The sequence below is a fragment of the Neophocaena asiaeorientalis genome, unplaced genomic scaffold (assembly GCF_003031525.2).
Source record: "Neophocaena asiaeorientalis asiaeorientalis breed wild unplaced genomic scaffold, Neophocaena_asiaeorientalis_V1.1 scaffold723, whole genome shotgun sequence".
Classification (NCBI taxonomy): Eukaryota; Metazoa; Chordata; class Mammalia; order Artiodactyla; family Phocoenidae; genus Neophocaena; species Neophocaena asiaeorientalis.
In genome coordinates this window covers 438,695-510,783 of record NW_020171826.1, presented here as the reverse complement: position 1 = coordinate 510,783, position 72,089 = coordinate 438,695, and the positions used below count along the sequence as shown (strand labels likewise).

The 72,089-nt window shown below is 36.0% G+C and overlaps 1 pseudogene; it reads left to right on the top strand.

Annotated features, from left to right (window-relative positions):
• Window positions 1-22,906: 22,906 nt before the first annotated feature.
• Window positions 22,907-71,586, top strand: LOC112396464 (probable E3 ubiquitin-protein ligase HECTD2; annotated as a pseudogene).
• Window positions 71,587-72,089: the final 503 nt, after the last annotated feature.

Below are 72,089 nucleotides of genomic sequence, written 5' to 3'. Positions count from 1 at the left end.
ACTTCAGTTGATGATAAGACCCACCATGTTGTACGTCTTTCCCATTTTTCTTTATTCCACCCTTCAGTAAGTCATCTGTACAATCAACGCCTGAGAGCATGAGTATTCTATTTGGAATTCTTTGTGACTAAGACATGTCTTTTGTTTTGTTGCTGTTTGGTTTTTGCTTTATTTTGGTGATGTGGACAAATGATCTATTTATAAAGTTTTGCTACCACCCAGTTTTCTTTATAATCCGTGAAGGGGAATCAAATATATTAATTATTTTCATGACTTGGGAAGAAATAGAACACATTCTATTTTCTAAAAACAAAAACCAAAACAAAAAAGTGCCTTTTACATTCTAATATCTGTTCCCCTGTATGGTGAAATTAATCTCTTTTTAATTACAAATATAAGAATTAGAATTGACTGTGCTTTAATAGTAGGAATCAAGAAAGCAACATAAATATTTTGAAAGTCTAAATGATCAAGTTGTAAAACAAAATTGATTAGTCAACAAATTATTTTGCATTTTTTATGTGCTTCATCATGTGTTAGGTACTATGAGGAAGCACCCAGGCTTAGCACATTTGGTACATACAACAAAGCCACATAAAATGTAATAGCTATTAAGTGAAACTTGGTCTCAGCCCAGTTTAAAGAAATTACAACACATTTGTGGTAAATGATAACTAGCTCTGGCTTATGCGGGAGAAAATGACCACTTGTTCTTACAATCATATCTATAGGCATTTGATATTCACTGGAATTATGTATAGAAACTTATTTTACTGATGTTTGAAAAATTAGAAATTTCTCTCACCTGAGTATATGTTCTAACTTTATGGTTTTACCATGCCCATTCAGTAAACCAGAGTTAATATTTTACTAATATAAAGTGAGAAATAAAAATTAAATAGCACTTTTGTGATTGCAACGAATATTTTTATATTGTGCATAACATTTTCGAATAATGGATTTTCTTCTCCTAGGTTTTAACCATAATCTTTTGATGTGCACCTCTTTTGTATGTTATATGTGGCCAGACTAATATTTTCAGCATTTAGGGTTCAATGGTTCTTTCCTTTATCCAGGATACATTAATGAGGCTTTCAGATGTTAACTGGCCTAAAAGGTCAAGTGCTTTGTGTGTACAGCATTCTCTTACCTAACCTCCCATAAAAATTAGAATCCAGTATCAGTTTTAAAATTTGATCACATTTCCAATGTCCTCTAATCATCTGAAAATAGATCATACTTGTATCTCACTATCTGGAAAATAAGGGCAATTGGAAAACCTTACTTATGCAGGTGACATTTAATGAATGGGATCGTTTAACACTGCAGTGATGCTAAACTATAATTTTGAAAATTTTGAAGAAAAGAAGCTATGTGAATCAATGAAAAGAATTACTGTTTGATCTATTTCAAGAAAACAGAAACATTTTTTTAAAGTGTGACAAATCAACAACTGACCTACTAAGTATAGAGTTAATACACCTATGATAATTTTTTGATAAATTTACGTCTTGCCTGTAAAGTCAAGATATGCAATTTACATTTGTTTCAGTTTACCAAAAGATTCACATAAGGTCAATATTAAATGTACCATTTTAAAAATTTTTAATAAATCAAAATAATAAAAAATTAAATTTTTAATAATTTTATTTGGTTTACAAGCTACAAATATATGGTATATTTCTTAACATATTTGTCACATTTTTAGCTACATTTTTTGTTACATGAACATAACCAGACATCCAGTTATGATTCTTAACATTGGATACTCTATAAATGTAAGATATAACTTAACACTTAATATTTTAAATGATTTTCATTTGTTTATGATTTAAAATATTTCTAATTATATGTAAAAGTCAATTTTGTAATGAATTTATATCTAATGAATAAATAAATGACAAAAAATTTAATCCTAATTTTTTGGCCTTATTTTAGAAAATATTTCAGTGAATGAACAACAGATCAAAACAAGTTTTTGATATTTATTTCTGCCATAAATTTTGTCATAGAAAAATATATGTATTTTTTTGGCTTCCCTGGTGGCGCAGTGGTTGAGATTCCGCCTGCCGATGCAGGGGACATGAGTTCATGCCCTGGTCCAGGAAGATCCCACATGCCGCGGTAAAAAAAAAAAAAAAAAAAAAAATGTATTTTAATTTCCAAATAGTGGTATGATTAATAACTGAGGCACTCATTCAACAGATATAGTCTGCGCCAGGCTCTGTAGAAGATATAAAGGTGAAATACAGGCTCAAACTAACATAGCTATAAATGAGAGAAAATAACTTAAACATGCTTAATCAAAGCAAGGGAATAATTAGCGTTCATAATTAAAAAGTTCGTGCTTCAGATATGGCTGGATCTAGGTGCTCAAGCAGTACTGTCAGGAAGCTGGTTTGGGATCTCAAGGAAAACTGATGATTAGGAATGAATTCTGGAATGCTGTTAAGATAGTCTCACCACACAAAAGTATGGCAGAAACCAGGATGAGATAAGCAATGTGAGCCTAAAGAGCAGCAAGCTATATCCCATAAGATATTGTCTAGTTTTGTAACATTCTCCTTATCTTTCACATTGTAACCCCCTCCCCCCTGAAATGAATAAAGTCTCAGTTAAATGTTCCAGATTGGTCTCAGTCATACCATGGTAGATTATGAAAATATTTGGGTGTCTGTACATACAAATCGTGAGCAGATTTTCCCTGAGGTCACTATAGAAGCCATATATCTATCCCTAAGGGGGAGATTAATATCAAGAAAAGTAATTTGAGACTTGCGTATCAGGCCAATAACCCACTGTTACACAGGTTACCAGTAATGGATAATCCGGATTTTACTTGGTTTCCTTACAGGGATTTTTTTTTCTTGGAGACAACTACCTCTGAACCTCACTCACTCTAAATAACCCTTGAAAATGCATGTCATAAGTACAGGTTATTAGAAACATCTTGATTCCCATTTTACAGGTGAGAAATTTGGCTTTAGTGTTTTATAGATCACGTTGTAACAAGTAGCTGAGGCCCAAAGTAAACCCTGGCACTGACTATAGACCCAATTCTTTTTCTTCTATATTACACAATGATGATGTTTGGGACCAGTAAATATATTTACAGTCTGCAGTCTGTTACAGATAATTATAAGCCTCAGAGCTAGAAGCCTGGGAGTATGGGAGTTGTCTTAGATCTTTACTTACATTCATCAGAAGGCTATTTGGGGGTCCAAGCTTTCTTAATCCCATCATTGCTAAAAGGGATTATTCACAAAAGACCTAATTCATCCTCCACCATTTCAAGAAAAGGGAAGTGTATAAATTGAAAACTATTGTAGAAATTTGGGATAAAGAGAGTGGGATGGAAAAGGTAGACTACGCACAGTGAAAAATATTTATATGCTTCTTAAATGAAAGGAAGATAAATTGAAAGGGAAATAAATCCCTCTTCTAATCTTGCTACTGCCGCTAAAAAGCCTAAAGCCTAAAGTAGCAGTTTATAAGCAATGCTCATGAAGTCTCTTTCTTCTTCCCTTCATACAGGAAATAGATTTTATGCCTGTTGAAGTAATAGCATTATTCCCTCTCCTGTCAATCCTTTTAAGTATAACTCTAGGGACAGTAAAACAGTTGAGGAAGCATATTTACAATGTTGAGCCCACTTCTTCTAACTTACAGAGAGCATTCTATTCTCTCCCTTTGGAAATCAGGGGTTAAATGATACCTTTTCAGGGGCACAGCTGATGTCTTTCTTTCATCTCTTTTCCAGGTTTATAATCTGAAATAATAAGGCATTGAAAGGGTGTTTCAAGGTAATTTCTCATTTCAAAAGGGTCCCTAATACTCAATGGATGGTCCCTCTGGGATGAGGCCTAAGATCTCAGATCTGTAATCAGGAGCGTTCCAAAGGTACTGTTCCCTCAGGGTCCTCTGTTTGCTCTGAAGCTGAGAGCACGAGAAGCCCTTTTTCTTTTTTTGCGGTGTGCGGGCCTCTCACTGTTGTGGCCTCTCCCGTTGCGGAGCACAGGCTCCAGACGCGCAGAATCAGCGGCCATGGCTCACGGGCCCAGCCGCCCCCCCCCACCCCCGGGCATGTGGGATCTTCCCTGACAGGGGCACGAACCCGCGTCCCCTACATCGGCAGGCGGACTCTTAACCACTGCGCCACCAGGGAAGCCCGAGAAGCCCTTTAATGAGTGTGGAGTGAGAAGTCAGGACCCCTAGTTATAATCAGGCAAAAGGCCGAATCACACCCTCCTTTCATTTTAGTCTCCTGAGATTTGCCACCTTCCATTCTTCTTCCATCCGTAACCGCAGGGGAGTCAAAATGGATGGAACCTGAAAGTGGCATCTGCACAGTGCACCCCCTGCCCCATCCACTGGGAGAGCTGTGTACCCCAGGAATCCCAGCCTCCTTTGGGAGCAGAGCACCATATTGCTATAGACTTAGCCTTTCCTTCTTTTGATTTTAAGGATCATAAGTAATCCACCTAGTCCATCCTATTGTCCTCACTCCAAATTTCTACAATAGTTTTAATTAATATGCTTTCTTTTGAAACGATAAAGGTTGGATTAGGTTTCTTGTGAGCTGTTCTGTTAGCAACAAAGGAAGAAAAAGGGCTGAACGTCCAGAATAGCCCTCTGATAATTGTAAATGTCTTCCTTCCAACGGCCTTGGAATGGGCTTAAGGAAGATTGTTTAATATCTATGCTAATTATTAGCATTTATTTGTGTCAGTAGGTCAGAATACTGACAAAAGATTCACATTCCCCTTCCCTACATTTGAGTGATATTATGGAAAAAGAAAGGACTGTAGTCAAAAAATTGAGCTTCTTCCCTCACAGCTGTAACACCCCAGGAATTAATTTAGCATTCCTCAGCCTTCGTGTATTCACCTATAAAATGGAGATAATGTTTGTCCTATCTATCTCATAAATTTCTGAGATAATCTTTTAATTTTTAAGAACCATGTGTAAGCTAAGATTCTGTTATTTTTCACAATCTTCACACAGAGTAAATGTACATTCAATTTAATTCTTGAGTAGAAAACGTCATACTTCATAAAATGCCATGTCTTAAAACCACTTATACATATTTCTATTGATTCAAATCAGTAAATTCTCTCTGTTTTTCTCTTATGTTCAAAGTGCAATTTTATGTTCCAGGGACTATGGCCCATGTCTTAAAAGAGTTTACAGGTTAGTGAGTGGAGAGGAACTAAGAAAGGAGTCATTGAAAGCATGTTGAGACATTCATTGGATATTAATTAGAATTGCATCAGTAGAGATAGATGCAGGAGGAAAATAAAGAGAAGAGAAGCTCAACAGGGTAAACATGAGGCCTATGAAAGGAATAATCACTAGCCCAGGTGGCTTCAGGGTAGATTGTTTATAAAATAAAATATATATTCTTGGAATCCAGAAGAAATTTCTGTACAGTGAGACCTGCTGCTGACTCTACAAATGTGTTATTAATAATAGAAGGGAGGCACCACCTATAGCACCCAAAAGAGTAAAGGCAATAACTTGGATATGCTATTTGCATCCTTAAAATAAAACAATTCATTTATGATTTTCATGACTATTTACATTGGTATTGATACAGTAACTCATAAGGAAGTCCAACTTTTATGATTTCTTTTAAAATACTCTTAACTTCTCAAGACAGATTCAGGAAGACTCTTCAAAGACAAAGGTAAGGAGATACAGGTAGTGGAAATTACCAGTTGTTCTTGATTCATATCCAGGAATGGGCAGTGATTTTAAGTGTGTTAAAATTTACTTTATATATGTGAACATTTTAGTGTTTCCCTTTGTGTTTTCTCTATTTGCTTAAAATATGAGAAAGTGATAGCCCATCTAGAAATTTGAAGCAATATCAATTGGTTTTTTCTACAATTACTTGCAAACTGTTTTTTTAGTTTGATGAAACAGTGTCCAAAAATTGCTTCTATGCAAAATACTGATCAATATTTTTTCTGGTACTGTTAATTAATCATCTTCAAATTACAGCTTTGTGAAAGTTTTCTTGAAAATATGTTGCATTTTTATATATGAATATGCATTTATGAACTTCACATTTAATTTTTGTATACAAAAGAAATGAATTATGAAATACATATTAAATAATAAAAATGACAAAAGCAAAAACATAATTATAACTTCATTACATGAAACAACAAAAATGTATACGTGAACAAGAAGCAGAGGTGAGATAAACAATACAAATTTTTTTGGGTGGGGACAGTGGAGGAATGGAAAACTTTGTGTTTTTATAAATATTTATTTATTTGGTTGCACCAGGTCTTAGTTGCAGATCCAGGGCTCCTTAGTTGTGGCTCCAGGGCTCCTTAGTTGTGGCTCGCTGGCTTCTTAGTTGCGGCACGTGGGCTCCTTAGTTGTGGCATGTGAACTCTTAGTTGCGTCATGTGTGTGGGATCTAGCTCTCTGACCAAGGATCAAACCCAGGCCCCCTGCATTGGGAGCACAGGGTCTTATCCATGGCACCACAACAGAAGTCTTAGGAATGGAAAATTTTGGATGATATTTTTCTTCTCATTTATGTTTCTGTTAATATCCAAACTGAAACAATTTGCAGAAAATCTACAGAGAGATACCCACAGAAGATAATAAATGGAGATCATGGTGCTGGACATGTGATAGATTTCCATTCTCCCAAAGCAATGAATTGTCAAGTATGTGCAATTAAAAATGAAAAGTTATATGACTGAATTAGACATTTAGGCGACAAATACTTGAGTTATTTTCTTCTCAGACAAGGTGATTTTTAAACCATGGGAAGTAAGTGTTCCAGATCCTTAGTTAATTAGGTCATTCTATTAGCCATCAAATTATGCATTTCTAATTCTTCATCATTTTTGAATAAAATAATGCCACTATTAAAATTAATATCAACTTTTTATTACATTTTAAATACTACTTATATTAATTGATTAAAGCAGTCAATGTCTATAATATACAGTGATCAAAAATCCATGTGTGCATGTGTGTGTAGATAAATAAAATGTTGTAGGATGCACAACTTTTTCAAGGGAAAGAGTCAAGTTTACTTTGCTGTGTGGGACGGAGCCTGGAATTCAATTTCTTTCTGGAATCTCAAAGAAAAAGCAGCTCAGAAACCTTTGGTATTTATGTCATTGTCATTCATCTTACTCCCTTAACATGCTTCTACTCTCTAAGTTGTAACAAATATCTGATCACCTGCTTTCCCTCTACTTTCCCCCTTCTCCTTTCTGTTCCAGCTTGCCAATGATCAATCCTACAACCATGCCTAGGAAGTAATTTTCTCTCCCTGTCAATCTCATTATCTTTCTGTGATATTATTTTCAACGTCAAACATGAATTTTAACAACTTTTTCCTTTGTATCAAGACTATGACAATTCTAACCCCCTTCCAAGCCAGAGACAGATGGTGTAAAATAAGCAAGAAAAAGCATATTACTCTCTATAAATAATATTAATCATATAGAATACGAAAGAACTAAGAAAGTGCTCCTTTCTCACTTCCAATCCCATTGATTTTACAATCTGTTCAATAGATTTTGGAGTCTACTACAAACAACACTGAGGAATATTGAAATATTGGATGATTGTTTTTAACACTGAGTCTCCAATTCTAGAAAAGTCAGGTAAAGCAAGCTTCACATGTGTCTAGATTCATTTAGAACTTAAGAATAACAATTAAGTACAAAAAAAGGCTATTTTTTAACAATTTAGAATGGATTATCATTTTCCACTTAACAGTAGTATGGCTTTAGGCAGATTACTTAAACTTTTTTGGATTTTGCCTCCTTTGTGATGTTGGCAAAATAATAGTGCCTAACTCAAGTTTTGAGGCAGAGACTGAATAAGTTATATTCAAATATTTAGAATAGTTTCTGACACATAGTAAGTACACAGAAATGTTAATTATATTATTACATTTATCACCATCATGATCATCATAAAGAAAAGCATCAACATAAAATATGAAAGCTTGAAAGTACAATTTATTATGAGAACTAGGAGAGATTTCCCAAACCATCTAGAACAACTGTATATAGCTCACGTAACATGTACAAACAGAAAGTAGATAGTTTAGAAAGGGAAAAAGAATCTGTGAGTGGGAAGAATGGTCAATCAAATTTGGGTCTCCCTCACAGTATCTTAATGCTCTCAGGTTGGTCTTTTTACCTATATTATCACCCCTGCCATCAATATATATTGGACCCATAAGGTATGTTATATGTAATATTTAAATCTATGACCTCTGCTAAGGCTCTTGCTTCACCTTAGCATTGTGAGGACAAACTAATGATGTGTTTTTACAAATTGTTTGTATCTTTTTCTAAATCATACATGCTTATGAGAGAAACATTAGAAAACAAAGTTAACCAAAAAGAACAATCATAACTCTGAAACTACTACGCATGTGTCTGTATACATACTTCTTGTCTTTTCTTCTACACACAAATGTGTATTTTTTACAAAAAAATTAAACTAATGCATTTCTTTTATTTTTATTATGTAAATTTTTATTCTTAAATAATAACAAGTAGAAGTCTTTGTCCATATATAAAGGGAGTTAGGAATTTTGGGTGAAATGATCTATATGTGTTCTTGAGGGCAATATGATTGATTTTTTAAAAGGATGTTTATTAAGGTAAAGCTTTTTGAAGACTTTAATGGGTACGTACAGAACGATTATAGTTGGCTACTACATCATTTTGCCAATCACTTTTGAATATATATTCATTGGCATAGAGAAACAATGATTGCCCTGTTGTATCCGAGGTATGCAAATGTATAAAAATGTTCTTAATCTCATTGCTCTGACCAAGGGTCTGAAATCAGCCCCTGAAACTGCATCCCAACTATCAAGAAGGATAGGAAACTGGTTATTATTTTTCATTATATTTCTAATCACATCCAAATGAACTACATGGCAAGGTATGAAACAATTCTTAATATCATCCCCCCACCACAAATGACATCAGGCTACTGTAACCAAAGTTATAGTTGAAGATTAAGATTAAAGCCATGATATATCTCATTTAAAAATATTGAATAACTGGAAAACAAGCAAACTTATATGACGCATTTAAGAGACTGTAACACAAACACACACCACAGAAATTACAGATAGATATTTTCAGGATATATGTTAGAATTATGCTAATCTTAATGTCATTATTAAATAAGACAGTGAATTTATGAAAATATGTTATGCTGTAAATTCTTCCTTTTATCATTGAATTTAGATATGAAATTTTGGCAGAAGGGAGGAATCCACTTCTGTGCCATCGTCTCTCCTCTCCTTGGAATTTCCTTTCTTTTTTTTTTTTTTTTTAGCGTGTATATTTCTTTTTTTTTAATTTAATTTAATTTATTTTTTATACAACCTGCTGTATAAAATATCCATTTTACAGATATTAGTGTATATATGTCAGTCCCAATCTCCCTATTCATCACACCCCCCCACCCACCACCACCACCACTTCCCCTGCTTGGTGTCCATATGTTTGTTTGGTACATCTGTCTCAATTTCTGCCCTGCAGACCGGTTCATCTGTACCATTTTGCAGAGCACAGGTTCCAGAGGCGCAGGCTCAGCAGCCACGGCTCATGGGCCTAACCGCTCCGCGGCATGTGGGATCCTCCCGGACCGGGGCACGAACCCGTGTCCCCTGCATCGGCAGGTGGACTCTCAACCAGCGCCACCAGGGAAGCCCATGTACCATTTTTCTAGGTTCCACATATATGCGTTAATATACGATATATGTTTTTTTCTTTCTGACTTACTTCACTCTGTATGACAGTCTCTAGATCCAACCACGTCTCTACAAATGACCCAAGTTTGTTCTTTTTTATGGCTGAATAATATTCCATTGTATACATATACTACATCTTCTTTATCCATTCGTCTGTCAATGGACATTTAGGTTGCTTCCATGACCTGGCTATTGTAAATAGCGCTGCAATGAACATTGGGGTGCATGTGTCTTTTTGAATTATGGTTTTCTCTGGGTATATGCCCACTAGTGGGATTGTTGGATCATATGGTAAGTCCATCTATATGCCTTCTTTGGAGAAATGTCTATTTAGGTCTTCTGCCGATTTTTGGACAGGGTTGTTTGTTTTTTTAATATTGAGCTGCATAAGCTGTTTAAATATTTTGGAGATTAATCCTTTGTCCATTGATTCATTTGCAAATATTTTTTTCCCATTCTGAGGTTGTCTTTTCATCTTGTTTATGGTTTATTTTGTTGTACAAAAGCTTTGAAGTTTCATTAGATCCCATTTGTTTATTTTTGTTTTTATTTCCATTACTCTAGGAGGTGGATCAAAATAGATCTTGCTGTGATTTATGTCAGAGTGTTCTTCCTATGTCTTCTTCTAAGAGTTTTATAGTGTCTGGTCTTTCTTACTCTATGTTTCTGTTTTTGTGCCAGTACCATATTGTCTTTATTATTGTAGCTTTGTAGTATAGTCTGAAGTCAGGGAGTCTGATTCCTCCATCTCCGTTTTTTTTCCTTCAAGACTGCTTTGGTTATTCATGGTCTTCTTTGTCTCCACACAAATTTTAAGATTTTTTGTACTAGTTCCATAAAATGTGCCATTGGAAATTTGATAAGGATTGCATTGAATCTGTAGATTGCTTTGGGTAGTATAGTCATTTTCACAATATTGATTCTTCCAATCCAAGAACATGGTATATCTCTCCATCTGTTGGTATCATCTTTAATTTCTTTTATCAGTGTCTTATAGTTTTCTGCATAGAGGTCTTTTGTCTCCCTAGGTAGGGTTATTCCTAGGTATTTTATTATTTTTGTTGCAATGGTAAATGGGAGTGTTTCCTTAATTTTCCTTTCAGATTTTTCATCATTAGTGTATAGGAATGCAAGAGATTTCTGTGCATTAATTTTGTATCCTGCAACTTTACCAAATTCATTGATGAGCTGTAATAGTTTTCTGGTGGCATCTTTAGGATTCTCTATGTATAGTGTCATGTCATCTGCAGGCAGTGACAGTTTTACTTCTTCTTTTCCAATTTGTATTCCTTTTATTTCTTTTTCTTCTCTGATTGCCATGGCTAGGACTTCCAAAACTGTGTTGAATAATAGTGGTGAGAGTGGACATCCTTGTTTTCTTCCTGATCTTAGAGGAAATGCTTTCAGTTTTTCACCATTCACAATGATGTTTGCTGTGGTTTTGTCATATATTGCCTTTATTATGTTGAGGTAGGTTCCCTCTATGCCCACTTTGTGGAGTGCTTTTATCATAAATGGGTGTTGAATTTTGTCAAAAGTTTTCCCCCCATATATTGAGATGATCATATGGTTTTTATTCTTCAATTTGTTAATATGGTATATCACATTGATTGACTTGAAGAATCCTTGCATCCCTGGGATAAATCCCACTTGATCATGGTGTATGATCCTTTTAATGTGCTGTTGGCTTCTGTTTGCTAGTATTTTGTTGAGGATTTTTGCATCTATATTCATCAGTGATATTGGTTTGTAATTTTCTTTTTTTGTAGTATCTTTGTCTGGTTTTGGTATCAGGGTGATGGTGGCCTCATAAAATGAGTTTGGAAGTGTTCCTTCCTCTGCAATTTTTGGAAGAGTTTGAGAAGGATGGGTGTTAACTCATCCCTAAATGTTTGATAGAATTCTCCTGTGAAGTCATCTGGTCGTGGACTTTTGTTTGTTGGAAGATTTTTTTTTTTTTTTTCGGTACACAGGCCTCTCACTGTTGTGGCCTCTCCCTTTGCAGAGCACAGGCTCTGGACGTGCAGGCTCAGTGGCCATGGCTCACGGGCCCAACTGCTTTGCGGCATGTAGGACCTTCCTGGACCGGGGAATGAACCCATGTTCCCTGCATCAGCAGGTGGACTCCCAACCACTGGGCCACCAGGGAAGCCCTGTTGGAAGATTTTTAATCACAGTTTCAATTTCATTACTTGTGATTGGTCTGTTCATATTTTGTATTTCTTCCTGGTTCAGTCTTGGAAGGTTATGCTTTTCTAAGAATTTGTCCATTTCTTTCAGGTTGTACATTTTATTGGCATAGAGTTGATTGTAGTAGTCTCAGGATATGTTGTATTTCTGCAGTGTCAGTTGTAACTTCTCCTTTTTCATTTCTAATTTTATTGATTTGAGTCCTCTCCCTCTGTTTCTTGATGAGTCTGCCTAATGCTTTATCAATTATTTTTATCTTCTCAAAGAACCAGCTTTTAGTTTTATTGATCTTTGCTATTGTTTTCTTTGTTTCTATTTCATTTATTTCTGCTCTGATTTTAAGATTTATTTCCTTCTGCTAACTTTGGGTTTTGTTTGTTCTTCTTTCTCTAGTCCCTTTAGGTGTAAAGTTACATTATTTATTTGACATATTTCTTGTTTCTTCAGTTAGGCTTGTATAGCTATAAACTTCCCTCTTAGAACTGCTTTTGCTGCATCCCATAGGTTTTGGATCATCGTGTTTTCATTGTCATTTGTCTCTAGGTATTTTTTGTTTTCCTCTTTGATTTCTTCAGTGATCTCTTGGTTATTTAGTAACGCATTGTTTAGCCTCCGTGTGTTTGTGCTTTTTACGTTTTTTTCCCTGTATTCATTTCTAATCTCATAGCTTTGTTGTCAGAAAAGATGCTTGATATGATCTCAATTTTCTTAAAATTACTGTGGCTTGATTTGTTACCCAAGGTGTGACCTCTTCTGGAGAATGTCGCATGCACACTTGAGAAGAAAGTGTAATCTGCTGTTTTTGGATGGAATGTCCTATAAATATCAATTAAATCTATTTAGTCTATTGTGTCATTTAAAGCTTCTGTTCCCTCATTTACTTTCATTTTGGATGGTCTATCCGTTGGTGTAAGTGAGGTGTTAAAATCCCACTATTATTGTGTTACTGTCAATTGCCTCTTTTATAGCTGTTAGCATTTGCCTTATGCATTTAAGTGCTCCTATGTTGGGTGCATATATATTTATAATTGTTATATCTTCTTATTGGATTGATCCCTTGATCACTATGCAGTGTCCTTCCTTGTCTCTTGTAACATTCCTTATTTTTAAGTCTATTTTATCTGATATGAGTATTGCTAGTACACCTTTCTTTTGATTTCCATTTGCATGGAATATCTTATCCACCCCCTCACTTTCAGTCTGTATGTGTCCCTAGGTCTGAAGTGGGTCTCTTGTAGACATCATATATATGTGTCTTGCTTTTGTATCCATTCAGCAAGACTGTGTCTTTTGGTTGAAGCATTTAATCCATTCACGTTTAAGGTAATTATCAATAGGTATGTTAGTATGACCATTTTCTTAATTGTTTTGGGTTTGTTTCTGTACGTCCTTTTCTTCTCTTGTATTTCCCTCTGAGAGAAGGTCCTTTAGCATTTGTTGTAGAGATGGTTTGGTGGTGCTGAATTCTCTTAGCTTTTGCTTGTCTGTAAAGCTTTTGATTTCTCCATCATATCTAAATGATATCCTTGCTGGGTAGAGTAATCTTGGTTGTATTTTCTTCCATTTCATCACTTTAAGTATATCATGTCACTCCCTCTGGCTTGCAAAATTTCTTTTGAGAAATCAGGTGTTAACCTTATGGGAGTTCCCTTGTATGTTGTCGTTTTTCCCTTGCTGTTTTCAATAATTTTTCTTTGTCTTTAATTTTTGCCATTTTGATTACTATGTGTCTCGGCGTATTTCTTTTTGGGTTTATCCTGTATGGGACTCTCTGTGCTTCCTGGACTTGGGTGGAAATTTCCTTTCCCATGTTAGGAAATTTTTTGACTACGTTGTCCCAGAGGTCTCTTAGGCTTTCTTCATTTCTTTTCATTCTTTTTTCTTTATTCTGTTGCACAGCAGTGAATTCCACCATTCTGTCTTCTAGGTTACTTATCTGTTCTTCTGCCTCAGTTATTCTGCTATTGATTCCTTCTAATGTTGTTTCATTTCAGTTATTGTATTGTTCATCTCTGTTTGTTTGTTCTTTAATTCTTTTAGGTCTTTGTTAAACATTTCTTGCACTTTCTCGATCTTTGCCTCCATTCTTTTTCCATGCTCCTGGATCACCTTCACTATCATTATCCTGATTATTTTTCTGGAATGTTGCCTATCTCCAATTCATTTAGTTGCTTTTCTGGGGTTTTATCTTTTTCCTTCATCTGGTACATAGCCCTCTGCCTTTTCACCTTGATTATCTTTCTGTGAATGTGGTTTTTTTCCCACAGGCTGCAGGACTGTATTTCTTATTGCTTCTGCTGTCTCTCCTTTCTTTCAATTTCTGTTGAAAACTCTTCTATTTCGAAAGTCTCCCCTCATTATTTACATGGTTTACCATCTAAATGTCATTAAATATATTTGCCACGCATATCTTAAGGGAGACAAATCATTTCCATAGCTGGTTATTCAGCTATTATATTTTCAATGTCTATCTGTATCTCACTCACTCAGTAAAAATTTACCTAGTAACCACCATGTACTAGTCTATGCTTTGAGTGAAAAAGGAAAAACAATGAGTATGGGAGATAATACAAAACAAACTTGTATAATACACATGTTTTTAAATGTTACATTACTGAAGAAAATAAAAATAGTGATGTGGAGTCTAAATATAGAAAGATAATTCCAGATTGGGAGAGGCAATTATTGCAAGTATGAATAAGGACTAAGGATTGAGGAAGTGACATTTAACTAATGGAAGTTGGAAGAACATTTGAGAGGAAAAAAAAATAATGAGAACAAAATAATGAAGGAAGGAATTTTGGGTGCATGAAGTAAAGTGATGATATATATAACTGGGAAATTAGGTGGTAATAGTTTGTAGATAACCTTCTATTCATCTAGAAACATTTTATTGGGTTTAGACTTATTTTTTCAAAACTGGTGTTCATGCAGGCTTTAGGGAAAGAGAATTATCCACTTATAACTATATTTTAGGAAAATAAAGATATCAATAAACATAGGTGCAATAAGGAGGAAGTGGAACAATAAGGGGTTATGTGAATACCTTAGCACTGGCAGTAACAATAGAGAGGAAAGTCAGAAAGGACAGTATTGCATTATTTTTTCCTCAGAAGAAATAAAAATAATATTTTATTTGTCTATCAAAAGAAAATCTCTAGCTGAAGTATTATATGCAGCATTTTTGTTGACCTTACTTATTTCTGTTGGAAAATCTACAATTGAGTATGAATTCTCATGTTTTTCTTGCTCTATTTCTCATCCTCCCACTGTCTTAATTAATATTAGCTTGTTCATTTTCACAGATGAAAGAAAGGGAATAAGGGAATAGAATGAGTTCCTGAGCTGTTTGTTTTTTAAAAACTGATAACCGTTATGTGCTTAATAGAACATAGCCTAGTCATGTGTGTATAAAATTTTTAACTCCTACACAAAAGGCAGGAAATACATGATCAGCCCCGTCTTTTTTGTTATTTCACTGAATATTTACATGCTGAATTGAGATCCATTCAGCATTGCATTTTTAACAATGCTTCCCCCTATATACTGAAATTCGTGTAAAGAAAATACTTGAATATAATTTATTATAGACATAATTTTCAAATAAACTGGAAAATGTTTATCTATCTTGGTAGCTATTCAAAAGTTATTCATTGAACAAATATAACGTTAATAGAGTACTTAATATGAGATGCTAAATTTGCTCAATTTAGGAAATAAATACATATATGATACATCCCCTTGTCCTCTAAAACATTTTATCCTAGTTTGGGACACAGATGTATAAACAGATAACTTATATATAATTACATATTTACATACATTAAAAACCTATTGAGAGGATTTAGCAATAAGATGTAGAGGAAAGGGCACTGCAATGAGAGTCTGGAAGTCTGAGTTCTAGTTCTTTTTGTCACTTATACTCTGTATGAACTTGCATTCTAAGTCATTTTCTTTATGAAACAGATTCTGATACAGAAATTTGCATGCAGGAGATTTTCATGGGAGCATTCTCAAGAACAAACTTCTAAGGGGACTACTTGCACATTTGGGAAAAGAGAAAAAATTGAATGGCGTCACTGTCAAAATAAAGACTTCAGCTGAGATGGCCCTTCAAAATTGAAGCAAAAGGCTTAGTTTTTTGTACCCCGACATTAGAAGTGGGATTAATCTTGTATGCAGCAGCTTCTTTCAGCTGAATTCCATCCCTGGAGAGCTGGGGGAATGAGTACTTTAATCCTGAAAGGGATTTTGTATGGTGCATCTCTTACAGCGTTCCTTAAGATGTACTTCTTGCATTGCTCAGGTCCACTTGCATCAACAATAAGTTCATTCCATATGGAAACATTTCCTACAGTATTCTGGTTGATATTTGGTCTTTTTTCCTGGAGAAACCTAGAAGAATTTTAAAACTATAATGTTCATGTAGAAGTTCATCTTGGGACTGCAACTGATATCCATTATATCTCTTGTTTATTGTCCATTCTTGGAGCACCCTAAACTTGTGCTAGCACCTCTGCTTGTCTAAGTGACTCACCTTGTAGTGACTCAGACAGTCATTCTCATGTGGTCTTCTCACCATAATGATCCTCTCACCATAATCAGCAGTGGCTGATGCTCTTGTCCATTTACCATTAAACTGAGTAAGAGAGTACTAAGAGTTATTCCAGTGGGGCAAACAGATGTCAAGCATTTCCTCCATATTACCATTTTGTAATGGTAGCCCACTCTCTTCCTGATGACCAAGATAAAGTACTCATACCAGTGTTGTTTTTCTTTTCCTTATCTATTAGTCTCTTGTCATAGGAGCCCAAATGACTTAGAAGTAACCACAGCATAAAGTTCTATGGGACTCTTGTGTATCTCTGATGGAGGTGTTCCTCCTCTAAGAAGAGGACATCCAGAAAACAGATGTTAAAGCACAAATTCTCCAAGTAACTCAATGGGAGTGAAGGTAAGTGGGCCATTCTTACCTCCTCTTCTTTGATCTGGGATCCATATATTTTACTTAATGGGGGTCTAGCACCATAAAATGGGTCACTGATTTAGAATGTAAACCACATCCTGGAGGACAACATATCACTCTTGTGGGTTATCACCCTCCAGTTGATGCCTCATCTGCATTACTCTATTATGCTGGCAGATTCTGGGTGGGAAGGTATGTGATGAGTCATATGCTCACTTCCATACCTCCTTTGGTGTAAAGTAGTTTCCTCTTTCTGAAATGATATTATACAGTATTCTAAGTGGTAGATCAAAAAGTCTGTATGCTTTTAGATAGTGGTACTGGCCAAGATAGTAGTAAAGGTAGGTCTGTAACTTAAATATGTATCTACCTCAGTCAAAATGAATTTCTGTCCTTTTCTGATGAAAGGGGTCCAATATACTCATCTTGAATCCAGATAACTAATTGATCTCCTTGAGGGATGGGGCAGAAGCTCTGCATTTGTCTCCATTGATGGCAGATTGATATTAAACAACAGCTAGAACAAGATCAGATTTGGGTTATTGAAGACCATATTGGTGGGTCTGTGTGTGCATTGCCCAAGTTTCCTCCATTTGTTAGCTCATTGTGCTCTGCTACAGTGTCATTTAGGCCTCTCCCATGGTTAGATTTTTCTCTGGTGAGTATTAACTTGTAATGAAAAGATCCTTACATTCATGTCCACTCCCAAGAAGACTTTCTGATGTATCATCTTGTCCAGGAGTGGGGCTGGGGGATAGATCTAGAGATTTCCACTTTACCTTTCCCATTTCAACAACTCTGGTCCTACAGGCCAAGAAACCAACATAGGGTTCTTCCAACAACCAAATACATCCATTCCAATTATGTGTTCAAGGACCAGAGAAATAACTTCTGGGATGTCTGGAGACTCACTGGACACAATGTCAGCTGCACCTGAGCCAGAATTCCACTTATTATCAGGTCCTCACATGCACTCACTTTAACACCAGGACCATAATAATGATCCAGACCCTCAAGTGTTAATATCAACTTGAACTCTGCTCCATAGCCCTCAAAATGTCAGAGCATTCACATGTTCACAGTGTACAGTTATTTGATTAAATAACCATAAGTTCTTTGGGAGATTAGAGGAATCATACCTCTATACGCATGCCATGATGTTCAAAATCATTCCTCATGGGGACTCAGTCTCTCCATTAATCGATGGATTCATTAATAGGGTTTGAGAACTGGCTCAGATCTGGAGACTAGATAAGGGATTAGAATACTTTATTGGAGTGGCTATTTGTACTCTTATTGGCTGACCATCTATCTTTCTCATAGGAATACTGTATCCTTTGAATCATTTCCATAGTTCTTGGGCTGCACACTGACAGTGACACTCATTACCATAATGACTTCAAACTTGCTGTTATCTTGCCTCTATTATTTTAGGATCTTATTATCCCCATTACTATCAGTGAGCCCAGTTCTTAGTGTCTCCTATCATCTACTTTGGACTGGAGAAGATAGCCATCACTGAGCTTTTCAAACATGCCAGGTCCTCTCTCATCAGTGCATTGCTAATCACTTTGATAAACAGAGTCATGGGGACTCTCTTTCATAACATAATCAGCTATTGTGTTTTCTGACTTCACTTAGTAAATCCACTCTAGCATGCCTACTTCTCTAAGCGCTCTTTCACCTTCTGCCTTAGTATTTCTGTCATTTCTACTTCACTTAGGTGTAGGCTATTATTCTTTTCTAACTTCCATTAGCCATTTTAACATTGTATCATTGCCATGTCTCAGGGTCTTGTATCACTTAGCTTTGTAAATTTTCTGCCCCTCTTTGATCCAACATGTTTAGGATACGTTTAACTATGTGTACCTGAGATATTCTTATGAATATTTTAAGAGGAGAGGTGAGGCATTCAAGGCATAGAAAAAGGGTTTATAAAAGATAATTATCTGTTAAGAATTAATGCATACTTATTGGAATTCTGTGTTAACTTGATGTTTCCCATTTACCTACATCCTTATCCTTATTGAATGTGGATACACTAAACATGGAACTTGACCTCATTTTTTTCAAGACATCACCACTTCAAATGCACATTACTTTGGGCAAGCATATGTACACACACACATACACACACACATTTACACATATGTATATACTCACCCATCCTCCCTCGTGCTGGACCAAGGAATTTAAACAACAGGCTTAAACTTGGTCAAAGGATGAGAAGAGAAGTTCCAATCTTTTAATGTTTAAGTGACCCCAGTTATGCATGAACGAGAAGACTGAATTCAACTTGCCAAGTAGGTCAGCAGACAGTACTATGAAAGATCAGGACAGTCTGGACATGGATTATCTTTTCCAACACTGGTTCATTACCTTCCATTTTAGTTCATGAACATTATCCATTATATCAAGCCTGGGTTCTCTAAGATGAAATAGCCCCATGCTGCCAGAAATAAGGTGGGTGGAAGATGACAGATAAATTGCTAATTCAATATTGGAATTCTTTGGGACCTTTTTTACCAAGGTCAAGTTAGAGCATCATGAAGTCATATGGTCACAACAGAAAAACAATCATTATTGTAGAGATGAGAAATATTGACAATTCCAAAACAGCTTTTAAATATGAAATAAGAAAATTTATTGGGACTAGGTGTTTAAAAAGAAAATACTAAGAGAAATACTACTAATTGATAATATCTTCTGCGAAACTCTAAGCTTATATTTTTATGATTATCAGAGTTTGGGGGTTTCACATTACTGTTAATGCCATGGAAAAAATACTGAATTTTAATGAAATCTAACTATTAAGGTGTGTCTTTTTCTTTTACAACTTGGCATTTTATTTACCATATTTAATCATGTATGGTATAGCCTTCTCCCTATGTCTTTCCTCATCTCTACATTTTGAGGAAAAATATGTCTCCTCAGCATAAATCTACCTACAAAAATAGTTTTTTTTTCATGGTTTGGTTGGAAGAATTAGTCCTTATAGGGGTTTAATAAGGACACTTGAAAATAGAACATAGATTTCATTAAATGAAGAAAAAGGAAGAGTGCTTTTGAAACCTCTTAATTAATTTCATTTAAATGGCCCCATTAAAGGAAAAAAAATCATGAACCATGTGAGGACACTGGCATAACTAAGATTGCTCCCATCAGCAGGACCATATATTAAGTCAACCCATTTGAAATTTCCATTTATATAGGACAAATATGGTCTAATATTGGCAATTTCATATAATTTAATCTACCTGAATAGGTATCAATAATGTATTTTAATGGAAAAATATCTGTGAAAGTGCTTAGCAAATTGAACTGGTAAACAAAGTATATAAACAAAGAGCTAGAAATGGTTACTTTACATGTAATTGAAATTAATATTTTTTTTTCTGAGAATGCTTGCCTTGATTGTAAAATAATGCTTTTTAATTTCAAAATTAACCACTGGGCTTCCCTGGTGGCGCAGTGGTTGAGAGTCCGCCTGCCGATGCAGGGGACATGGGTTCGTGCCCCAGTCCGGGAAGATCCCACATGCCGCAGAGCGGCTGGGCCCGTTGAGCCATGGCTGCTGAGCCTGCGCATCCGGAGCCTGTGCTCCGCAACGGGAGAGGCCACAACAGTGAGAGACCCGTGTACCACACACACAAAAAAATGACCAACCGTTAAATACACTTTGGAGTTTAGTCCAAATGTAAGACCAGTAATAATCATTACAAAATGCCAACCTACCAACAATGTCCTTGTTACTTAAAAACTCTATCTTGGATTTTATTGGATGGAAAAGCTTTCCTCTCCATACAGAAGTGAATATCTTCACTTGGAGACCTTCGATAGACTCTGTAAAATTCTAAGTGTGTTAGATGGTGAAGTTATAGTTACTTACCGTCCTGAGTAATAAAGCAAAGGCTCTAATTCAGATAGTCTTCCGATTTTTGTGAGCCATTGCTGCCATTTTTGGAACAATACTTTAGAGGAATAGAAATATTTGCTGCGTATTTTGAAACGACTCCATTGATAAAGCTGTCCTTTACATGTATTTTTAACTAGGTCAATACACACCAGCCTTCAGCGATCTATTTCTTTTTTTTTTTTTTTTCGGTACGCGGGCCTCTTACTGTTGTGGCCTCTCCCGTTGCGGAGCACAGGCTCCGGAAGCGCAGGCTCAGTGGCCGTGGCTCACAGGCCTAACCGCTCCGTGGCATGTGGGATCTTCCCGGACCGGGGCACGAACCCATGTCCCCTGCATTGGCAGGCTTTCTCTCAACCATTGCAACACCAGGGAAGCCGTAGACCAACTTTTCACAAAAATCATGAGGGAAAAGTTAAAGCCTTTGAAACTAAACAAAATATACTTTTCTTTGCATATTTCTTATATCATATAGCAATCCTCTTAGTCTGATTGCATCCCAAATCTGACCTATAACTAAATCTACTCAAACATACAGCATGCTGCTTTCTCTTTTGGTGTTGCTGACAGAAACTTCAAAGATTTTAGAGACTTGTCCTTTAAGTCCCATGTATGACTCTTTTTGTGAGGATAAAGTCTGATGGAGACAGTTGAGAATCACATACCAAAACAAGGTACTAGAATCGGAATAGTCAGGGGTTCTAGGGTAGAAGTCACCCTGGTTTTCATTGTAGGGAAGATAAATATGTAAGTGTGGTGGCCTAGAGGGTTACTCTCTCCTCGAAGTGATTCTGTATTCTTACTCTTTTTTTTCTTAGCTTCTTTGGATCTCTTTGGAATGTGCTTTTCATTTCAGCATGGATGCACTCAGCAGTTTGTGGCCCACTGGGCTGTTTTGCTTCACCGTCAAGTCGTGCTTGCCAGCTTTTGTTGAGAAATAACAGGAGGTCATACACGGTGTCAAGAAAATGTTGGCGTAGTTAGAGAAACAGGTATTGTATTAGTTGCAATGAATTCAGACCTACTGATGGTAGGATTAATGAAATTGTGTCTGGCACTCTCCATAGTTCGATGGAGCTTACAATGAGCTATAGCTTGGACCCCAGAGAGGCTCAGCAAGACCCCTGGTCTCTGGCCTGCTTGATCAAGCCAGATTGGCCCAAGGTATTGGGAGACAAGTGAAAGCCTCCTAAAACACTTACCTAGAAAGAGAGGAGCAGATAGAGGTGAGAAGAGAGAGAGAAGGGAAGGGAAGGGAAAGAAAGGAGAGAGAAAGAAAGGAGGGAAGAAAGGAGGAAAGGGGAGCATAGAGACAGAATTACATAAAATATCAATCTTTAGCAACTCCAAATTGAATTAAGATAAACATTAGTAGGAACAACCCTTTATTAATTGCTTTGTTATAGATAAATCACTGGTCCTAAACCTTTACATGCATTAATGAATGTAATCTCACAACTACACCATGATGTTGGCCCTGCTTACATAACTCTTTTACAGATAACAGAGTGAGGCACAGGGAGACTAAGTAAATTGCCCAAGAGTTCACAGCTAGGAAAATGTGGACTTAGGATTTGAACTCAGAAAATCTGACTGCAGAGTCTGTGTTCTTAAGCACTAGGTACAACTGCTTCTTTCCAGAGGCTGTCACCCACACTCAACTGGTAACCCACAAATGTGGCTTGGTGGGCAGGGTGAGTGAATTGGGAAGGAATCCTAGAACTATGGAATGACAGATGTAGTAGACCTCAGAAGGTAGACATTTTTAGAGGAATATTGGAGTGAAGGAACTTATATATCCCATGCTTTGATATGGGTAATTGATTTCTTCTCCTAAATTTTATGTCATGCAAGGGAGCCTATCCTCCTGTTCAATACAAACTGTCTGCCCTTTAGTCCTTCCCTTTTCTTACAGACTGTGGAGATTATACTGCTTTTAGATATCATTTACTTAAATTCCTGAATGTATGGATGAGGAGGGTCAAAGAGGGGAAAGACACTGTTGTGCAGAAAGGCAGTGGGGATTAGAGAATCCAGGGCTCCTGAATCCTAGGTGAGTGTTCTTTGTATACCACACATGGAGAGACCACGAAGAAAAGGAGACACCAACATGGAAGGAGGCTCCAAGAGAGATGGCCAGAAACTCTTTCCCTTTCAGAGAGCCAAAGATAATAGTAATACAACTCGGTAGGTTGCTTTACTTTGTGTTTAATTCAGCAGTACACAATAGCCATCCCTACCCCATTTTCCTCCTTCTTTTAGTGTTTCCAGAACTTCAGGAGAATCCATGAAACATTGACATCTGCAAATATCTATCCATGTTACACTTAAGGTTACATGTATAACTTCTGTATGGCTACTTCACTTCCCTCTCTGCCAGGACTCCTAAACTGACACCAGCTGCTTTACAAATCTTCAAAGCTGCTTCTGAAGAAGATCGTTTAGAAGAGAAAATGGGTAAAGACAAACCCTTGAACACATCTCTACTATTATGCTAGAGTTCCTGACCTTTAACGGGGCAAGTAGGATCCAGACACAGACTAACTGAATGCCATTAATTAAAGATTCAATTTCTTTTCCCCCAAACACCATGGTAAAAACAGCTGAAAAGATCATTCCATTTCTGAATCACAACTTGGACAACATTGCTTTCGAAGACAACATTTTTTAAATATTAAATGATTTTGTTCTTTATTATGCACAAGTGTCGCTAATGTGTGGATATAGAATGAATGAAAAATATGATGTTGAAATATTCTTATAAGATTAGATAAAGTAATAGATAGAGAGTTCTGTATGAGTTGAGTATACATGATGTATACAATATAAAATTACTAGCACTGTTTCCATAGTGTAGAGGTTATCAGATTTGTTTCACAATATAAAATTACTTTCAGACTGAGGGACTGGCAGACTGCCCTCAAAAGTTTAAAAAGTGGTTTTCATCTTTTCTCCAAATAACCAAGCTCAAATCCTCAAACTAACACCAGTAGATTAAAACTTATTAGGTGAGGTATGAGAGACCATCTATTTATAAAAGGCAGTTTGAGGTATTATAAAATAATTAACAGTATATTTGAATAAAAGTTTGTGTGAAAATGAAACTAGTAAAATCTAGTAATTACCTTAATTTGATTTTTCTAGTCTCTAGTGAATAATTCAACATTTACTCAGTAGTTTGTGCTGCTTCTTTATCACATATTACACTTGTATTTGCATTATTGTCTTTTCGGGTTTATACACTCTGTTCCATTAGATTCAGCATCTTTTATCAACATTAAAATTGCTTATATTATTTACTTTTATAGTCATAAAATATAATATTTACTAAAGCAGATCCACCTTTATAACAATTTTTCTAAATATTATTACTTATTTTGCTTACTTGTCCTTCTCTGACATATTTCACTTAGCATAATACCCTCTAGATCCACCCACGTTTGTCAGAAACAACGATTTCATTCTTTTATATGGCTGAGTAACGTTTCATTGTATATATGTGTGTGTGTGTGTGTCTGTGTGTGTAAAGTATATACACATATGCCACATCTTCTTTATCCATACATTTATCACTGGACACTCAAGTTGCTTCCATATCTTGGCTACTGTAAATAATGATGAAAATAACATTAGAGTGCATATATCCTTTGAATTAGTGGGTTTTTAAAAAATTAATTAATTTATTTATTTTTGACTGCGTTGAGTCTTCATTGCTGCGTGCAGGCTTTCTCCAGTTGCGGCAAGCGGGGGCTACTCTTCATTGAGGTGCACAGGCTTCTCATTGTGGTGGCTTCTCTTGTTGCAGAGCATGGGCTCCAGGCGCGTGGGCTTCAGTAGTTGTGGCTCGCGGGCTCTAGAGCACAGGCTCAGTAGTTGTGGCCCACGGGCCTAGCTGCTCCGCAGCATGCGGCCTCTTCCCATACCAGGGCTCGAACCCGTGTCCCCTGCACTGGTGGGCGGATTCTCAACCACTGCGCCACAAGGAAAGTCCCTGAATTAGTGTTTTTGTTTTCTTCAGATAAATATCTTTTTGATAGTTTGTTGGTAGTGTATAGAAATGCAACAGATTTCTGTATACTAATTTTATATCCTGCAATTTTACTGAATTCATTTATTAGTTATAAAAGGTTTTTGTAGCACCTTTAGGATTTTCTATAGATACTATAATGCATCTGCAAATAATGATGGTTTTACTTTTTCCTTTCCAATTTGGATTCCTTTTATTTCTTTTTCTTTTCTGAATGCTGTGGCTAGGACTTCAAATAATATATTGAATAAAAGTGGCGAGAGTGGGCATCCTTTTCTTGATCCTGATCTTAGAGGAAATGCTTTCAGCTCTTCACCTTTGATTATGTTGGCTGAAGCTTTGTCATATATGGCCTTTATTATGTTGAGGTACATTCCCTCTATACCCTCTTTGTTGAGAGTTTTTGTCATATCTGGATGATTAATTTTGTCACTAGCCTTTTCTGCACCTGTTGAGTGATCATATGATGTTCTATTCTTCTGTTTGTTAATGTAGTGTATCACATTGATTTATTTGTGGATAGTGAAGCATCCTTGCATCCCTGGGAAAAATTCCACTTGATTGGTGTATGATCCTCTTAATGTATTTTTATTTTCTTAATTTCAGATACCACATTAATAATCTCTAGGTTTTCCATTTATTTCTTTTCTACTACTTTCAAGTCTCTGAAATTTCCCATTTCTTTACTCACCCTACAGATCTTTTCTTGTAGATTCTTTAATATATTTATTATGGTTATTTCAAAGTCCTTGTCTAATAGTTTCAGCATATGGATTGTCTTTAGGTTGCTTTCAATTTACTGAATATTCTTTTGTCATGGGTCATATACTCCTGTTTTCTCATACATTTTGCAATTTTTATGATGATATTGTGTGAAGAAAGGCTGATGTAGAATATACATTATCTATCTATCTATGTAATATTAAGATATATATATGTATATATATATATATGCCTCTCCAAGAAGTAATACACTTTCCCCTTTTAGGTAGTAAGCCTGAGGGACTGATTAGTTCATTGCTTCAAGCAGAAATTGAAGTGATTATGAAAGTGTTGTGACTTTAATCTCTCTAGCAGGGCTTGGAATTAAATCTCCAGGAATTGAAGAAGTTCTCCTTTTCTTTTCAGCCTAGCTCCAACTACTTGGGCCACAAAAAGGATAAATTTTGATGTTATTAGGAGTTTCATTAGCTGCAACCTTAGTTAGACTGATTTCAACTTTGTCTTTAATTGCTTTGAAAGTTTGCTCAAAACTGAATAAATAATGCAAGATGGTGAAGTCTCAAAAAAGAAAGAGTCTTCTATACCTTGAGACTATGAAACTATAATACTGCCAGACCTTCAGGCTGCAATACCTTGATAAGCCTTTGGAGACTGCAAGACTGCAGCACCATAAAAACGCAGGAGTTGAAATCCCTTTACCTCACTGAAACAGTATCAAATCTCCAGATAAACAAGAGCAACAAAAAACCTTTCCTTACATTCACTGAAAAGCAATGGACCTAAGTATTTCAAAACTATAAGAGTAAATTCAAGAATGATGATCGCAAGAGACAAAGGATGCTTCTCTACCTGGAGTAGGTTGGAGGCAGAGGGTTGAGAAGAAGCTAACCTGCCAGAGACGGACAGTTTCTCAGATGAAGAGAAGCCAAACTTTGGGTTAACCCGTCTTCTGGTATGCCAGAATTTATTCTGGAAAACACCCCAAAGCAAAGACAACCCTCTCTCCTCTTATATAGGAAATCTGCTAAGTAAGCAGAGGCTAGAGGTAGCCCTGGGTAGCAGAAAGGATCTCTCAGTCTTTCAGGCATGCAGTTTCAAAAGAGAAAGAGAAAGACAAATACCGTATGCTAACATATATATATGGAATTTAAGAAAAAAAAAATGTCATGAACAACCTAGGGGTAAGATAGGGATAAAGACACAGACCTACTAGAGAACGGACTTGAGGATATGGGGAGGGGGAAGGGTGATCTGTCACAAAGCAAGAGAGAGGCATGGACATATATACACTACCAAATGTAAAATAGATAGCTAGTGGGAAGCAGCCACATAGCACAGGGAGATCAGCTCGGTGCTTTGTGACCACCTAGAATGGTGGGATAGGGAAGGTGAGAGGGAAATGCAAGAGGGAGGAGATATGGGAACATATGTATATGTGTAACTGGTTCACTTTGTTATAAAGCAGAAACTAACACACCATTGTAAAGAAATTATACCCCAATAAAGATGTTAAAAATAATTTTTAAAAAAAGCTTGCAGTCTTGAAGACTTGCAATTTCAGAGCCCTGTGATCTCGTGGATTCTTTTTCACAGTATCCAGTCAATCCACACACACACATACACACACAATGTGTCTATTTGTTAGGTTTAAAATTTAATATATCTCTTAATACAATGTTAATAATTGTATTTCTTTATATTTTACCCACATGTCCTCTATTGTATGTCATTCTACGCATTCTCCCTTGTGATATAATCCATTCCCATGTTTTTTATTACTGAACACTGATCTTTAACCCAGATCCCTTTCCTAAGCTTCAGACTTACTTGCTTTACTTGTTCTCCCCACTTGAATTACACACCTACTTCATATATTAAAAATGCAAGCTTAATTCCTCACCTACTCTCTCCTAATTCCACCTGAAACCTGCCCTTTCTCTTCCTTATCACAGAGAATCAGCTAGATTCCTAGGTCTAAATCCTGTATAATATCATAATCGATTCTTTTTTCTCCCTTATCCTTATATCCAAATAATTACAGAGAACTATCACGGCTATCCTGTAAACAGTTTGGTGCTATCTACTTCTCTTTAATCCTTCTACCACTAATAATTCTCAACAGAGCATTGAGGGACTCTTTAATGGAGGCTAATTATTTGGTGTGCCTCTAGAATGGCTTTCTTTATATATGTGTTCAATCATCATTTTGAAAAAGAAGAGGAGAGTAGAGAAATATGACCACTGGTGCAAGTGCTCTGCCTTTCTTTTATTTTCCTGAACTATTATCTCTGACTCCAAACTTGCATATATGTCAGCAAAACAAAACCTTAGTAAATATTGATAATAAGACTTACCATTTAAAATGGCATGTTGTTTTCATCTGTAGAAAGTTTGAGTTTGTTGTTTAAGGATCTCTAACTTCATCCTAAGCAGCTTTTCAAAGTATTCCTTCCCAAAACTTATTGCATTCTCCCAGGGAGGAGCTTTGATAATTATAAATCTCTCCATTTTCTTACATTTTCAGCAGTTTCATCACTTTGATGATTTTTTTTTACCCTTCTGGGTTGGCATCCCCCCAAAAAACTTTCTTGCTGGCTCATCTCTCTATCCAGGTCAGCCAGAGCATTTCACACTTGGAGTTTCGCAACAACTCCCTAACTGGTCTCTCTGCTTCCAGTATTGCACTATGCTCTTTTCTACCACACATACACCGAACAATTGAGTTTCCACACTTCAGCCAGAACGATCTTTGAAAAATACAAATTGAATCATATCACTCTCATACATGAATTATTATAGTAATTTTCTTTTTCTCTTAAGCAAAATCTCAATACCTATCAGGAGTTATATTTACCACCTTACTTTTTGACATTCCCCATCACACTATATTTCCCAGGTAAAACAAATTTCTTTAAGTTACTCATGTATCCAGTGATGTGTTTTATGTCCTCTGGTCTTTTTCAAATGTTGTCCTCTTTTCCTGGAATATTCTTAATAGATAACAATCCCTTACTCATCATTTGGATACAAAATTAGACTTCATTTCTTTTGGAAAGCCTCTCCTAACTCCCAATATCAACGTGAAAGGAAGGAACTTTCCTCTGTCCTTTCACAACATCCTATTCTCCCACAATCATACACCTACCACATTATAGTTTAATTGCCTCTTATTTTCTCTCCTAGATCATATGCTCTGAGACCAAGAGCCTAACAGGTACTCAGTAAATATATTTTGAAAAGGGTGACTAAATATGTGTACAGAAAACTATCACTAAGACATAGTGTGATTCACTAATCAATTATTCAATGTTAAATAAATATTTATTGAGCAAAAGTCTAATGTTAGGAATGTTGAGATAAAATCAATAGAATCCTTTGAGTTCCCACTCCTGTCAAAGATACTTTTAAGAAAACATGAGGTATATCTGGTTCTTAAATAATAGAAATACAGGTTCTAGAAGAGAGCTTTTAAGCATGAGGAATAGACCCTAGGGATGGGGAGGAATGAAGGCCAAAGAAGTTTTCATATTGGAAAACAGCGGGGCAATTATTTAACACTTGTAGAGTTAGGTTGATGTCATCAGGATACAAACGTTCCTCTATATTAGTGAAAATCTCTCCATTGGGGTGAATAAAATTTCTATTTGATTTGACTCACCAGCACTATTCTAAGAGTTAAAAGCTAAATAAGAGTTGTTTCAAATACCTTTATAAAAGGTTAACTCACATTTTTATACCTCCGTTTCTAAACCACACAAATGTGCCTTTTTTCTGTATCAACTATTCAACATTTTCCCCTCAGATAATACTTGTCTCATTCACCCTAAACCCCCGCGCTGCGATACTTTTCCCAGGCAAGGTGTTTGCTAATGCATAGCGCCATCTGCTGGCAAAAGTTTGAAACCAACTTGGTACTCGCAAAAATATTGAAGCTTGTTTCCTGTGGAAAGACTTGTTTAGCCCTGGCCACGGTTAGATGTTTGCTAACATAATGGTATTAAGGAACTGTAGCAATAATCACTGCGATAAGCCATTCCCTCTATTATATATGAACCTTGGATTATAAAGAGGTAAAGGGATAATATTCTTGCTTTTGTATGTGCACGTAATAAACTACAAAATACGGATTTATAGTATGTGGTCAATTAATACTGTAGGCTGATAGCACTCTGACATCAGACTTCATATTTGAGACTATGAAGAAAAATCACTCATCTGGAGTCAGGAAATCTGGATTCTAGCTATGTGAATCTAAGTGCCTTCAGTTTTATGTCTCAGTTTCCTCAGTTTTGTGTCTCAATCTCTCTCACTTGCCTTGGAGTGCTATTCTGGGAACAAAGTATGATAATGAATGTGAAAATATCAGTGAAATGTGAAACACATAAAAGTGACAGTCGTAGTCATGGTTAACTAATGAAATTGGATTACACCTTTCAGGACACAATTAAATCTGAGCTCTGATACCATTTCAAGCAGGGATTATAACTGTGATGTTTTGTTGGGCTGAGAAAAATGGAGTATACAGATTATTCATAAAGCCACTGTGTTCCTGAGAAAAACAGAAAATCCATCCCTCCAAGGATAATATTCTCATTCCCACGAAAGCCACAGTCAACAAGGGCTGAGTGGTGACTCAGAGAAGGAATCTATCCTAGCTGGAAAGAGATAGCTTCACCACAGGGTGGTCAAAAACTCTACGTGAGGGTCCACACACACGGTCAGTGCAGTTTTATCCTCTGCCCTCACTCAAAGTCCGTATAGAAAGGAAACACAGAACAGATGAGTGGCAGTTCCTCATCCCATTCCCCAAACCACAGTTGCACCGTTTGCTCTGATGTCCATATTCTCACTTAAGATTAATTGTTAATGTACATTTTACCTTTTTGAAAATAAAGGTTTGGGGGAGTTGTGTTTATGACTCTAGTGAACAGTGAGTCCAACTTTTTTTTTTTTTAACAGTTGAGAAAACTGGTAACCAGAGTAGAAGCAGCAGAAATTTCCTCCTGATATCACAATGATGCTAGATAGGGATCCAGATATATTGAACCCCCAGCAAGTGTTTGGTTTGGTTTGCTTCATTTTGATGGGACCAATTGTTGTCCTGGCTTTGTGGCTCTCTTGATCTACATATACTCCAAAGAATGATTCTGATTACTGAACACCAGCATCATAAAACTGATAGCATCCGATGGCCAAATAGCTCCTCCCTGGCTTAAAAACATAGATCACAAACATAGATCAGACGTTCCATCAGTGGTGAAACAGAGAGAGTGGGTACTTGGATGTCCAAGAGAGAGAGACAGCGGAGAAAGTTGGGCCCAGCTGCAAGTAATTAAGAAGGGCCAATAAGGCTGAAAACAAGTCCAGAGACAGGCAAATGTCAGCCACTCACATAGGTGTCTGTTGTCATGGAGGTCAGGGAGGAGACAACCCAGGTGATGACTAGGCATGTGGGCAGGCAGTAGCCAGGGGTCTGGGCCCAGGTAGCCAATGGAACTCTCTTCTGTATTAGGCCAAAGCCATGGTCCAGGGGTTAAAACTAGCCACCCCTCCTCAGTGAAGGAGTGAAGATCTAAGCTGCTTATCAACAGTGAAGAGTATTCTCCTCTTACTTTCTCCAGACTACACCAGAGAGTCTGTGGGACCTTTCAATTTTGTTCGGAACCAAGAGAAGCTCTTATAGCTTCTGACTCTAGACAGTGAGCACAACAGTGGCTGCTGACTCTGACCTTACATTTGAACACTTTGGAGGCACAGGTTGGAATTTCATTGAGTTTTGGAGACTATTCAAGCTCCAGAGGGAAACTAGACTCCTGAGAGAGTAGGTGTGGAGAAGACTGTAGGGTCCCGACCAGCAGCTTTCCTCTCTCAGGCCTCCATCTGACCCCTTAGAAGAGTACATGGGACAAACACTCATTTAGTTAGCTGGCTCTAACTTGAGGAAACGCAGGGTGTTGTACTTGGAGTATGATCTCATGTGCCTCTGGACTGCTTCTTTTTTTTTTTTTTCTGCTCAATGACCATGAGCATATCTGTTTCTGGACCCAAAATCTATAGGAGATAAGCAGAAAGCCAAGAAACAAGCTGGCAACTTATGTATAGATTTAGGTTTGAGCATCCTGAAATCCAGAGCTGAAAATTCTGGAAGAGGAACCTCCTTCCTGCAGGTCTCCTTAAATGTTATCCAATACCAAAGAGAAATTCAACAGGGGTGTCTGAACTTTACTCAAGGGAAACAAACAAGGCATAGCCATTGCTAGATACATAAGTCTATGTGTCACTAGAAAGCATGAGCCTAAGCAGGACTAAACAGAGGGAGTCCTGGTCCTTCCTGACCTAGACACAACTTGAGACAGTTACTTCTAAAGGTCCATAGAGCAACGCTTAGTCTGCACTGTTAGTTATTAACACTGGCTGCACGCTCTGGACCCATCAAAGCACAGTGGATTTCTACTGTCGTTTAAACTGCAACCTTGGGCCCTGTGTCAGACAGCATGCCAAGGAGGATGGAGGCACGTTAACAAATAAAAAGGAGGCCTGAAACATACCACCGAATTCCTGTGTTTCAACTATTCATTTTGGAGTCGCTAATGTTTAATATTTAATGGGTGCAGATATAATTGATCATTTTAAGTCTTTGTTTATTTGCACACATTTCAAAAACAGCCAACTCAGCTGCCTGCCTGTTGACCCTGTGGGGTAAATGTTCCTGTTCAGTGACCTGGGAGCAGTCTAGACTTATTCACAGCAGAAACCTTCCTCGTCAGATTATTCAGTGGCTTCTTAGGAAAATATTAAAGTTTGAGCCCTATCTGGAATCACTCACTGTTACTAGGATAACGTTGAGCCTGAAGTCACATAGGCATCTCAGGAAGAATTCTAGGAGTGATTTTTAGAGCCATCTCTGAACATTGTTACTTTCAGATTCTATTATATTCAACACACATTTACAAGAACCTATTATCGAGATGGGCTATGAGGATTCAACCACAAAACTGATGTGTGAAGTGCCTAGCAGCATGCTCAGAACATCGGGGCTAATATGTGTGTTAAAATACATACCACTAAGGTAATAAATATTTAAGCAGATATCTTAGAAAATTCAGATAACATCAAACATAATAAAATCACCAGTCAGCTCCTGCCGCAAAAATAATCCGTTACCACTTTCCAATCATTTTCCTATCATTAAAATAATGATAGCTATGTAAATTATATTTTCTAACTATGTTGGGGATACTAAGATAGGTATCCCTGAGAAATTTTGTGTAAAGAGTACTGAATTAAAAGTGGGAGATTAAGGTTTTAGCCTAACTCTGCAGTGAACTAGCTTTCTGACCTTGAGAGATTCTCTCCATCTCCGTAGTTTCCATTTTCACCTCTATAAATGTGAAAGTAGAACTAGAAAATCACTAATGGCCCTCTCCACTATAAGTGAACATTAGAAATAAAGTTCTATTGTCCTCTTTTCTCTTTTTTCAACACCTTCACCCTAGTATGCAGAGACATGGAAAGGATTAAATCAGTTACTGTGGTTGAAACTATTAAGAAGCAAAATTCTCACGTACATTTACAATTTTGATAAATGATCACTTATGTATAGATATAAACACGCACGCGTGCACACACGTGTACAGACACAGACTACACACGTATTCCTGGTAGCACTAATTACCAAGAGGTCATATGTAAGACCTGTCACAGTTTCAGCAATCAGGGAAGCTAACTCCACTTGGTCTCTTAACTTGTCAGTAAAAAATTGATGCGTTTTGCCTGCTCAAGCTCTGAGCTGAGGTCAAAGCACCCTTGAGGAGACAAGAAAAAAGAATAAGTGATTTACAGATAAGGCCAGTAGCCTTGGCACCAAGAGCTTTTGTTTTCTCAGCTCTAGGCCCCGGGAGAGAAGTGTATCTCAGCGGGCACAAAGTGTTCCCCAAACAATGTTAGACACACGCCAAACTGGAGACCAGCCAGGCTTCAGCTACAACGCTGAATTCCCGCTTGCCGCCCATGGGCGCACACAAAAGGCGAGCCCAGGTTACCACAGCCTCCCAGGTAAGGACCAAAGCTGCTATTTTTCATCATTAAGCGAATAGGCCATTCTTCTTCCTTCTGTACTCTAATCAGTGGCAGTGAAACTGGACTGGAAAAGAAAGTGGGACAGAGAACAACTCCAAATTATGGACTTAGGTAAGAGTGAACTCCCTTCCCTCAACTGCTTCTCTGTCAGGAAACAATGCCTAATTTGCTACTTATTCTCTGAGTTATCTGTTTTTCTAAAAAGCTATATAAATATTAATATAGTAATTGTTCTCTGAATATGAAAGTAATGCTTATCGTTGTAGATTTAGAAAATCAGAAGAGTCCAAGAAAGAAACTAAGAAGCTCTCATAATCTATAACCCAGATATGGCTACAGTGACCATTTTCGTGTGTATTATTCTGACCATTTTCATCTATGTGTGGTGTATGTATATATAGCTTTACACACAAGTGAGTAGGTGTGGAGAATCACTGTTTTCCATAATTAGTAACACACTACACATAATGTTTTGTATTTTCTTCATTCAACAACACATCATGGACATTTTTTCAGGCACTGAGTAATTGTAAAATTGTGAAAATAGTATATTTCAGGGCCATTATAAGTACTAAACAAATAAATGCAAAAGCTCCTACAATGGCACCTGACAGGTAGCAATCACTGATATAATGCTAATTCCATTAGACTCTAATAAACATGAAATTATTTTTCTGTTTAAAATTCTCAAAACTATACAGCAAAGCCATATCTGCAAAGAGAAGGAGAGTGTAAAAGGGTTTTGCTGAAGATCACAAGACTAAAAATCAGTGGCCATTGAGTCATGTGATATTTCCTCCCGTCCCTTCCTAAAGAGTGAGCCTGATTATATGTGAGCAGAGTCCACTGGCACAGAAATCATTCGATACTCACACAGCCCATTCTATTGCCTGGCATCTTTAGTCATTAGAAAATGCAACCTAATGTCAAGATCAAATTGTGTCTTTATATCAACCCGGTGATCCTAGTTCAAGGTGTTCCACAATACAAAAAATTTTTATTTATATTTTTGCTCAAGACAACTGTGCAGACAATGTAGGACAGTAATGTTCAGAACTGAATGTGTACTCCCCTGTGTTCTAATAGAGAACACTCTTTTATCTTAGGCTCTGGGTACTTTGCTTCTATTTATGCATTCTGATAGCTGCAAGTTATTTTTAATTTTTTAACATCTTTATTGGAGTGTAATTGCTTTACAATGGTGTGTTAGTTTCTGCTTTATAAAAAAGTGAACCAGTTATACATATACATATGTTCCCATATTTCCCTTTTCTCCACACCCTCTCCAGCATTTATTGTTTCTAGAGTTTTTGATGATGGCCATTCTGACTGGTGTGAGATGATATCTCATTGTAGGTTTGTTTTTTTGTTGTTGTTTTTTTTTTTGTGGTACGTTTCCTAATCTCATATTTCTACATGTACCTGTCCAGTTTTCCCAGCACCACTTATTGAAGAGGCTGTCCTTTCTCCACTGTATATTCCTGCCTCCTTTATCAAAGATGAGGTGACCATATGTGCGTGGGTTTATCTCTGGGCTTTCTATCCTTGTCCATTGATCTATCTTTCTGTTTTTGTGCCAGTACCATACTGTCTTGATTACTGTAGCTTTGTAGTATAGTCTGAAGTCAGGGAGCCTGATTCCTCCAGCTATGTTTTTTTGTTCTCAAGATTGCTTTGGCTATTCGGGGTTTCTTGCGTTTCCATACAAATTGTGAAATTGTTTGTTCTAGTTCTGTGAAAAATGCCAGTGGTAGTATGACAGGGATTGCATTGAATCTGTAGATTGCTTTGGGTAGTAGAGTCATTTTCACAATGTTGATTCTTCCAATCCAAGAACATGGTATATCTCTCCATCTGTTTGTATCATCTTTAATTTCTTTCATCAGTGTCTTATAATTTTCTGCATACAGGCCTTTTGTCTCCTTAGGTAGGTTTATTCCTAGATATTTTATTCTTTTTGTTGCAATGGTAAATGGGAGTGTTTTCTTAATTTCACTTTCAGATTTTTCATCATTAGTGTATAGTAATGCCAGAGATTTCTGTGCATTAAATTTGTATCCTGCTACTTTACCAAATTCATTGATTAGCTCTAGTAGTTTTCTGGTAGCATCTTAGCTGCAAGTTATTGAATCAAATTAAAACTTATTGTTAACTAAGAGGTCAAAGTTTTCTAAATATGACATTAACCTTGTGAATAATATTGTGCATAGTATATGTAACATGATTAGCTCTATGGTACCAGAGGAAGAAAGAACATCTTTTGAGAGCTCATGATTAAAACAAGGTAGACACTACATAGATGTGTGAGTCTCTGAGTCACATGAAAGATGTTCTCACATGATCAACTCTGACCCATGGCTGAGAGGATAAGCTGCCACTACCTAACAGCAAAAAGCTCTGGAAAGATTTAAGTCAAATGGGAAATTATGGATGCTACTTTACAGTCTTTCATTCTATTATTCAACAATAGTTACTGCCTATATGTCCTAAGCACAGTAATTGGAGCTTCTATATATGCAATACTGTTTAATTATTCATTTCATTTAATTCTCACAGCAATTAGGAATTTTGAAGATAAGGTAAGATGAGAAAGTTGCTATCCAGTTATTTAAGCTTTAAATAATTTTCCCGTGACTACATAGCTAAAAAGTGGCAGTACTGAGTTTTCAAAGTTCAAAGTTAATTGTACTATACCATAGCCAAAAAAAAATGTGCAAATTTAAAACTAATGTTCTCACATACACACACACACACACAAACACCACTTTAAGATGTACTCAAAACATTGTAAAGACAAAAGCATACTTTCTCCTCAGCTGGACCATTCTCTTGATTTTTTAATTGAACTTCTTGCCTGTAGTAACTCCTTCTTTTTAATATATCCTATCCTTTTAAAGCATAGATCTGATCATAATGATTTCCTGCTTGAACAATAACAAAAAAACTTGCTGGATTTTTTTTTTTTTTTTTTTTTTTTTTTTGCCTTTAGGAAAATCTCCAGATTCTACTGATTAGAGCTCAACTCTACAGCTCTTCAGTCTGGCCCCTCCCAGCACTGTACTGTCAACCATGGGCAGTCTCCAGTCCTCACGACACCTTTTCATTTCCTCCGTAATCCCTCCAAATAGAGCCAGTCGACATTCCTCAAATGGGATATTTGTCTCCATATTTTTGCTCATGCCATTCTTTTAGGGCTGTTGCCACCTTTTTTAATCCTTCATATTTGTCTCATACACTATTTGCTTGGCTATGTGTTTTCCATTATCTATTTTAAAAGAATTATTTCCCCCTCTCTGCTCTTACATCACTTTAATTTTGCTTTTATCATAACATGAATTTCATTCTGCCTTGGAAGCTCTTCAAGGTCAGAGAGTACTTGAAAGTGAGATACTATTCTAGACACCAAAAGTTTAGAGAAAAACAAGAACTGATCCCTGCTCTTTAGGAACTAACAGTCTGGTGTGAGAAAGACTTGATCTTTACCCTTCCTTCAGTGAGAAAAACTTTTCTTATCTGCTTATTTGTTCCACTTGTGTGATACTCTACAATTTTACCATAATGTGTCTGAATGCTTATCTATTTTTATTTATCTTTCATTAAAACTTGCAGGGGCCCTGTCTCAGATTGAAGACTCATCATGTCATTCTTCAATTCTGAAAATTCTCACTCATCTCTTCAAAGATTCTTTCCCTCAAAATTCTTTCTAATCTCACTGTTTAGAAATCCTATTAAATATCAGTTGTGCCCTCTCATTCTGTCATCCATATATCTTAGCTTGTTTTCTACAATATTTTCTATTTCCTTAACATCTGTCCTGTACATGGAGTGATTTCCACAGATATAATTTCAAATTCCCTATCTATTGGAAGCAGCATATAATTGGACTTACTTTTATATGCAGTGTTAATAATCTTTATGTATTAAAGCAGACAATGAGCCATTTACATATAATGGAATGAATGATATACTTTTATTTAAAAATACTATTTTACCAGTTGCCACTTTCTCTGTATTTACTTTCCTCTATTTTTTGCCCTCTCTGAAATGAGGAAATATTTTAAAATATTTTTCTCTCTTTTTGATTGGAAGTTACATATTGTACTCTTCCTGTTTTAAGTTTTCTCTTAGAGGGTACAGCATATATTATTAACAAAATCTAACATTAACAGTTGCTTTTAACTTCTTTCTGCCCATAACAAGAACCTTAAGAACCCTTTATTCTCATTTCCCCAAAACACATTATATACCATCATTTTAATTCTCCATATATTTAAATCTAACCAATCATGACATTTACAGTTTTAAACAGTCACTATTTTGTTTACTGTTTTAAATAGCTAAATACTTATAGGTCTACAATGAATATTGTGTTTACTGATTTAAATAGCTAAACACTTTTTAGAATTACCTTAAATGGGTTCAATTTCAGTGCTTCCATCTTAAATACTTCCAAGTCCATGTCTTTTTCTTCCCACTATGGGTACTAGAAAATGACTACCCATTTCCTGGGTTTGTATTTAGAACTAAACACCTCATGGGTCACTACTATATAAGCTCATATTTACCAAACTGGCTTTGAGGGTTTTTTCCCTTCAGTTCATGATTCTGGGGATTTTATGTTTTATTACTGAGCTCAACTTTATGTCAAAAGGATTTGTAAGGTAGATGTGTGTAGAAGGAGAGGACGTGCAACATCAGCATATTTGCCATGTGACTCCAACTTCTGTTTATAATTATTTATAAGACTTCTTTGAACTAATATTTCTTCAAGCAAAAAAATATGAAAAAACACATGTTTGGTACACTCTTCTAATAAAGTAAATGTAAAACAATGTCACTACTGGCTATTGTCATCCTGTGTGCATGGAAATTAGGTAGAAGTGAATTCAAGAAGATTGATGCTATTTTCCATCCAAATGAATACTAAATGAAATGTGATTATCATTTCATAATGCTACTGTATTTTTTTGAGAAAGAAACATTCTATAAAATGCTCAGAACTAAAAACAAACAAAACAACTACAACAACAACTCAACATAGAGACATCAGGGTGAAATCTCAAAAGTACACAATAGAAAATCTTATAAACAAACCAGGAAAAAGAAAACAAAAAAATTCTCTTCATTAGAGAAATTTTTCAGGTAGATCTAAATAAGTTCATTTGCTATTGACTGCTATGGCCTTGGGTTACGTATTTCAGGTAGATCTAAATAAGTTCATTTGCTATTGACTGCTATGGCCTTGGGTTACGTATCTTGGTGCTTAAGCTTACATGGAGTGATGCAGAAAAACACATACATTTCACATGGATTGGGTGAGCCCAAGACTCTCAAACTGAGTACTTGAAAAAATAAATGAAAACAGGAATACAAGGAAAATGTGTATGTGCCATACTCCCTGCTTATCTGGGAAAAAATCCATGCTAAACTAAATTTTAGGGGCTCTTTATATGTTCTCACATATTTAAAGGGCTGATTTGTGAAGGAGCAACCCAGAACATTCTCTATAACAAAGTCAGCAAACTGGTGGCTAATGAATCATATGCTTTATTTGGCTTCTGTTTTTCTTTTAAACTGTATTATTTGATCTTATTGAAAAATGTAGAAGATTCACGTAAGATAAAGATTTATAACTTTTCTTTCAAAATTAGAAAATCTAACAACATTGGGCCAGCACTCCTCCATGGCAACTGTTCCCTAAGTTGAGTGGATTCCAACCCTTTAAGAAAAGACATGTGCTCTTTAATGGACCTCGTTCCACCACATTCTATTATAAGTAAGCATTAGAGGCTATAGCCCCTTGTATAATAAGTACATGGGGCAAAATCAGGAAAAATGTCCAAATGGTTTGGTACACCGCTTAGTGCAGGAAATTCTGGTATCAGAGGGATTTGTAGAAGACAGTATTTTCACTACTAAAAAGCCATAAAAATTATGTTCCCTACTCCTTTCTCCAACCTGACATTTGCTGGTCCACTGGCCCTTTCAGTAACTTTCCATCTTTTCACCAGGGCAGTGGGAACTTCCAAACCCTTGCTTGCCATGTGCAGGCAACATGCCATGAAATACCAGGGTCCTACGTTAGGTTCATCTACTTGTACTCCTCTTAGTCATATCTCCATATTATTCCTCTCACCCTGCGTCAAGAGGTTTTAGATTCTTCCATATCTATACCTTTCTGTATATATATATATATATATATATTTTAAATTAACTGCTATGTATTGATAACTTCAAGGGAAATAGTGTGGGGAAGTAATAATCCTGACATTTGACCTCGTAAATATACCTCTGTCTCCATTTTTTTCTTTTCATAATCCATAAAGGTAGAAATGACAGGCTGTATACTTTGCCTTTCTTCTGACATAAATCTTTCATTTCTTCATATCTTTCTTATTCCCAGGACACCAAGTCTCAGGGTTAAACATTAATGGTTTAATGGGCATCCTATTATTGAGACCCTCAGGCACAGGTGAGTTTGGAAATAGGATTATATGGGACAAAACCACAGCTTTAGTAGCTAAAAAAGTTAGCCTCAGTTATAGTTCCTCTATTTAAATTATTCCAAAGACATAGAATGAATAGAAACTTATTACATATATTCAGGTTTATAGCACTATAAAGAAATCAGTAGGGAACTTGTGTAATGTATTATTATATGCTCCACATTCAAAAATCTCTTGAAGACTTTCAGAATTACTTGAATTTTGAGATCTAAAATTGCTTCCAATTTCAAGTGGAAGTTAAATATCTTAGAAATATTATACAAATTCATGATGTCTTTAAAAATAGCATTAACTATTGAAAGCATTCCCCATTTATTGCCTCCTGTTTTATACGATCTATTCAACCTTGGGCTATCAGCACACTTGTTTCCTATGTAGACTGTTTATTCTAAGTTCTTTAAAAGGATATTCATCTAGAAAAATAATAAATGTCCCATAAAATGTCAAGCATCAAGCTTAATACATAAAATCTAAACACTGTCTTAAATTCATTTCTTGGTGCCATCTAACGCCCAAAGAATGAATTAAACATTCAAGTGTATTTACAGAATTTGGCATGTTCAGAAAGTTTTAGTTATTCATTATTATGTTTAACCTCAAAATTCTGACAGCTGTCAGTAGTTTCTAAATTTATCACGTCTCAAAACTAGTAAAGCCAGCTCTGGTCTTTGATTAAACGTCCATCATAGACTAGTTTCCATCCACCTCTTCTACATCAAGAAGTTTGATTATTCAATGAAGTGGAGGAAATGGGAATGGGCAGGCTGCCTGATAGAGTATGACACAATATTCTGGTAAGAACGCAAAAAATTAAAACCCCAACAAATAGACAATTTTTACCACAACCATTATTTTTTGAACTCAACAGGATTTTAGATGATAGTATAAGATACAATCATAGGATACTTTACCTTTACATAATGGTAAAGATTTATTTCAGCACACAAACTAGATGCTTTTTTCCCAACAAAAGCAATACAATGTACAATGTTTTATATCATCTTCCTATGCTGTACCAAAGCAGCTAACTTATAAGCAGTGCATTAGCAGATTTAGAAACAAATAAGTTCTGGTAGCACTTAGTGGAATAATATTTTGAGATATTAACATATCTGAAACATGTTTCATGTTTATTTGCACTCAAAAGTCATTTTCAATTGACTTCCTCTAAAGTCTAGAAAATAAAAATATTCCATTTGCTTTACTTCCTTGTAGTTAGGCATAATCATGTAACCATTTTCTGAACAATAAGATGCAAAAGGAATTTTCTGGGCTAGTTTCTAAGGAAGTTATTTTAAAATACAGACTAAACTGTTAGGATGCCTTTGTAATTTTACATCTCAGCTGTTTTGTTTGGTTTTTTCCTTCTTGGATAGCAGATGTGATGTTGGGAGTGTGGCAGTCATATTGTGATCATGACAATGAAAGCCACACACTACTGATAGCAGATCAGGACAGCCTACAGCTCTGATGACATCTTGAGCAGCTGTCTTAGTCATCAACATCTTATTCTGAATTTCTTGATTCTTGAAAGAAAAACTCCTATCTGTTATAGCCATGGCTAGTTGTTGTTATTTTTTGCCAATGTAATTGTGACCAATATGCCTCCCCCACCATTCAGGCCTCAATAACATCTGCCTTCCTCTTCAAAATGAGATGGATATCAGATGTTCCCAAATTTTCTTAGTTCAAAGAACAAATTGATGTATCAGTAATTTCTTTATGATGCTTCAAATCAAAGAAACACCTAGTAGTTCTTTTTATTAAGTAGTTAGATTCAAATAATTTAACAGTTGTAATTTATGTGGTATCTGTGTTTTATTCAAATATGTAAAAGATTCCAATACACCCCTTTAAATGGGCTGTAGTGTCTCAGTGCACTTAGGTATACAGTTTGGGAGTCATGTTCTGTTCTGCTTTCCTAGAACAGAAAAGTGAATTTGAACTTTCTATGTCTGGTTGCCTAAAGTGGGGTAGGGGGGATCAGGTGCAAAGAGGCACAAGAAACTTTTTAGGTTGAGGAAGTAATCTATATCCTGATTATGGTGTTGCTTAAACAAGTTTTTAGAAATAATAAAATTTAAATATTGTGCCCATAAATTACTGAAATATAGATATGTAAATGAACTAGTGGTGTTAGTTAGACAGGATTGCTTGCTAAAGAAGATGATAGGACCCAAAATGACAATGTGTAGAAATCTACAGTTTATTCAAAGGAAAGGATACATGGAGAAACAGTATTAAAGTAAGGGTATGCCTCATAGCCAAAGACCTCACAGCCTGAGAATCCAGGCAAGAACTCTGATTGTGTGTAAGGGCTGTATAAGTGCTTTCTTGCTTGGATCAGAAACTACTAATGTGTGCACAGCACATCTGGGAACCATGGAGTCCATAATGGAGTCTTGACTGGGGTATTCTATACTCCTCCTGGCCACATAGGCATACTCTTGACATGTAAACAGCCCCAGTGGCACAACTCTCTGGGGGTCTCACCAAAACCAGATACAAACCAGCAGTCTCACTGTTGTTGATTAAATAATGTTGATAAATTAGTGCAAACCATCTTCAAACCTCTTTAGACATATGATTACAAAGTGACACTATTAACAATTATATTTCATGCCTGGACCAAGCATCAGTGCTGTGTAGGTACTCCAGTAACATGGCTGAGGCCAATTCTAGGCCTGTTGGAATTAATCCTCACATTAAATAACATCAAAAAATTATCCAAAAACAAAAAAAAATATGGACTGTAAATCACTATACAAACAATGAATTCAGTAAGGTAATACTTGCTTTGCACAATTCCACGGAAATAGAAAATGATGACACTGTACTAATATTCACAAGTTTCAGTTAACATAGTACAATGCAAAGCAAGGACTACCTGTAGTATAGTTTTAAAATTATGACTGATTTCTATAAGCCATACAATAGAATCAATTCCCTTTATTTTGATTATATATTATAGTAACGTTACAGAGTTAGTTAAAATTATCAAGTTCCACTTGTTCCACTTGATCTTTCACTCAGTCTTGAATTGTATCTGTTGGTAGAGCAGAGGACATACAGATTAATTTGATCAATTACTCTTTTTTTTATTTTTTAAAATTATTTTATTATTTTTTTTTGCTGTACGCGGGCCTTTTACTGTTGTGGCCTCTCCCGTTGCGGAGTACAGGTTCCAGACTCACAGGCTCAGCGGCCATGGCTCACGGGTCTAGCCGCTCCGTTGCATGTGGGATCTTCCCAGACCGGGGCACAAACCCGTGTCCCCTGCATCAGCAGGCGGACTCTCAACCACTGTGCCACCAGGGAAGCCCCAATTACTCTTTTTTTAGTGGGAACTTTTAATAGCTACTCTCTTAGCAACTTTCAAATATGCAATAGAGTATTATTAACTATAGTCACCATGCTGTACATTAAATCACCATGACATTTATTTTACAGTTAGATGTTTGTACCTTTTGACCCCCTTTCCCCATTTTGCCTTCCTCCCCACCTCTGCCTCTGGCAACCATCAGTCTGTTCTCAGTATCTATGCATTCTCTATATCTCTGTATCAATTACTCAAATGTTTATTTTATCCTCTAAAAATAAGCATAACTGTTTTGTCATGATTGATAAAGAAAATTCATGTAAAGCCCTGGGCATATGGAGGCATTCAATAAATGATAATTACAGGAATGGCCTCATGAGCATGCAATCTAGGCAGTCCATAGGGCTCCAAGCTCAGAAGGGCTCAATGTTCTGCTGTCATTATCTTGAAAGTCTTAATAATTTGATCTATGAATTTTGAACTTGTGTTTTGTGAGTGATGTCCTAGTGAAACAATACAATACGTGTGTCCTCTTTTCCATTGACAGACTGTGTTGGTGATGCTCTGTAAGCACTGAATTCTGGAGGACCCAAGATACATGGGAGTTCAGCAAGACAAACTGCATACAAGATAAGCATGCTATTTTTACAGTAGGGTAAGAGTGGCACTGACAACCCTGAGAAGTCATGCTTTCTAATTGAACTAAAACTATCTGAATAAGGAAAGAAGGCAGTTGTGTCCCAAGAAACATGAATGACCAAGGGACTCCATCATATCTTTTCTTACTCATGTTATTTCCTTATATTAGCCAATCACTTGTGCTAAAAATAATGACATAGAAGGAAAGGGAAAGATAGGGTAAACCATAATTCCTTTGTCTTTCAATTCTCCTCACTCATTAGTACCTGGAAGTAGAGTGTGTTAATAGAATATGCAATATCAAGAAGTAAAATAAAATCAATCGAGTTGGCTTTGTGCAGCATTTCACTGTTCTGGTAAGAATGAAATACGTATACATGCACAAAGCACAAAATACAAATTGTGCAATTTCAGTGATTCTGCATGTAGTTTAAGTGTTATTATAATTGCGTTAGATTTGGCATTGTACAAAATAAGATGTACAATAAAATGCATACTAATGATTAAAAATTTTAATTTTTCTTTGCTTAGAGTGACATCAAATTAAAAAACACCATGATAAATCAAGAGAAAAACCATGGAAGAAAGGAAAATGCTAGTATTTTTAATGACACATTTCCTTTGCATTTTGAAAACACACTTTCATTTCAGCACCATATATTATGTAGCAAGCCCTGGGTAATTAATACTATTGCAGCAAGTGTTCCTGATATAATAGCAACCTCATGCTGTAGATGAATGAACACTTGGATTCTTACAAATACACAGATCAAACGGACATCATTTGCTCAATCCACATATCTCTTATTTATTTCTTGAAGAAAATTAAAAATTTAAATTTAAAAAGAAATAGTGAATATTGAGCTAGCTAAATGTCTGAAAGAAAAACTGCATAAATAAATGTCAATAGTTTATTTTGCAATGAAACCTGAAAGTTGTGTACTGGCTTGCAGGTATATCCTGGGAAATGGAAACCATGGTGATTTGATGTTTCCTTGGTGATAGGTCTTTCATTTCAGATATATTGTCTTTGTTCAGGATAGTGATTTTCCTTAGGATAATACACAGCAGTGATTGCTGGATCACATAGTAGTTCTATTTTTAAATATTTCTGGTGGGCAATTTTTGCACAAATTTCAAAATCTGCTACCACCTACTTCCATCAATTTTACCAGCTTTTTCTACTTCACAGAGTTGGGCACTAGTTATTATCATCATCTACAGAACTTTGTATGCGATACCACCAGAGGCACTGAGCACCATATCAACCCCATCCAAACGCTGGGACACTATCAACAGCTAAGCCCTAAAGCATAAAAGCAACTTTGTATTCCATTCAGGAATGGGACAATTTCTTTTTCCCTTTTTTAAATACTGTAAATACAATCATGAATGCCCTTATAAAGGGACAAAAAGAAGAGACAGACACAGAGAGTCACAAAGGAAAGCCATGCAAGACAAAAATAGAGATTGAAGTGATGCATGTACAAAGCAAAGAATACCAAGGATTGCTGAAGATACCAGAAGTTAGGAAAGAAGCATGGAATAGATTCTCCCTGAGACCCCAGAAGGAACCAACCCTGCCAACACTGTGATTTTGAACTTCTGGACTCTAGGTCTGTGAGAGAATAAATTTCTGTTGTTTTCAGCCACCAAGGTTGTGGTAATTTGTTATGACAGCCTTAGAAAACTGATACACGTGGCATATTACACTAGTTAAACTCATTCAAGGCCGTTATTTTCATTGATTTACAAGAGCCATTTAAGAGATTTGTTCAAGATGGTGGGGTAGAAGGACGTGCACTCACTCCGTCTTGCAAGAGAGCCAGAATCACAACTAACTGCTGAAAAAGTGACAGGAAGACACTGGAACTCTCCAAAAAAGATACCCCACATCCAAAGACAAAGGAGAAGCCTCAGTGAGGCAGTAGGAGGAGCGCAATCATAATAAAATCAAATCTCATAAACTCTTGGTGGGTGACTCACAAACTGGAGAACCATTGTACCACAGAAGTCCATCCATGGGAGTGAAGGTTAAGAGACCCACATCAGGCTTCCCAACCTGGGGGTCTGGCAAGGGGAGAAGGAATTCCCAGAGAATCAGACTTTGAAGGATAGCAATATTTGATTGCAGGACTTTGACAGGACTGGGGGAAACAGAGACTCCACTCTTGGAGGGCACTCACAAAGTAGTGTGCACACCAGGACACAGGGGGAAGGAGCAGAGACCCCATAAGAGAGTGAAAGAGACATACCTGCTAGTTTAGGAGGGTCTCCTGTGGAGGCAGGTGTGGCTGTGGCTCAGTGCAGGGGCAAGGACACAGGCAGCCGAAGTTATGGGAAGTATTCCTTGGTGTGAGCCCTCCCAGAATCCACGATTAACCCCACCGAAGAGCCTGTAGGCTCGAGTGCTGTGTCCCCTCAGGCCAAAAACCCAACAGGGAGGGAACTCAGCCCCACCAATCAGCAGACAAGCAGATTAAAGTTTTACTGAGCTTTGCCCATCAGAGAAACACCCAGCTCTACTGACCACCAGTCCTTCCCATTAGGAAGCTTGCACAAGCCTCTTAGATAGCCTCATCAACCAGAGGGCAGACAGCAGAAGCAAAAAGAACTATAATCCTGCAACCTGTGGAATGAAAACCACATTCACAGATAGACAAAATGAAAAAGCAGAGGACTATATACCAGATGAAGGAACAAGATAAAACCCCAGAAAAACAACTAAATGAAATGGAGATAGGCAACCTTCCAGAAAAAGATTTCAGAATAACGATAGTGAAGGTGATCCAGGACCTAAGAAAAAGAATGGAGGCAAAGATGGAGAAGATGCAAGAAAATTTTAACAAAAAGACCTAGAAGATTTAAGAATAAACAAACAGAGATGAACAATACAATAACTGAAATGGAAAACACTCTAGAAGGAATCACTAGCAGAATAACTGAGGCAGAAGAATGGAAAAGTGACCTTGAAGACAGAACGGTGGAAATCACTGCCACAAAACAGAATAAAGAAAAAAGAATGAAAAGAAATGAAGACAGCCTAAGATACTTCTGGGAAAACATTAAACGCACCAACATTCACATTATAGGGGTCTGAGAAGGAGAAGAGAGAAAGGACCCGAGAAAATATTTGAAGAGATTGTAGTTGAAAACTTCCCTAACATGGGAAAGGAAATAGCCACCCAAGTACAGGAAGCACAGAAAGTCTCAGGCCGGATAAACCCAAGGAGAAACATGCCAAGACACAAGAAATCAAATTGACAAAAAATACTACCTCAAGAAACAAAAAAACATCTCAAATAAACAACTGAACCATACACCTAAAGCAATTAGAGAAAGAAGAACCAAAAAAAAAACCCCAAAGTTAGCAGAAGGAAATAAATCATAAAGATCAGATCAGAAATAAATGAAAACGAAATAAAGAAAACAATAGCGAAAATCAATAAAAGTAAAAGCTGGTTTTTTGAGAGATAAAATTGATAAACCATTAGCCAGACATATCAAGAAAAAAAGTGAGAAGACTCAAATTAACAGAATTAGCAAAGAAAAAGGAGAAGTGACAACTGACACTGAAGAAATTCAAAGGATAATGAGAGATTACTACAAGCAACTATATGCCAATAAAATGGACAACCTTGTAGTAATGGACAAATTCTTAGAAAAGCACAACCTTCCAAGACTGAAACAGGAAGAAATAGAAAATATAAACAGACCAATCAGAAGAACTGAAATTGAAACTGTAATTAAAAATCTTCCAAGAAACAAAAGTCCAGGACCAGATGGCTTCACAGGTGAATTCTATCAAACATTTTGAGAAGAGCTAACACCTATCCTTCTCAAACTCTTCCAAAATATAGCAGAGGGAGGAACACTCACAAACTCATTCTACAAGGCCACCATCACCCTGATACCAAAACCAAAGATGTCACAGAAAAAGAAAACTACAGACCAGTGAAACTGATGAACATAGATACAAAAATCCTCAACAAAATACCAGCAAGCAGAGTCTAACAGCACATTAAAAGGATCATACACCATGATCAAGTGGGGTTTATCCCAGGAATGCAAGGTATCTTCAATATATGCAAATAAATCAATGTGATACACCACATTAACAAAGTGAAGAATAAAACCATATGATCATCTCAATAGATGTAGGAAAAGCTTTCTCCAAAATTCAACACCCATTTATGATAAAACCCCTCCAGAAAGTAGCCATGGAGGGAGCCTACCTCAGCATAATAAAGGCCATATATGACAAACCCACAGCCAACATTGCTCTCAATGGTGAAAAACTGAAACTGTTTCCACTAAGATCAGGAGCAAGACAAGATTGCCCACTCTCACCACTATTATTCAGCATAGTTTTGGAAGTCCTAGTCATGGCAATCAGAGAAGAAAAAGAAATAAAAGGAATCTAAATTGGAAGAGAAGAAATAAAACTGTCACTTTTTGTAGATGACATGATACTATACATAGAGAATCCTAAAGATGCCACCAGAAAACTACTAGAGCTAATCAATGAAGTTGGTAAAGTAGCAGGATACAAATTAATAGACAGAAATATCTTGCTTTCCTATACACTAACAATGAAAGATCAAAAAGAGAAATTAAGGAAACAATCCATTCACCACTGCAACAAAAAGAATTAAAAACCTAGGAATAAACCTATCTGAGGAGGTAAAAGACCTGTACTTAGAAAACTATAAGACACTGATGAAAGAAATCAGAGATGACACAAACAGATGGAGAGATGTACCATGTTCTTGGATTGGAAGAATGAATATTGTGAAAATGACTATATTACCCAAAACAATCTACAGATTCAATGTAATCCCTATCAAATTAACAATGGCATATTTTACAGAACTAGTACAAAAAATCTTAAAATTTGTATGGCGACACAAAAGACCCCAAATAGCCAAGCAATCTTGAAGGAAAAAAATGGGGCTGGAGGAATCAGACTCCCTAACTTCAGAATATACTACAAAGCTATAGTAATCAGAACAGTGTGGTACTGGCACAAAAACAGAAATATAGATCAGTGGAACAGGATAGAAAGCCCAGAGATTAACCCACATACCTATGGTTAACTAAGCTATGACAAAGTAGGCAAAGATATACAGTGGAGAAAAGACAGTCTCTTCAATAAGTGGTGCTGGCAAAACTGGACAGCTACATGTAAAAGAATGAAATTAGAACTCTCTCTAACACCATACACAAAAATAAAACTCAAAATGGATTAAAAACTTAAATGTAAGATCAGAAACTATCAAACTCTTGGAGGAAAACATAGGCAGAACACTCTGTGACATAAATCACAGCAAGATGTTTTTTGACTCATCTCTTAGAGTAATAGAAATAAAAACAAAAACACATGGGACATAATGAAACAAAAGTTTTTGCACAGCCATGGAAACTATAAACAAGACAAAAAGGCAGCCCTCAGAATGGGAGAAAATATTTGCAAAGGAAGCAACAGACAAAGGATTAATCTCCAAAAAATATAAGCAGCTCATGCAGTTCAATATTTAAAAAATGAACAACCCAATCAAAAAATGGGCAGAAGACCTAAATAGACATTTCTCCAAAAAAGACATACAAATGGCCAAGAGGCACATAAAAACCTGCTCAACATCACTATTTATTAGAGAAATGCAAGTCAAATCTACAATGAGATATTACCTCACACCAGTTAGAATGGTCATCATCAGAAAATCTGCAAGCAACAAATGCTGGAGAGGGTGTGGAGAAAAGGGAATCCTCTTGCACTGTTGGTGGGAATGTAAATTGATACAGCCACTATGGAGAACAGCATGGAAGAGCAAGTTCTATATTTAGTTTTTTCCTCCTTGAAAAACTAAAAATAGAACTACCATATGACCCAGCAATCCTACTACTGGGCATATACCCAGAAAAAAGCATAACTCAAAAAGACACATGCATCCCAATGTTCATTGTGGCACTACTTACAATAGCCAGGTCATGGAAGCAACCTAGATGCCCATCAACTGATGAATGGATAAAGAAGATGTGGTAATATATACAATGGAATATTACTCAGCCATAAAAAGGAAAGAAATGGGATCATTTGTAGAAATGTGGATGGACCTACAGACTGTCATACAAAGTGAAGTAAGTCAGAAAGGGAAAAACAAATATTATATATTAATGTATATATGTGAAATCTAGAAAAATGGTACATATGAACCTGTTTGCAAGGCAGAAATAGAAACATAGTTATAGAGAACAAACGTATGGATGCTTAGGCAGGAAAGGGGCTGTAAGATGAACTGGGATATTGGGATTGACATATATACACTAATATGTATAAAATAGATTAATAAGAACTTGCTGTATACCACAGGGAACTCCACTTTGCTGTACAGTAAAAATTAATACAACATTGTAAAACAACTATACCTCAACAAAGAGCCATTTAAGGCAGATATTGTTTTGATTTTATAGATGAGAATGTAGAAATTAGAGTGATAGGTTGACTTTCTAAGATAATATAGTGAGATATTTGGACACATAATACAGTGGTGTTTCCACCTATCCATAACCATTCATTCACTCAGCAAATACTACTGAGTCCACCCTTTGTTCCAGATATTGAGGTTTTTTGGGGGGAAGAGATGAAGATAATGAAGACATACTTCTTGCCATCCATTTGCTTGTCGTTTATGTCATGAAATACAGAAAATAATATAAGCTTTGTAGAGCAAAAAAGTAATGAAGAAAGTATTTTTCAGTTGCTTTTGGGGAAAAAAACTGGGTAATATTGTGAGCTGTGGCCCTAGGATACCAGGATTAAGTCAAAGAAAGAAAAGAAAAAGGTCTAAATTATTCTAGGTTTAACAATGATTATTATTTGTAAAATGCATTAAAGTTTTTAAAACATTTTCACATAATTATCACATAATTAATGAAAGTGACTCACTCAAAAATGAGGAGGCTGTGACTTGATAATTTGATAAGGCTAGGAATTGAACTCCTGTCCATTTCCTTGTGTCTATATATACTGTTATTTAGTATACCATATCAAACTGCTAGGAAATTCCATTTAGTAAACTACATTTCCTTTATCATACATTTTCACTTCCTTATTAATATAATTAAAATGTTGCACCTCATACTCTTTTTCTTGTTAGCAGAAATCACAGCTACACTTAAATAGTTGTGTACTTATTTATTTATATATTTTTCTGTAACAGGATCTAATTCATGACCACAAGTTACATTTAGTTATCATTTTTTTTGCTTTTGTTTTTTTTTAGTTTTCCTTTACATACTATATTTCCTCAGTCTTTCTTTATCTTTCATTGACTTAACATTTTTTGAAGAATGTGAGTAATTTATTTTGTTAAATGTCTCTCAGTTTGGGCTTTTCAGATGTTTTTTCATCATTGAAATCAAGTGCATTTTGACAAAAATACCACAGATTTGATGTTGGATCTGTGTCAGTGCATCATATCAGGAGACACCTAAAAATGAGTACAACTAGTATCACCCAAATCTTGGTTCCTAAAAATTATTTTCCACTAAAAAGAACCAAGGCTCCTTGGAGAAATGTCTAATTCTAGAGCTGGGTCTAGAAATATTCAGAATAATCCTGGAACAATATGCTATGCCAGAAGGTAAGGAATTCTTAATAATCATGATTGTAAGACAAAAGGACACAAAATTCAGTATTAAAAGGCTCTCACTGAGCAAATCTGTGAAACTTTGTGCATTAAGTTAAGGAGTAATAATAATGAGTTATAATCTATTGATTAAAATAAGAATCTATGTCCATTATAAATAAATAAATACATTCTTTGAAAATAATATATGTGGAGGAATTGCGTTTTTTAAAAAATAAAAATTATGAGGCCCATTGGTTAAATTTATCTGTCTGTTTAATTTACCATTTATCTTTGGCAAATACCAGAGTGACTAGCACACAAGGACTCACTGCATTGTTATTTGCTATATAGATAACTGAATGAATAAATGAATGAATAGATGAAAAATAGATTCTTGTCATGACTTCATTTTGAAAAAACAGTGTGACCACAACCTTTTATATTTTTAGGTCAAAGTTACCCATGTGTAAAATAAAGGCTGATGATAACACTTGAAAGCAGGATTCTGGATCAGATATTCTCTTTATATTCTTTCTAGATGTTTGAGTCTGTGTAATCCAGTTTGGGTCTTTCCTGAAGATACTTCATCATATACCAAAAATGTTCCCTGGGCCTTTCTATTATTATGGTAAGATATCATGACATGAATTAATGTTGAGCAGTACTCTGTGCAATATTTATTTAGGTATATTTGAGGCATATCTCCACTACATTTTTTGTTACATTGGAAACCTGTTCGGTATTTACATATTTTGTGCCGATTGTTAAGTTCTGAATTCATTTACATTTTGTGAACAAGATTCATATTTCATTATTTTCTCCCTGCAAAGAGCTGGACTATAAAGTCATTTATAATTAAAGAGTTAGAATTACAAGAAACAGTACAAGTGGGGACATTGGAAGACTTATAAAATATATTTATCTGAGGCGCAGTTTTGCTGATCACTTTATAATTATGCTGATTTCTACATTGCAAACCATTTTAAAAACTCAATATATTTTGTAGAAAATCTATCTCCCCTTATATGTTACACAATATTACAGAGTAAACAAGTGAATCATAACCTGGGTTATTACAAAGAGGAAATACATGAGTCAAAATTCCCAAGGTAACAAAGAAAATCAAGGTTGAAGAAGTGATAAATACTATTATTAAGAACTCTTTGGGTTTCAAAGTCCAAAAACCAAATTTAATCTAACTTTAGCCATAAACATTTATTGTAAGGGTAGTAAGTTGTCTCAGAAATCATGGGGTAGAATGCAGTTGATGTCTGAGCCTTAGAAACAAGTGAATCCAAGGAATTGAGTATTTATTAGAAATATTTTCCCATCTTGGGAATCCTCTCTGTCTGTCTCTCTTTCTTCTTGTCTCTGGTATTTATGGTAGGAAACATGGTTTCTACATGAAATTTCTGAGCTTTAAATTTTATAACCACCAGGTATCTACCCCTAGAATGAATATGGCTTGAAAACATAAACTTGGAATACAAATGGCTTAACTTTCTATGTCCATTTGGATGGAGGAGAAGAGTGGGGAACTTCTCATAAATATGTGCTAATATACTAACAATTACTGATTGTACATAGTGTCCAGGTGCTTTATGTCCAATAAGTCTGTGAAGCAGTTATTATCCACAGTTGTCAGGTGAGGAGATAAAAGCTCTGACAAAGTACATGAAGTGTTCATAGCACTTAGTGTGTGGTGGAAACATCATTTGAACTCATGTTGATTTGACTTTAAACAAATGTTTATGTATTACCTCAAGTTAAATTAAAAAACAGTCACATCTTATTAACAGACAAATTGAGAAAAGGATTAATATTTAAATATTGAGAGAAGAGGGAAATAAGAGTTTATAAGGAGCATGGAAATCGAGTTTCTTATTTAAATACCTTCATTGGACTTTAAGTTCTGCCTCAATGAAGGAACAGGGACTGAATTTAACCTTCACACCTTAAAAAAATTAAAAATTGAGCAAAATATTTAAAATTCAGTTTTTAAATATTGGACAACAAACAGCACAGAACTATTTTCTCTGAGAGAAAGAAAACAAACAAAGGTGAGCACTATGTCACACAAACTTTCTTCCCGGAGACATATTCCAGGTCATTAAGTAGGAACAGTGTATTAGTTAGGATTCTTCAGAGAAATAGAAGCAGTAGCATGTTTATATGTATAGAGAAAGAGATTTATCAATATCTGTAGGCTGGAGAATCAGGGCACAGCCAATGTTGCAGTTCAATTCTGAAGGCCATCTGCTCCAGTCTTGTTTAACCCAGGCTTTCAACTGATTAGATGAGGCCTACTAACATTATAAAACACTATCTTCTTTACTGTGAGTCCACCATTTAAAAGTTAATTTCAACATAAAACTATAAACTCCTGGAAGATAAATAGGAGAAAATCTAGATGACTTTGTTTTTGGCAATGTCTTTTTAGATACCACATCCAAGGCATGATCAGTGAAAGAACTGGTGAGCTTGACTTCATTAAAATTAAATATTTCTGTACTGTGAAAGACAGTGCAAAGAGAATGAAAAGGCAAGACATAGACCAGAAGAAAATATCTGCAAAAGATATATGTGATAAAGTACTGTTGTCCAAAATATGCAAGGAACTCTTAAAACTCAACAGTAAGAAAACAACCTGATTAAAAAATGGGCCAAAGACCTTAACAAACGTCTCACTAAAGAAGGTATGCAGAGGACAAATAAGCATATGAAAAGATGCTCCGTATCTCATGTCATCAACGAAATGCAAATTTAAACAACGAGATACCACTACATGCCTATTAGAGTGACCAAAATGCAAGTCACTGACAACACCAAATGTGGGTAAGGATATGGAGCAACAGGTACTTTCATTCATTGATGGTAGGAATGCAAATTAGTACAGCTACTTTGGAAGACAGTTTGGCAGATTCCTACAAAACTAAACATTTTCTTACCATACAGCCCAACAATTGCCCTCATTGGTATCTCCCCAAAGAAGTTAATAACTTATCCATACAAAAACATGTACAGGAATGTTTACAGAAACTTATGCATAATTACCAAAACTGGAAGTAACCAAGAGATTCTTCAGTAGGTGAATGGATAAATAAACTATGGTGCATCCAGACAATGGAATATTTTTCAGCACTATAAAAGAATAATCTACTAAGTCGTGTAAAAACATGGAGGAACCTGAAATGCATATTGCTAAATGAAAAAAAAAACAATTTGAAAAAGCTATGTACTGTATGTTTAACAATTATATGATATTCTGGAAAAAGCAAAACTATGGATGCATTAATAAGATCAGTAGTTGTCAGGGGCTGGGTGAGGGAGGGATAAGTAAGCAGAGCATGGATAAATTTTAAGGCATTGATATTACTCTGTATAATCCTTAATGGTGAATACATGTCAATATACATTTGTCCAGACCCATGGTATGTATTACACCAATAGTGAGCCCTAAGATAAACTATGGACTATGATATGCCAATGTAGGTTCATCCATTGTAACATATGTACCACTCTGGTAAGGGATGATAATGGAGGAGGCTATGCATTTCTGGGGGCAGAATGTATATGGAAATTCTCTGTAGCTTCTATTAAATTTTGCTGTGAACTTAAATCTATTATAAAAATAAGGTTTATTAAAAATAATAGTAGTCCAAAAAACAAGTTAATCTCATCTAAAAACACCCTTACAGAAACATCCACAATAATGTTTGACTACATACCTGGGCACTAACCCAACTAAGTTGACATGTAAATTTAACCATCACAAAGGGAAATTCCATGAAAAGTACAGTAGTACCACTGACTTGAGAATGCACAGATCAGAAATCAGTAAGTTTGAAATAACTGAAATTTGCAGGGCAGAGTTATGGAAAGGAGGGATATATTCCAAAGGGTTTTAGAAATCTAATCAGGTTCTCTATTCTTATTAAGGTGTACATGCCTTGCTTGAGTGAGTCTCTACAATGTTGGAAAATAGAGGACAGGGAAGCTATGAGTAAATGGTTCCAAGAGTTTTCAAAGGGGTGGAAATTATTCAAAATTCCACCTTCCTGAATGGAGCATCTTTGTTGATCACTAGAGGCTTTCAGTAGAGACCCCAGTTGGGTAAGTACTTCTGAATTATTAGTGTAGAGTAGCTAAATTATTATCTTGGCAAAGGCTACTCTATAACTATCATAATAAAATTTAAGACCAAGCCTCAAAAGTATCAAACTTAATCTCAAGTAATTTAGCTCCCTATTAGAACCATTTTAAAGAAAACAACAAAATCCTGACAACAACATGAAGTACACAATGTTCAGTATCTAATAAAAAATTACTAAGTATGCCAAAAACAGGAAAATGTGACTCTTGGTTAGAAAAAATGACTCAATTGAAACAACCCCAATATAGTAGAAATGATGGAATTAGCAGGCAAGGACTTAATCAGTTATTACAATTACATTCATGCATTAAAATAAAAGCATGAACATAATAAGGAAAGAAAGAAAAGATATACAAGAAGAAAACAAAATTCCAGATCTGAAAAATAAATATAATACCTGAAACCAAAATTCACTGGAGTAAATTAACAGTAAATTAGAATCTACCAAATAAATACAGTGAACTTGAAGGTAAGTGCAATAGAAACAAAAATAAAGCACAGAAATAAAAAAGACTGATGAAAATGAATAGATTTTCAGTGAATGCATTGATAATTGAATTAGTGTAGATGGTATAAGCATTTGAATTAAGAGCAGAAAAAGTTAAACTATATTTTCAAAAGCATGACTCAACTATATGCTTTCTCCAAAATAAAAAATTAAAAAGGCATTTTAAATCCATAGATGTAGATGTAAAGAAAAAAGATTGAAGAAGATAGACTATGTGAAGAAATAAGAAGACAGCCACTATGGTAGATAGTCCAGTGGTATCTCAAAAATTAAACGTAGAATTACCACATGATGCACCAATTCTTTTCTAAGGTATATACTATAAATAACTGAAAACAGGTCCTCAAATAATTGTACATAATGTTTACAGTAGCATTATGCACAATAGTCAAAAAGTGGAGACAACCCAAATGTCCATCAATCATTGAATGGATAAAGACAATGTGTTATATATGCAAGAGGAATATTATTTAGTCATTAAAAAGGAACAAAGTACTGAAAGTTACTACAACATGGATGAACATCAAAAACATTATGCCATGTGAAAGAAGTCAAACACAAAAGGTACGTTATATTTTTTGTGTTATTCTGTTTATGTGAAATATCCAGAATAGATGAATCCTTAGAGACAGAAAGAAGATTGGTGGTTTCCAGGGGCTGGAGAAACTGGGGAGATGGCTTATGGGGCTTGGGGTTTTATTTCAGGGTGATTAAAATGATTTGGAACCACATAGAGGTGATAGTCATACACTACTGGAAATGTACTAAAGGACACTGAGTTGTACACTTTAAAACGGTTAACTTTATACGATGTGAATTTAGCCTCAATAAAACAAATTAAAGAAACAAGAAGAAAGCTAGAGTGGCTACATCATCATTAAATAAAGTGGACTTCAGATCATGGAAAATTACAATGGTTAAAGAGGGTTATTTCATAATGATAAATAAATTAATTCATCAGTACGATATAACAAGAGCTGTTATAAAATTTACAAGAAGATCCATCATTCTGGAAAAGACACCCAGGATTAACCAATGTTAGTTATAGGAAGGCAACTTAATGTGAAGAAGAAATTTAATGGTAAATAATTTCAATCAATGAATTAAATGCAATATGGCTAATAGAAAGAATATGGCCTCAAGCGTGAGTTCAAACCCCAGTTCTGCTATTTAGCAGATTTCTGACCTTGTACCAATACAATTTACTTAACTGTTCATATCATTAGTTTCTCACCTGTAAAACAGTTAATAATAAAATCTGCTTTACAGTGATGTAAGAATTACATTAAATTATGTATGTAAGGCAGCTCAGGACCTATAGTAGATGTTCAATAAATGTAATTATAAACTACTACTGAGAGATACTGATGTAAGTGAGAAGTACAGTAGACTTCACTAGAGGAGAGAATATGAGTAATAGCTTATTTAAACCAAAAGAAAATCTTACAGGTCGTTCAGGAATTTCCTTCTTTGGTAATAAGAGTGCATAATATGTTCCACAGTATCTTCCCTATTAAGTGAAACCAACAGATTTGAGACCCAAATTTTAAAAATCAAACCTAAAAGTTAGATTGAATACTTCTGTTTTCTTGGTGGAAATTTGCCATTTCATGAATGGTATTAAAAGATGTAAGAAACTACTCTTTCAACTGTAAACATTTTTTTTGAGGGAGTAAAAGGGAATGGAATTTGTTAATATAGATACAGTAGATACAAAATTTCTAGTTTTTTCTTATGAAGTTGCTTTTCAGTTTTGGGATAACCTGTACTCCCCCTATATAGGGCTATCCCTATTTTGAGTGAAATTTAAATAGGAGACTATTGCAGGAAGCAAACAAGTGGTAAGTCCCAACAATATTTTATAATGATCACTCTGGCTATTATGATGAAAATAGACTGGATGTGAACAAAGATAGATATAGGGAGAATAGTTAACAGTTATCACAGTAACCTAGGCAAAACATAATATTCACAAGTGGACAGGAAAGAAGTGGTCAGTTGATATATATATAAAATATATATAAACATCTTTATTGGACTATAACTTTTTACAATGGTGTGTTAGTTTCTGCTTTATAAAAAAGTGAATCAGCTATACATATACGTATATCACCATAACTCCTCCCTCTTGCCTTTGCCTCCCACTCTCCCTATCCCACCACTCTATGTGGTCACAAAGAACAGAGGTGATCTCCCTGTGCTATGTGGCTGCTTCTCACTAGCTATCTATTTTACATTTAGTAGTGTATACATGTCCACGCCACTCTCTCACTTCGCCCCAGCTTACCCTTCCCACTTCCCGTGTCCTCAGGTCCATTCTCTACGTCTGCATGTTGATTCTTGTCCTGCCCCCCTAGGTTCTTCAGAACCTTTTTTTTTTTTTTAGATTCTATATATATGTGTTACCATACGGTATTTGTTTTCAACTTTCTGACTTATTCATTCTGTATGACAGACTCTAGGTCCATCCACCTTACTACAAATAACTCAATTTCATTTCTTTTTATGGCTAATATTCCATTGTATAACTGTGCCACATCTTCTATATCCATTTATCTGTCAATGGACACTTAGGTTGCTTCCATGTCCTGGCTATTGTAAATAGAACGTAATGAACATTGTGGTACATGGCTCTTTTTGAATTATGGTTGTCTCAGGGTATATGCCCAGTAGTGGGATTGCTGGGTCGTATGGTAGTTCTATTGTTAGTTTTTTAAGGAATCTCCATACTGTTCTCTATAATGGTTGTATCAATTTACATTCCCACCAAGAGTGTAAGAGTGTTCCCTTTTCTCCACACACTCTCCAGCATTTATTGTTTGTAGATTTTTTGTTGATGGCCATTCTGACTGGTGTGAGGTGATACCTCATTGTAGTTTTGATTTGCATTTCTCTAATGAGAAGTGATGTTGAGCATTCTTCCATGGGTTTGTTGGGAATCTGTGTATCTTCTTTGGAGAAATGTCTGTTTAGATCTTCTGCCCATTTTTGGATTGGGTTGTTTGTTTTTTTGATATTGAGCTGCATGAGCTGCCTGTACATTTTGGAGATTAATCCTTTGTCAGTTGCTTCATTTGCAAATATTCTCTCCCATTCTGAGGGTTGTCTTTTCATATTGTTTATGGTTTCCTTTGCTATGCAAAACTTTTAAGTTTCACTAAGTCCAATATTTTTTTTTATTTCCATTTCTCTAGGAGGTGGCTAAATAAGGATCTTGCTGTGATTTATGACATAGAGTGTTCTGCCTATGTTTTCCTCTAAGAGTTTTATAGTGTCTGGCCTTATATTTAGGTTTTTAATCATTTTGAGTTTATTTTTGTGTATGGTGTTAGGGAGTGTTCTAATTTCATTCTTTTACATATAGCTGTCCAGTTTTCCCAGCACTACTTATTGAAGAGGCTGTCTTTTCTCTATTGTATATTCTTTCATCCTTTATCAAAAGTAAGGTAACCATATGTGCATGGGTTTAACTCTGGGCTTTCTATCCTGTTGCATTGATCTATATTTCTGTTTTTGTGCCAGTACCATACTGTCTTGAATACTGTAGCTTTGTAGTATAGTCTGAAGTCCAGGAGCCCAATTCAACCAGCTCCATTTTTCGTTCTCAAGATTGCTTTGGCTATTCGGTGTCTTTTATGTTTCCATACAAATTGTGAATTTTTTTGTTCTAGTTCTGTGAAAAATGCCATTGGTTGTTTGACAGGGATTGCATTGAATCTGTAGATTGCTTTGGGTAGTATAGTCATTTTCACAGTACTGATTCTTCCAATCCAAGAACATGGTATATCTCTCCATCTGTTTGTGTCATCTTTGATTTCCTTCATCAGTGTCTTCTAGTTTTCTAAGTATAGATCTTTTACTTCCTTAGGTAGGTTTATTCGTAGGTATTTTATTCCTTTTGTTGTAGTGGTAAATGGGAGTGTTTCCTTAATTTCTCTTTCAGATATTTCATCATTCGTGTATACGAATGCAAGAGATTTCTGTGCATTAATTTTGTATCCTGCTACTTTACCATATTCATGGGTTAGCTCTAGTAGTTTTCTGGTAGCATCTTTAGGATTCTCTATGTATGGTATCATGTCATATGCAAACAGTGACAGCTTCTTCTTTTCCAATTTAGATTCCTTTTATTTCCTTTTCTTCTCTGATTGACGTGGCTAAAACTTCCAAAAGTATGTTGAATAATAGGGGTGAGAGTGGACAGTCTTGTCCTGTTCCTGATCTTAGGGTAAATGGTTTCACTTTTTGACCATTGAGAACAAGGTTGGCTGTGGGTTTGTCATATATGGCCTTTATTATGTTGAGGTAGGTTCCCTCTATGCCCACTTTGTGGAGTGTTTTTATCATAAATTTGTGTTGAATTTTGTTGAAAGCTTTTTCTTCATCTATTGAAATGATCATATAGTTTTTCTCCTTCAATTTGTTAATATGGTGTATCACATTGAGTGATTTGCATATATTGAAGAATCCTTGTATTCCTGGGATAAACACCACTTGGTCATGGTTTATGATCCATTTAATGTGCTGTTGGATCCTGTTTGCTAGTATTTTGTTGAGGATTTTTGCATCTATATTCATCAGTGAAGTTGGCATGTAGTTTTCTTTGTGACATCTTTGTCTGGTTTTGGTAAGAGGGTGATGGTGGCCTCATAGAATGAGTTTGGGAGTGTTCCTCACCCTACTATATTTTGGAAGAGTTTGAGAAGGATAGGTGTTAGCTCTTCTCTGAATGTTTAATAGAATTCTCCTGTGAAGCCATCTGGTCCTAGGCTTTTGTTGGAAGATTTAATCACAATCTCAATTTCAGTATTTGTGATTGGTCTGTTTATATATTCTATTTCTTCCTGGTTCAATCTCAGAAGGTTGTGCTCTTCTAAGAATTTTTCCATTTCTTCCAGGTTGTCCATTTTATTGGCAAATAGTTGCCTGTAGTAACCTCTCATGATCCTTTGTATTTCTGCAGTGTCAGTTGTTACTTCTTTTTCATTTCTAATTCTATTGATTTGAGTCTTCTCCCTTTTTTTCTTGATAAGTCTGGCTAATGGTTTGTCAATTTTTTTTTATCTTCTCAGAGACCAGCTTTTAATTTTATTGATGTTTGCTACTCCTTCATTTTTTTTTTCTTTCTGATCTGATCTTTATAATTTCTTTCCTTCTGCTAACTTTGGGGGTTTTTTGGTTCTTCTTTCTCTAATTGCTTCAGGTGTAAGTTTAGATTGTTCATTTGAGATGTTTCTTGTTTCTAGAGGTAGGATTGTATTGCTATAAACTTCCCTCTTAGAACTGTTTTGCTGCATCCCATAGGTTTTGGGTCATCGTGTTTTCATTGTCATTTGTTTCTAAGTATTTTTTTATTTCCTCTTTGATTTCTTAAGTGAGCTTTTGGTTATTGAGTAGTGTATTGTTTACCCTCCATGTGTTTGTACTTTTTACAGATATTTTCCTGTAATTGATATCTAATCTTATATCATTGTGGTCAGAAAAGTTACTTGATACAATTTCAATTTTCTTAAGTTTAGCAAGGCTTGGTTTGTCACCCAAGATATAATCTATCCTGGAGAATGTTCCATGAGCACTTGAGAAGAAAGCGTGCTCTGTTGTTTTTGGATTGAATGTCCTATAAATAGCAATTAAGCCCATCTTGTTAATGTATCATTTAAAGCTTGTGTTTCCTTATTTATTTTTATTTTGGATGATCTATCCATTGTTGAAAGTGAGGTGTTAAAGTCCCCTACTATGATTGTGTTACTGTTGATTTCCCCTTTTATGGCTGTTAGCATTTACCTTATTATATACTGAGGTGCTCCCATGTTGGGTGCATAAATATTTACAATTATTATATCTTCTTCTTGGATTCATCCCTTCATCATTATATAGTTTCCTTCTTTGTCTCTTGTAATAGTCTTTATCTTATAGTCTATTTGATCTGATATGAGAATTGCTACTCCAGCTTTCTTTTGATTTCCATTTGCATGGAATATCTTTTTCCATCCCCTCACTTTCAGTCTGTATGTGTCCCTAGGTCTGAAGTGGGTCTCTTGTAGACAGCATATATATGGGTCTTGTTTTTGTATCCATTCAGCCAGTCTATGTCTTTTGGTGGGAGCATCTAATCCACTTACATTTAAGGTAATTATCAATATGTATGTTCTTATACCATTTTCTTAATTGTTTGGGGTTTGTTATTGTATGTCTTTTCCTTCTCTTGTGTTTCCTGCCTAGAGGAGTTCCTTTAGCATTTGTTGTAAAGCTGGTTTGGTGGTGCTGAATTCTCTTAGCTTTTGCTTGTCTGTAAAGGCTTAATTTCTCCATCAAATCTGAATGAGATCCTTGCTGAGTAGAGTAATCCTGGTCATAGGTTTTTCTCCTTCATCACTTTAAATATATCCTGCCAGTCCCTTCTGGCTTGTCAAGTTTCTGCTGAAAAATTAGCTGTTAACCTTATGGGGATTCCCGTGTATGTTATTTGTTGTTTTTCCCCTTGCTGCTTTTAATATTTTTTCTTTGTATTTAATTATTGATAGTTTGATTAATATATGTCTTGGTGTGTTTCTCCTTGGATTTATCCTGTATGGTACTCTCTGCACTTCCTTGACTTGATTGACTATTTCATTTCCCATAATAGGGAAATTTCAACTATAATCTCTTCAAATATTTTCTCAGTCCCTTTCTTTTTCTTCTTCTGGGACCGCTATAATTTGATTGTTGGTTCATTTAATGTTGTCCCAGATGTTTCTGAGACTGTCCTTAATTATTTTCATTCTTTTTTCTGCTCTGAAGTAGTTATTTCCACTATCTTTTCTTCCTGGTCACATATCCGTTCTTCTGCCTCAGTTATGCTGCTATTGATTCCTTCTAGAGAATCTTTCATTTCATTTATTGTGTTGTTCATCATTGCTTGTTTGCTCTTTAGTTCTTGTAGGTTCTTGTTAAATGTTTCTTGAATTTTCTCCATTCTATTTCCAAGATTTTATATCATCTTTACTATCATTACTCTCAATTCTTTTTCAGGGAGACTGCCTTTTTCCCCTTCATTTTTTTGGTCTGGTATGTTTTTACCTTGCTCCTTCATCTGCTGTGTGTTTCTCTCTCTTCTCATTTTGCTTAACTTACTGTGTTTGGTGTCTCCTTTTTGCAGGCTGCAAGTTCGTAGCTCCCGTTGTTTTTGGTGTCTTTCCCCAGTGGGTAAGGTTGGTTCAGTGGGTTGTGTAGGTTTCATGGTGGAGGGGATTAGTGCCTGTGTTCTGGTGGATGAGGCTGGATCTTGTCTTTCTGGTGGGCAGGACCACATCCGGTGTGGTGTGTTTTGGGGTGCCTGTAACCTTATTATGATTTTAGGCATCCTCTCTGCTAATGAGTGTGGTTGCATTCCTGTCTTGCTAGTTATATGGCATATGTTGTCCAGCACTGCAGCTTGCTGGTCATTGAGTGGAGCTGGGTCTTAGCACTGAGGTGGTGATCTCTGGGAGAGCTGTCTCTGTTTGATATTATGTGGAGCCAGGAGGTCTCTGGTGCACCAGTGTCCTGAACTCAGCTCTCCCACCTCAGATGCACTGGCTTGACACCCAGCCGGAGCACCAAAACCCTGTCATCCACACAGCTCAGAAGAAAATGGAGAATAAATGAAAGAAAAAATAAAATAAAATATTAAAATAAAAAAATTAAAATGTAATTTAAGAAAAGAAAGAAAGAAGAGAGCAACCAAACCAAAAAAGAAATCCACCAATGATAAAAAGTGCTAAAAACCATATTTAAAAAAATGGACAGAGAGAACCCTCGGATAAATCACACAAAAAAGCATACACATCACACTCAGAAAAAGGGAAAAAGGAAAAAAACACACACATATATATATATATATATATATATATATCTACATTTTTAAAAAATGGAAGAGAGAAACCAGGTCAATAAACATATCTACCAATGATGATAAACTCTAAATACTAAACTAAGATAAACATAAAAGCAGAAACAAATTAGATGCAGAAAGCAAACCCCAAATCTACAGTTGCTCCCAAAGTTCAAGACCTCAATTTTCAGATGATGTGTTGTCTATTCAGGTATTCCACATATGCAGGGTACATCATGTTGATTGTGGAGTTTTAACCCGCTGCTCCTGAGGCTGCTGGGAGCAATTTCCCTTTCTCTTCTTTGTTTGCACAGCTCCTGGGGTTCAGCTTTGGATTTGGCCTCGTCTCTGCATGTAGCTTGCCTGAGGGTGTCTGTTCTTCGTTCAGAAAGGACGGGATTAAAGTAGCAGCTGATTAGGGAGCTCTGGCTCACTCCGGCCAGGGGGAGGGAGGGTTACAGAACGCAGGGCAAACCTGTGGTGGCTGAGGCTGGCGTGATATTGCAACAGCCTGAGGCGCGTCATGTGTTCTCCCAGGGAAGTTGTCCCTTGATCACAGGACCCTGGCAGTGGCAGTCTGCACAGCTCCCAGGAGGAGAGGTGTGGATAGTGATCTGTGCTTACACACAGGCTTCTTGGTGGCTGCAGCAAGAGCCTTAGCATTTCATGCCCGTTTCTGGTGTCCCTGCTGATAACCGTGGCTTGCGCCTGTCCCTGGAGCTCGTTTAGGTGGTGCTCTGAATCCCCTCTCCTCGTGCACCCTGGAACAGTTGTCTCTTGCCTCTTAGGCAGGTCCAGACTTCTTCCCAGTCTCCCTCCCGACTAGCTGTGGCACACTAGCCCCCTTCCAGCTGTGTTCACGCAGCCAACCCCAGTCCTCTCTCTGGGATCTGACCTCTGAAGACGGATCCTCAGCTCTGAGCCACTACCCATCCAGCGGGTGGGCAGACAAGCCTCTCAGGCTGGTGAATGCTGGTCGGCACTGATCCCCTGTGCGGGTATTTCTCCGCTTTGCCCTCTGCACCCCTATTGCTGCACTCTCCTCCATGGCTCTGAAGCTTCCCCCACCCCCCACCCCCCATCTCTGCCAGTGAAGGGGCTTCCTGGAGCGTGGAAAACTTTCTCCTTCATAGCTCCCTCCCAGAGGTGAAGGTCTCATCCGTATTCTTTTTTCTCTGTTTTTTCTTTTGCCCTACCCAGGTACGTGGGGAGTTTCTTGCCTTTTGGGAAGTCTGAGGTCTTCTGCCAGCATTCAGTAGGCATTCTGTAGGAGTTGTTCCACATGTAGATGTATTTCTGATGTATTTGTGGGGAGGAAGGTGATCTCTAGTTTTTACTCCTCTGCCATTTTGATGGTCTCTGCAAGATATATTTTGAAGGTAGAGGCATTGGGATTTCCTTACAAAATGAATATAGGGTATTAAATGAATAAAACAATCGGTAATGTCTCCAAGGTTTTTTTTTTTTTTTTTGCCTGACTAAATGGAGAGATAGAATTGCTATCAATTGAGAGGGAGGACACTGAAGTTGGAGCAAGTTTGGGGCATAGAAGTAGCAGTTCATTTGAACAGGTGAAGGGTGAGATGCTATAAATTATCCAAATGGAGATGTTGAGGACACAGTCGGGTATACAGAGTCAGAGCTTGGGAAACAAATTTGGTAACCATCAGCATAAAGTTGGTATTTAAACCTATGAGACTAGACAAGATCATTAAGGGAGTGAGTGAAGATAGAGAAGAGAAGATCAAGGACTGGGCCCTCGGTTCTTCCATGTTATCAGTCTGGAAAAGAGGAAGCCCAGCTAATGACACTGACCAAGAGTAACCTATGAACTACAAGGAAAACCAAGATATAGAAATGTGAGCATTATTAAGGAAAATGTAGTTAATATTCTCTTTGGGAACATTGACATGCTTTTTTTTCTTTTGCCATTTTGTAAAGATTTTTATTATGAGCAGAGAGCTATGGTTTTTGTTTTACAAGAAAGAACATAAACTATTAAGGCCAAGATCCTGAATAAAATTGAAAAATTTACCTCTAACCAACTATGTGTTGCTGAGCAAGTGCTGTATATGTCTTTAACCCTCCATTTTTCATCTGCAAAATATAAATAATGGATACGTAAAATGTGTGCATATAAGAAACTTTACTTTTATCAAGTTGAAATAAAATATCCTATATCTTTCATTTCCCCTACATGCTATGAATAATTCCAATGTTTCTTCATATTTTGACTTGCTTGTTGTAGTAGGAAAAATTATATGATTAATATGTTTTATAATTTCATAATACATGTTTAACTTCTAGGGAAACTGTGCTTTCTCTTATTTAACAGAAAAAAGTGTTTTGATTCTTTACCCAAAGCCTTACATTTTCAGTTCTTACCTGTTCTGGCATATTATAATTTGTATAGTTTGTAACAGGTCTTTCTCTTTTGTTTTGAACGGAAATCAACTGTTGTTGTGAAACATTTACAGACCTAGATTTCTTAGCTTCTCAAAGTCCACTTGTGTACTAACAATCTGTAAATCACTGAGCCTTAGAAGAGAGCTTCCCCAGGAAGGAAAACATAAAACATCAGAGGCATGAGATCTGAAATCTTTTTATATCAACACCCAGTGTTTAGATCTGGTTCTGTTTAACATTTGATTGGTAGAATCCTGTATCCTAGAAGAGTAGGTAGTCACCTCCTTCCCTTTTCCTCTCTCTGCCTCCATGCCCTACATAAACAAAACTAATATATTTCCTTCAAATCTCGTATATTGGAGCTTTACCCATTCTTTAATGTCTGACAAAATTACCACTCTTTCTATAAAAATGTTCTTATCTCAATCATTTGGAAATTTCTGATTATCACCATTTTATAATTATTATAATTTTTAATGGGGATATATGTATAATTATTTTTATAAATAGATTTTCTTGGACCATTTTATTAGATACTCAAAGGTAGAGACTAGGCCTTATGTATACACTTACCTCATATAATTTAAATTTAGTGGTTACTCAAATATATGGGTTGATACAACAATAGCAGTTTTTTTTGCGGTACATGGGCCTCTCACTGTTGTGGCCTCTCCCGTTGCAGAACACAGGCTCCGGACACGCAGGCTCAGCGGCCATGGCTCACAGGCGCAGCCGCTCCGTGGCATGTGGGATCTTCCTAGACTGGGGCACGAACCCACGTCCCCTGCATCGGCAGGCAGACTCTCAACCACTGCGCCACCAGGGAAGCCCAGAATACACTTTTTTTAAAGCACTATGGAATATTCACTAAGATAAACCATATCCTGGGTCATAAAACGAACCTCAACAAATGTAAGATACTTGTAATTTTTATAGTATGTTCTATGAAAATAATAGAATCAAACTAGAAATTAGTCTAGTCTCTATACTTAGAAATAGCCTAAATAATCCTTGGGTCAAGGAAGAAATCTCAAAGTAAATTAAAAATTCATAGAACTAAATAAAAATGAAAATACAACATATTAAAATATGTGAGGTTCACTAAAGCCTCTAATCAATAACGTAAAAAAGAATTTTTAAAGAATGACAAAAAAATAGGAAAAGAATAACAAAATATGCCCAAAGCAAGAATAAGGAAGAAATAATAAAGACACAAGTAGAAATCAATGCAATTGAAAAAATCAATGCAATTGAAATCAATGCAAACAGGAAAACAATAGAGAAAATCAATGAAAAAGAAGTTGTTTCTTTGGGAAAAAAATAAAATTGATAATGCTCTACTAAGGCTGACAAAGAAAACAACTAGCAAAGACATAAATTACTAATATTAAGAATGAAACAAGAAACATCACTACAGATCTTGTAGTCATTAAAAGCATAAGAGGAGACTACTACAAACAATTCTGCACTCATAAATTCAATTTAGAAGAAATGGACAAATTCCTCAAAACCCACAAACTACTAAGGCTCAGTAAAGATGAAATAGTCAAATGAAATAATCTTATTACCTTTAAATAAATTGAATTTGTAGTTTAAAATCTCTCCAAAAAGAAACCAGACCCAGGTGTTTCACTGAAGATTTCTACCAAACAGTTAAAGAATACAATAATTTTATATAATCTCTTCCAGAATATAAAAGTGTGCAAAACATTTTCCAACACATTCTATAAGGCTAGTATCAACATGATATCAAAACCAAACAAGGACAGTACAAAATAAAAAGGAAAGAAAGAGGAAAAACATCTACAGACCAGTATCTCCATGAGCTTACACATAAAAACTGTCAACAAAATATTAGAAAATTGAATCCAGAAAGGTATAAAAAAAACATAATTACCAAGTGAAATCTATAACAGGTATGGAAGACTGCTTCAACATTTGAAAATCAATCAGTTTAATTCACCATATCTATAAGCTGAAAAAGAAAAATCAAATGACATATCAATTGACAAAGAAAAAGCATTTTAGAAAATCCAACATTAATTAATGATAAAAACTCTAAGCATATTAGTAATAAAGTGGAATTACCTCAACCTGATGAAGAGCATCTACCAACATTTCCAGCTATCACCATGCATCAAGAGTGAAAGACTGCCTCCAATATAAATCACATGCTGGGCCACAAAGCAAACCTTGGTAGATTTAAGAAAATTGAAATCATATGAAGCATCTTTTATGACCACAACACTATGAGATTAAAAATCAACTACAAGAAAAAAAAAAAAAAAAACAGAAAAAACACAACCACATGGAGGCTGAATGATATGTTACTAAACAGCCAATGGCTCACTGAAGAAATCAAAGAGGAAGTTAAAAAAAAAAACCTAGAGACAAGTGAAAATGAAAACAAGATGCTCTAAAACCTATGGGGCACACTAAAAGCAGTTCTAAGAGGGAAGTTTATAGTGATACAAGCTTACCTTAGGAACAAGAAAAATCTCAAATGAACAACTTAAACTTACACCTAAAGCAAGTAGAGAAAGAAGAACAAACAAAACCCCGTTAGTAAAAGGAAAGAAATCATAAAGATCAGAGCAGAAATAAATGAAAGACAGACTAAGAAAAATCAATGAACCCCAAAATTGATTGTTTGCAAAGATAAATAAAATTGATAAACCTTTATCCAGAATCATCAAAAAAAGGGAGAGGGCCCAAATCAATAAAATCAGAACTGAAAAAAAAGTTACAACCAGCACCACAGAAATACAGAGAATCATAAGAGACTATTATGATCAATATACACTGATAGAACAAGAAACCTAAAAGAAATGGACAAATTCTTAGAAAGGTACAATCTCCTAAGACTGAATCAGAAAGAAATAGAAAGTATGAACAGACCAATTACCAGGACTGAAATTGAATCAGTAATTTAAAAAATCCCAACAAGCAAAAGTCCAGGATCAGATATATATATCATATATATATATAGATAGATAGATAGATAGATAGATAGATAGATATAGATATAGATATAGATATAGATATATAACTGAATCACTTTGCTGGACACCTGAAAGTAACACAATACTGTAAATCAAATATACTTCAATAAAATTAAATTAATTAAAAACAGAGTGAGCTACCTGGGTTCTTCAGTTGGGCTAATGGCTGACTCTGGGAGGGCTCACGCTAAGGAGTACTTCCCAGAACTTCTGATGCCAGTGTCCTTGTCCTCATGGTGAGACAGAGCCACCCACCACCTCTGCAGGAGACCCTCCAATACTAGTAGCCTCAAGACATTCAGAAGACAATATTAAAGGGAATCATTAACAGCCTGTTACAAGAATGGAAAAGTCCATGAACAAAAGGTTATCTTAGAGCATATTTTATACATTTACAGAGTCCTCAATTTAATAACACATCTACATATGTCATCTATGCTCACTTGCTACAACAGATAGCTACGTTAGTAGAAGCTGACCATCATTTCCTAGTTCACTGGTTTAAAAAATTATCCCAGAAGAGGTTCAAACAATTGGTAGAGAGATTGCTGCAGTTTATTTCTTTACACCTGTTTCCTGCAAAGCCTGAAGAATTTCCACCTATATCAAAGTGTTCCTGGTGGATCCCATTATCATCTAAAGTGTTGGCTTTACTTAATACTGCAAACAATTTGGTTCTTCCTCCCCTTATTCCTTATACTGATTTCTATAATTCTACATTGGATCGTATTGATCTCATGGAAGAATACCACACCTGGTAGAGCTTCGGAAATTCTCAAAGCAAAGTCTGGTGGATAAAGTATCTAGAAGAGAGAGACCTGATATGAATATGTTATTTCTAAATATGAAAGTAAAGTGGACATATCTGGTCAGGGATTCTCTTGATGAGTTAACCCGGAAAAGAGCAGACTTGAAAAAGCAGTTGAAAGTTACCTTTGTAGGGGAAGCTGGTTTGGGTATGGGCGTCTTGACTAAAGAATGGTTCCTTCTTCTAATTCGCCAAATTTTTCATCCAGATTATGGCATGTTTACGTATCATAAGTATTTATACTGCCATTGGTTTAGCAGCTTTAAATGTGACAACTATTCTGAATTCCGATTGGTTGGAATTCTTATGGGACTAGCTGTTTATAACAGCATTGCTTTGGATATTTGTTTCCCCTGCTGCTGCTACAAGAAATTATTGAGCCCTCCCATCGTTCCAGATGCCCCCCAGTAGGCATCTGCAGTGTTACCACTGACGACCTGAGTCAAATTATGCCTGAGCTGGACCATGGATTAAGTGAACTCCGGTCATATGAAGGCAATGTTGAAGAAGATTTCTATTCAATATTTCAGGTGTTTCAAGAAGAATTCGGAATAATTAAGTCCTATAATTTAAAGCCAGGTGGTGATAAAATTCCAGTTACCAATCAAAATAGGAAGAATATGTACAGCTTTATATTGACTTTCTTTTCAACAAATCCATCTATAAGCAGTTTGCTGCATTTTGTTATGGATTTCACAGTGTGTGTGCTTCAAATTTCCTAATGCTGCTTCGTCCAGAAGAGGTTGAAATTCTGGTCTGTGGAAGTCCTGAACTGGATATGCACACCCTGCAGAGAAGTACTCAGTATGATGTCTATGCAAAAACCGACTTGACTATACAATACTTTTGGGATGTTGTGCTTGGATTTCCTCTTGATCTTCAAAAGAAGTTGCTGCATTTTACCACAGGAAGTGACAGAGTACCTGTAGGAGGAATGGCTGACTTGAACTTTAAAATCTCAAAGAATGAAACTTCAACTAACTGGTTGCCTGTGACCCACACCTGCTTCAATCAACTTTGCCTTCCCCCCTGCAAGAACAAAAAGGACCTGAAACAGAAATTGATTATTGGAATTCAAATTCAGAAGGTTTTGGACTTGAGTAACCTAGAAGACTTGAAATATATTTTATATGTAGCATTCACTTCCTTCTCATTGTGCCTTTAAGCTTTTCATGTTTCTGTCTCAAAACACCTTGACAAAACTCACCAACTTTAAAATACTGATATTTTAAAAATCAAATATGAAGTATGTTCAGTAGAGGCATGGTTTTCTAAAAATACAACACTGCTTGAGTGATAAAAAGACCAGATGGCGGAGACAGGTGTGGGTCCAGTCCCTCTTTTTTATAGCACTTTATCATTCTCCATAAGTAGTTTGTCACAGGTGTTCCACTGGGAAAGCATTGTGCAGTAAAGAATGCACTGATGACAGAGTGGAGACCAGTGGCAGCTTGTGTGCTTCTAGCACACCGTAGCAACACAGATAGCTACATTGTCATTAATGTAAGGCATGTAGCCATATTTTCATATAGCTGTTAAACAACAGTATAATTGCAAATGCAATTTACAGAGTTTTTTGATATACTGGCTTTCGTTCTCTAAGATTC